This window comes from Schistocerca cancellata, chromosome 3 (assembly GCF_023864275.1).
Source record: "Schistocerca cancellata isolate TAMUIC-IGC-003103 chromosome 3, iqSchCanc2.1, whole genome shotgun sequence".
Lineage (NCBI taxonomy): Eukaryota > Metazoa > Arthropoda > Insecta > Orthoptera > Acrididae > Schistocerca > Schistocerca cancellata.
The window spans coordinates 179,368,104-179,440,192 of NC_064628.1; positions in this window are offsets into that span (position 1 = coordinate 179,368,104).

Below are 72,089 nucleotides of genomic sequence, written 5' to 3' on the forward strand. Positions count from 1 at the left end.
TTGCAACAGTGTACTGTCAGTTGGTATCTGGCAATTGGTAGGCGACGTGGCAACACTTTAGCCACAGCTGACAACTTCAACTACTACTTGGACACTATATCGTGGCTGTCAGCCTCGACTGTAAACAAATTAGGAAAACAAACAAACAGACTCTCTTATTTCTATATAAGAAGACAAAGCATTTCACAGAATGTAAGACTTTTTTTCTCAAAGGAAACAATTCTGGCAGAGGAGGTTTACCTTTTACAAGGTGGCACGTGAAAAGTCCTCATTTGTTTACGCTCGCAGCCAGTTGCCACAACATAGTTTCAGAGTAATAGCAAGTAATTGTAATTGAAGTATAGGCAGGCCATATTTTTAAGCCGGACGCGGTGGCCGAGCGGTTCTAGGCGCTCAGTCCGGAACCGCATGACTGCTACGGTCGCAGGTTCGAATCCTGCCTCAGGCATGGATGTGTGTGTTGTCCTTAGGTTAGTTAGGTTTAAGTAGTTCTAAGTTCTAGGCGACTGATGACCTCAGATGTTAAGTCCCATAGTGCTCAGAGCCATTTGAGCCATATTTTTAACCGAGAGGACGGAATATATTATAAAGAAAAGAAATTAGCTTTAGAGATCATTTAAATTTTCGTAACAAAAATATCAATGCCAACAGAATCCAATTAATGATTATTTTGTAAATGATAGAAGACAAGCAAAATTCCTACAGAGTTATAGTTCATGTACGTTCACTGAACATCTACGAAGAAAAATGCTTTCTTCTTTACTATAGATGAGTCTGTAGGAATAATAATGGAATCTTAGTGTGATGGTGGAGGGTGCTTCTGCTGACACAATTTTGAAAAGTTGGGTTCAGTTCTTGACAACTGGAGACGGATGTCTGGTTCCACATCTAGACAGCTTCGGTACTAAGGTTTGTGGACATCATACATCGAGAATCCAGAATCACACATGTATGTTGTGGCAAATGGAAGAAGTACACATTTTACCATTTCTACAAGGGGGTAGTATTTCTTGTTATCCAAACGGATCCAAAAGTGTGAGTAACTGTCAAAGTCAAAACTTGATTTCAAGGTAGGGTCTGTGGCAATTTCTATCAAATACTCACATTCATTTGATGATAGAATGCTCGGCTTTTTGGATACAGTGAATGGGTTGACCACCCATTCGTATTTCAGCAGTTTCTCATCTTCAGCTGTTGGGAAATAATGCTCCAACAATGACATCAAGCTTCGGAGATGTTACAGGATTTGATGAAACAAGTTCTTCCCAAGCGCCAACGTTTTGTTTTGCAAAAACTATTTGAGAAGAGGAAAACACTCGACTTCCCCCTCCTCGACACCCTCTGCCCAAACACTGATTTTCCTCTTGAATGCTCGAACTTTGTCGATAGCAGTGACCTTTGTTTCACATTGCCCTTGGAGTGAAATATTCATTTCGTTCATTTTGAAGAAAATATCTGACAAATAGGCAAGTATACACTGCCAATTTTCATCATTAATAAGGTCTACGAATTTGGTGTTATGCTCCATAAGGAAAGCTAAGACTGCCAATCTTGATTCGTACAACCGAGAAAGTGCATTCCCACGTGAGAGCCACCTCACGTCTGTGAGGAGAAGCAGGGAACGATGAAGGCTTCCCATATCTTAACACAGTATTGTGAAAAGTCTTGACTTCAACGGCCTTGATTTTATGTAGTTAATGATTTGAATGGATTCGTCTAAAACTTTCTTGAACGAAACAGGCATTTGTTTCAGGCATTTGTTTCGTAGCTAAAGCGTATCTGTGGAGAGCACAATGACTATTGCTGCAGTTCTTGGCATTTTCTTTTATTTTCGTTATTGCTCCGACTGTAGTATCCGTCATAGCTTTAGCACCATCTGTGTACACATCTATGCAATTACACCATGAAACTTCGTTAGTCCTTAAAAATCATCCAATAGACGGAATATTTCAGCACCTGTTGTACTGGCAGGTAGTGGTCTGCACAGTAAGAGGTCCTCCTCAAAATATCCAGAAGATTCATAACGGACAAAAGCCAATAAAATCGCTAATCCTGCAACTTCAGTGGGTTCATCTATCTGCCGAGAAAATGAATTGTGTTGGATGCGAGAAACAAGAGTGTCTTTCACGTCATTTGACATGTCAATGATGCTTCTCTTGACAGTATTGTTTGATAATTGCACCGAAGATACTAGCTTTACTGCCTTTTCGTCTAGCATGCAAGAAACAATATCATTAACACACGGCTTTCTGCAATGGTATGAGCTTTGCCTGTTTTTGCCACTCAATAACCAACCAAGAAAGAAGCTTTTAATGAACTTCCACAGGATATTGCAACCAATGGAGTACTTGCAGCGTTTTCACATAATAAATCCGGCTGTGGAGCTTCCTGTGATTGTTCTTCCTTTGGTCGTCCTCCCTCCTCGTTCAATTCAACTGGAAACTTCCCTTGTTGTGAAGTCGATGGAGAAACTGCACCCCTCTTCAATGATCCTGACTTCAGCCACAGATCCATGCTGAAAGTATTAAACTGGTCAAAAATGGACTTACGAAATAGGTAGTGCACTGACAAAGCAAGTTTAATATTTAATGATGCCTGGGGCCGCATACGTGCCAGCGAGCGCTGTGATTGGTCGACAAAGCTCGCTCCGCGCATGTGTAAAATGTTTCAGCGCATCTAGCGCCGTGAGCCGGAGCACAAACGACCCACGTATTGTTGGAAACAGTCGATCAGGGAACCCGCATTCTCCGGCACTAAACTGTGTATACGTTCTCACTTAGGAACCGCAAAGGCTACTTGGAAATACGACCTGAAGTAAAAGTACACACGTTTTTCACACGAAAAAAAATAGTGATGCATTTAATTTTCACGTTTTTATTCAATAATTTTAATCATTATTTTACACGATTTGGTGTAAGGTGTCCGCGGACCCCCGTTGGGAAGCCCTGATGTAGACAATGAACCCATTTTCTGATACTGAACCCTCCTTCCTCCTGACTTCAGTGTTTAATATTCGTTTTTTTGCTGCCTTGTAAATCCGGAATGCAAAATTAATTTCAGTTGAATTTGGGCTCTTCCTATTGTTGTTATTAAAGTCCGCCCTCCCCTTCTTCACGGCTATTAGAACTTTAAAAATGCCTGCTCAATCTTTGTTTGCTTAAGCTCCAGTCGTGGGTACATAGAGCCCGAGTTCTGGAGACCCGCACGCATATGTACCAACTGCTTATCGTACCACCACTAAATATGCGATTTTCTGTCATTACGAAATACTGTGTATTTACCTTCTTATATGTAATAGCTTTGTGGACTTTGTTTTACGTTACTTCATTTATTGCTGTGAATGGCTTGATGCTTGCCAATTAATTTGTTTATTCTGGGAGAAAACTATTAGTGCCAGATTCTTGGTATTTAAGGTATTGTCTGCTAACGTAATCGTAGTTCGAAAAACGTTCAAATGTGTGTGAATTCTTAAGGGACCAAACTGCTGAGGTCATCGGTCCTTAGACTTACTCTACTTGTTGTTGTTGTGGTCTTCAGTCCTGAGACTGGTTTCATGCAGCTCTCCATGCTACCCTATCCTGTGCAAGTTTCTTCATCTCCCAGTACCTACTGCAACCTACATCCTTCTGAATCTGCTTAGTGTATTCATCTCTTGGTCTCCCTCTACGAGTTTTACCCTCCACGCTGCCCTCCAATGCTAAATTTGTGATCCCTTGATGCCTCAGAACATGTCCTACGAACCGGTCCCTTCTTCTCGTCAAGTTGTGCCACAAACTCCTCTTCTCCCCAATTCTGTCCAATACCTCCTCATTAGTTATGTGATCTACCCATCTAATCTTTAGCATTCTTCTGTAGCACCACATTTCGAAAGCTTCTATTCTCTTCCTGTCCAAACTATTTATCGTCCATGTTTCACTTCCATACATGGCTACACTCCATACAAATACTTTCAGAAACGACTTCCTGACACTTAAATCTATACTCGATGTTAACAAATTTTTCTTCTTCAGAAAAGCTTTCCTTGCCATTGCCAGTCTACATTTTATATCCTCTCTACTTCGACCATCATCAGTTATTTTGCTCCCCAAATAGCAAAGCTCCTTTACTACTTTAAGTGTCTCATTTCCTAATCTAATTCCCTCAGCATCACCCGACTTAATTCGACTACATTCCATTATCCTCGTTTTGCTCCTTTCAAGACAATGTCCATTCCGTTCAACTGCTCTTCCAAGTCCTTTGCTGTCTCTGACAGAATTACAATGTCATCGGCGAACCTCAAAGTTTTTATTTCTTCTCCATGGATTTTAATACCTACTCCGAATTTTTCTTTTGTTTCCTTTGCTGCTTGCTCAATATACAGATTGAATAATATTGGGGAGAGGCTACAACCCTGTCTCACTCCCGTCCCAACCACTGCTTCCCTTTCATGTCCCTCGACTCTTATAACTGCCATCTGGTTTCTGCACAAATTGTAAATAGCCTTTCGCTCCCTGTATTTTACCCCTGCCACCTTTAGAATTTGGAAGAGAGTATGCCAGTCAACATTGTCAAAAGCTTTCTCTAAGTCTACAAATGCTAGAAACGTAGGTTTGCCTTTCCTTAATCTTTCTTCTAAGATAAGTCGTAAGGTCAGTATTGCCTTACCTCTACTTAATGTAAGTTAAACTAACTTATGCTAAGAACAACATACACACTCATGCCTGAGGGAGGACTCTCGTAGTCCATGACATGGCGCCTCAAACCACGCGGCCACTCCGCACGGCGATAGAAGTTCATTCGCAACCTTGTGCATCCATTCAAATCTTCGTTGATTTTACGTCCCGTGTGACGACCCCTCGTCACCGTTACGCCATCAGGCGTTGCTTCGAAACTGAATTGCGGTTCGCGGGTGAATCTGCTTATTTCCTTGTTGAGATTTTAGTGTGTGTTCAGCAATAAGCCCCGATTTTTTTCTTTGCTGTTAATACTGGAGGGCTTCGTTTCTGCCCATTTATTGGTATGTGGGCGTGTAATTATGCTCTTCGCCAGATTGTGTTCAGTTTACCCTTGACACAATATTGTACCTGTCTTGGCTTTCTTTTTTTAAATTATATATTTTTTGAAATGTGTGTATGTCCTTTTGGATAACTGAATGTTTCAGAAAGTTTTCATTCCTTTGGTGAGTGTTACTGTGGAACAGCCGGTGATAATAAGTAAATTGTAAATCATTAAACTAGCTGACAGAAAATAAGACAAAGTAGACTGTTAAATTGTCAAACAAATTCTTGATGTAGCTGCTGTATTGAAGCATAGATACTGTATTAAATTTTCCGTCGCTCTTATTTCACATAACCTTGTACTAAATGTTTTTGGTGTTCGAATAATTACATGGTACCTCATTATACGAACTGGAACCTAGTGATAAGCAAGTAATTCTCAAGAAACTGCCACAAAGCTTCTTGCGTCTGTGGTCTGAGTTGTTAAAAGTATTGGTTTCAATAACTGTGATACGTAGTAAACCGCAAACCTTATTTATTGTCTTTGAACATATATATTTTCATAACCATATACAACGTTTTGGGTTGCGTATATTAACAGTATGTGCGTCAGTGTGACAATGTATTCAAGTCTTACTTGAATGCAAAGTAAACAATGCAGGACATGTTGGGGAAGTACGTATTCATGAAATTCTCTTGAGACTTGTTGTTCTTAACGTGTTTTTTTTTTAAATTGTTGAAACCTTACAAGGAAATTTTTCTTAGTTGGTTTGATTGATCCTTTAAGCACAACGTTAAACAAATATTTTGCTCACGAATGATGTTCAATCCTCCCCCTCGTAGACAACCTCACGCAGTAGCTGTATACCAGCACTTAGTCACACTTTCTGTGGTCTTCCTCTTTCGCTTCCAGGAGATTGATATGAAAGTACTCTTGGACCATCTGCCTTCATCCATTCTTTTGACATGATTAAACTATCCTAGCTGTCTTCTGTTTTATCCTTAATATTATGATGATTGTGTCCTTTCTCTTATTTGCACATTCCTTACGTGGTCAAATCGGAAAATTCTGTAGGATCTTCTCAAGTAGTCCATGTCTAAAGCTGTAAGTCTTTTTCTTTCTGTGAGTTTCCAGCACTCACTACCACAGCTGGTTATTAGTTCAATGATGGATTTGTGTAAACGAATAACTCATTTTTGAGGACCAACGCATATGGTTTAATTTTTTGATGACCACCCTTCCCTGCCTGATCCGTTGTTGGATACGTTGCATCTTCCATCACATGACAGGCTACTGCCCAGGTGCTTAAGCTCTTTACACACTTTAATAAGGTGTCTGTCAATCTCCAGGTCACTTCCCTCTTCTCCGCAACATAGATACTGCGTCTTCTGAAAATTCATTTTCAAACCTCACTTTTTATACTCTTCCAATGACTTCCTAAGTATTTAAGATGTATCCTGTTCATCGTTTGCTTCAACGAACTCATCGTCAGCATAGAAAAGCATTCTTTTGATATGCCTAAACTATCCTAGCTGTATTCTACATCTTGTACATCTTAAAAGTGTGGAGACAGACAGCATCCTTACTTCAGTCCTATATTCTGAAAGCCTCTCTATAAATTTCTTATCCTACTTTAGTGATACACTCTGCTGACTAGTAGAGGTTTATGATACTTCTTACATAAAGCTTGGGCAGTTCCCCCTACCACAGCACCTCGAAAAATAGCTGTCGTGTAACTGTCGTATGCTTTCTCAAGATCTTCCAATCTCTTCTCCATGACCTGTCTTAGTGTAAAGATGTTATCTACGCATGACCTGCCTCTTCTAAAGCCACTTTGTTCTTCCACTTTATTTACACACTTCTCCATAGACACATATGACATTTTCAGCTCCAAGGATTACACAACATTAATACTTGTTCCCTAGATCATAATACGACATTTCGTAATTATGTAGAACGTGTCATTTAATACATGTTTTCTTTGCACAATATAATTTTTTTACAGTTAATTCATATCTAAAAACTCACCTATTGAGTAGGAGTTGTCATTCAGAAAGTCTTTTAATTTGTTTTTAAATGTTGGTTGGTTGTCAGACTTTTAATACTATTTGGCACCATCATTCACCCCTTTCTGCGCCTTAGTCAGATATAACTCAGAATAGTGAAGATCACCTTTCTTCTATTGTTGTAGCTACGCACTTGGCTATTATTTTTGAATTGAGATGGGTTATTAATAACACATTTCATAACAGAATACATAAAGTTCCCTCAATATCGCTTAGGGGGGAAACCAATGTCAGTTTTGATAGTTCACGTACCCAGCAACACTTCTCTAAGCTTTTTCATTTGAGGGTTATCCAGTTTTTCTGCGCATGTCTTCATATGTATTGCGAAGGTACTATGAATGTCTCGAGTTCCTTAAATAAAGGTGTGCAAGGTGATTTTGGGTGGGCTCCAGCACACGCTTTTGTGCAATGAACACTTTTCTGTTGATGATGAATTACCCCAGAATACGACGTCATATGAAAGCAGTGAAAGAAAATAGACATAGTAGGCTAATTTACTGATACATTCATCATCAAAATTTGCAATAACCCTAATAGCATAAGTAGCTGAATCTAACCGTTTCATCAGATCATCGATGTGTTTCCTCCACTTCAATTTCTCATCAATGCACACATCCAAAATGTTGCAGATATCGAAGCAGTTTTTATATTTCACGTGAAGTGACGATGTAGGCGTTGCTACTAATCAGTATCAGCTATACTTCATAATATTCTTCTAACTGATAGTCTACAGATTTCAGACGTCTCGTATTTTAGGACTTTGTTTTGAGAAGATAAATTTTTTTTCTTATAGTGGAAAGAGGGATGTTAGGAAGCACTGGAAGCAGTTGCGTTCCCTCCCCACTCGTTGTGTACTCTCGGATCTGCTACGTATTCTAAATATTTTAATTCCCTACGATGTATTAAGGCTGGCACTACTAATCTTGTAGTCTACTGTCATGCGCAACGTTTTCAATTGGACTCACAGTTTTTTGCGGTTATATCATTCTTTATTCGCTCATGAATAATTTTCTTTTGAAAAATATCTGCCATATTTACACTGAATTTCATTGTTTAACGCTTTCGTTGATGATAGAACGCACAATTTGCGCGTTACAAACTGACACTGGGCAAAGTGGCTAATGGGAGCGACCGTAAAGGCATTTCCCATTTTCAGTCGCTCCCATCAGTAGCCACACCGAGTGTCAGCTTGGATTGGACGAACACTATGTCCTGCTAAAGTGTTCAGTTTGGAGTGTTGAGAGATTTGTGTGCCATACCTGTCTAGTGTTACCATAGAGCGACAAACCTTAGGAATTTGAAGGAAAGTTCTGGCGAACGTGAGCTCCATGTCTAGAAGACAGTAAGAGGTAAAGCGGAGCACCACGGTGCATTTGTCTCATGAACTTCAAATCAAACCCTCATCCCCTCCATCAAAAGAATGTCTGAAGTTAATGATAGTTTCCTTATACATTATAGACTTCGTTTTGTAACATTACTAAAAACTCTTACGAATATCAGTAATTAGTCGCTAGCTGCACAGATTTTTATTAAATAAACTTGTTAACAAATTAACCATCTTCAGTTCTACATACTATTAAGCTTACGTCGGAAAGCAGCTGTCAAGCAAACTCATAGTAGTGTCAAGCAGTTGCAAAGTAACGTTAAGTTTTAACTGCATGACAGTACTACGTAAAATTTTAACGAGGTACTATCTTCCTGTTTGCTTGACGACTGCTTTCCGATGTAAGCTTAATGGTATGATCTTCTGAAGAGGGTTCATTTGCCGAAGATAGTTAATTTAATAAAAAATTTCTATTCCTAAAACATGTTTCACAGCTGCTGATTGACAGCCATGAATATAATTACTACATCTACAATTCTAAGCAATTTTAATGGTTTCTACTCCAGTTGCAGTTATTTGGAGGTATATGCCCGAGTCAACCTCATAAAACGTAAAAGCGTTGGTATGTGCTATGTCAAAGCCATATTTTTTATGTTGAAAATTTGCGTGTAGTATTTCACGTCTTTCTTCATGAGAATAAACATATTTTCCATATTTATCATCCCCATGAAGATCCTCTAAAAAAAGATTCTATGTTCAAATGAAATCATTGACCTGATTACATTTGTAGGACATACACGTCCTACCACGCTGTCTTTCAGAACAGAGCAACTTAATTATTCTGTTAACGAAAGTACAATGTTAATCATGACAGAAGATGGTTTTGACGTGCTTCTTTATTAAAACACTTAAAATGTGTTTTAATCGTGAAGGGTTAACAATATTTACATTGAGCATGGAATATTATATGCTAGTCATTTAAAGCAGTTTTAATTACTGCATATTTATTAAATACTGTAGGAGGGGAGATAAAATAACGCCAGTAACTCAAAACAAAAATATGGATCACCAAAAATTATTTTCAGATAACGCCCCATAGAATGTGATCTTCGAACATCGTCACGGCCAGAAACAATCAAAATCACTGACCAGCTGTGTGACGTCAGCAATCTAGTGTTCGTGTCCAACAACAGTTATCAAAGCCCTTTGGTCAAATCATTGACAGCACAGTAGATAATAACTCTTGTACAGATCTTAGATAAGTTAGAGCGAGAGCCTAACTTTGGTCCAAGTTCGCCGCTGTATACATGTCGCTACGCTTGCAGTAATGTACTTAAGGTGTAAAATGACGAATGATATTTGGTGTGTGGCTACCACCACATCCTGTGATCAGCCGTATTCGAAGTGGTTGCACTGTGGATGATGATAATCTTACATATAAAAAGAAAGGGTGCGTAAGGAGGTGGATTTCTGAAAGGCCAAGAGTGTTCACATTGTACGTAAGTGAAATAAATGTATTTACTTGCACTCTAAATAACCTAACTTAACCTTCATAAATTCCTCCTTAAGCGATTTATGTATGGGTTCAGATGTTTCTGGAATAATATGTAAAAACGTACACTGTTGAATTCGAGTAGGTCACTATATTGCAAGCCGGAACAGCTCTCGCTTGTTGCCAAAAATCTTAACCTGTCAATAACATAATCTTCAGCAGAAACAGAAAATGGCTCTGAGCACTATGGGACTCAACATCTGAGGTCATCAGTCCCCTAGACTTAGAACTACTTAAACCTAAGGACATCACACACATCCATGCCCGAGGCAGGATTCGAACCTGCGACCGTAGCAGCAGCGCGGTTCCGGACTGGAGCGCCTAGAACCGCTCGGTCACCGCTGCCGGCAGCAGAAATAGAATTCATGATTTAAATACCGGTAATGAAACACTGTATCAGTTACGTATTTTTTCGCGATTTGCACGATCCTTTGTGAGAATTTATTCTCACGATCAAGTACAAATATTTACATAGGTGTTTTACGTGGTGCTTCGAAAAATCATACAAAAGAAATCTGTCCACCTGCAGTAAACCATAAAATCCGAACTGTAGGGCAAGACATGCAAAACAGCGCATATACAAACACAACATAAAACACCTGCTTAAAAATTTATGCTTGATAATGAGAATAAATTCTCGAAACGCGACATATTAAGCACGAAAAAATACGTATCTAGTGCAGTGTTTCATTACTTGAATAGTGAATGACACAGTTGCAAGCTTTACAAAAACATCGATTATGATGAATGAAACTAGGAAGTGGCATTTCTTAAATAAGTATCTTGTTTTCAAATATGAGGGGCCACTTTCATGAGGACAAGCTGAAATGTTTCTTCGTGCATTATCAAATAATTTTGGTTCTTTGTCCTCGCACTGTAGCTCACGAAGCAAACTCTGATGAACGCTTTGAGCTTCTCATCTCACTATCCTCTGTTTCACCCACAGTCGTTTAATTTTCTTTCTTTTCAAGCATTGCGCTCGCCACCAACATTGCTTTTGTACAGGGTATTAGCTGTTCGGCTTCGATTCCTGAACAACTATGACAAAAAATTTTAAGATCGTATAATAGCTCCAGTGAAGTAGTTGTGTCAAGGAAGTCTGACGAAATCTTGAACGAAGATCTTTCACAGTGTAATACTGGCCGCAAGAACGTGTAGGCCGTTGCCTGGTGCAAGTATTTTTAGTTGACACCACTTCGGCGACTCGCTTGTCGACGAGGATGATATGGTGATGAAGACAAAACCATCCAATCACCAAGCGGAGAAAATCTCTGACACAGCTGGGAAATGAACAAGCGTCCCTCATATGGCATTTTGCCGCGCTGACCACTTTCTTTTTGAGCATTGAGGGTACCTAGCAAATGAAAACAGAAAAAGGACTAACCCTAAGGGGCACTGCCGCTTGTGACCCTGCCAAGCAATAATAAACTAATCCCTCTTCTGGTGTTGCCATCTTAAATACTTTTGAACCTCCCTCCCCTCTCTCCACCTCCGCCCTCCCACACACACACACACACCTAGGGAAATTAAGAAAACTGAAAGTGGCACTTGTTCAAGCGCCAAGCATTCAGAGCGATAGGAATGAGGGACAGGAGATACTAATCACCATGAAACAATGATTTTTTTTCGTATTATATCCATTCGTTGGCTTGTATATGTTACTGCACTGTACTGTGGAAGGTGATCATGGATGTGTCCTGAAATGGGATGACGGGGCACAGCCCAACCGTGGAGAAGGGAGTCAAGAAAGAGGCTGTAGAGGTATCCTGCGAAGGTTCGTCGGTAATGGTGCGACCAGGTGAGTTTACTGTGTGCGACCGCAACCTGATTAAAGATGTCGAGGACTGTATGTGGACCATTGTGAAACAGGTATTCTAAATCCTTTGTTCGAAACCAGATGAGTGATTGGTGTTTCTAAAAGACAGTAGTGTGAAGTCTGGGGCAACAGTAGTAACTCTTGGATATCCGTTGTTGATGGGGCACAGAGGTACTAGCCCACGATGCATAGGAAGAGGAGCCAAACCCCCAGTTTCGGGGGCACATAACACGATGGTCGTCGGTGTCGTGGAGTTGACAGTGACAGCAAAATAGCGGAGTAGACAGTCCTCTATAATGAAATCGACGATTGGTGGGGAATTTACCGCTGACAAAGATATACCACAGTGCAGACACGTTCGATGGTAAAAGGTGTGCACGGACGCACCCCTAGACGGTTCACCAGTGAGCATCTGGTTGCTGTACCTCCACGTGGTTGCGAGTGGTGGACGATGTAATCGAAAGATAAAAGCACTTCGCAAAACAAAAACATGACCACACCATAACACCACCGCCTCCGAATTTTGTTGTTGGCACTACTCACGCTGGCAGATGTTCACCGGACATTCGCCGTATCCACACCCTACCATCTCATCGCCACATTGTGTACTGTGATTCGTCACTCCACACAACGTTCTTCCACTGTTCAATCGTCCAATGTTCACGCACCTTACATCAAGCGAGACGTCGTTTGGCATTTACCGGCGTGATGTGTGACTTATGAGCAGCCGCTCGACCATGAAATCCAAGTTTCCTCACCGCCCGCCTAAATGTCATAGTACTTGCGGTGGATGCTGATGTAGTTTGGAATTTCTGTGGGATGGTCTGGACAGATGTCTGCCTATTACTCATTACGACCCTCTTCAACTGTCGGAGGTCTCTGTCAGTCAACAGACGAGGTCGGCCTGTACGCTTTTGTGCTGTACGTGTCCCTTCACGTTTCGACTTCACTATCACATCGGAAACAGTGAACCTAGGGATGTTTAGAAGTGTGGAAATCTCGCGTACAGACGTATGTCACAACTGACACCCAGTCACCCGACCACGTTCGAAGTCCGTGAGTTCCACGGAGCAACCCATTCTGCTCTCTTACGATGTCTAATGGCTACTGAGGTCGCTGATATGGAGTACCTGGCAGTAGGTGGCAGCACAATGCACCTAATATGAAAAACGTATGTTTTGGGGGGTGACCGGATACTTTTGATCACATAGTGTACATGCTTTGTATTCTCGCTTCGATAATCGTTTCATATTTTTGGGCCACAGTCATGTAATTGTGCTTGAATGATATTTTCGCTATTTGACTGTACAACTTTATATAAGTAGCATGATTTCGTCCTTAATCCATTATCAAGTACAACTATGCTATACTTGCCTTATCTGCTACTCAATTGTTTTATAGGTGGAAAACATGTTTGCTACCTCCACAAATTTCGTTGATTTTGTTCTAACCTGTACTTTGGGACACCCAGTTCAATTATCTAGACGATGACCGCATTTAACAAGATCTAATCATAACCAACATCGTTGCACTTGATAACGGCTTAAGGTCGAAATCATGAGGTAACATAACATGAAGAAGTTTTACAATCAAATAGCGGAAATATCATTCGAACAAAATGTTCTTGGTTTGTTTTTGCCTGTTCAAAGCTCGCAGCAAATTAAATTTAAGCTGCACTCTTACGCTCCTGCCTAGCAACACCGTCTGAAATAGTGACATATTCGGAAATATAGTTAGGTATTTGACAAGCCAGGAACGTAAACATCATTACTGCTCATTTCACTAGCAGAAGTTTTAGCTAGACTTTCGTTTAGACGTGCCATATTTTGCGGTAATATTTGACGGCCGAAGCGTTTCCTTCAGTATTGCTGCAATGTGTCAACACTAGACGGCAAATTTGCCTTGTCGCTGGACAATATTGCTGATTTCAAAGGCTGTTGCAGGTAATTGTTGAGCATAGGATTTGTCGGTGTTTTCCACCGAGGGTGCAGAAATTTTCGTATTGCAGGGCAATAAGTAAATCTGTCCCTGTCTGTAAACGGTTCTCTCTCGCTCTCAACTTCCTTTCCCACCTCACCGACAGCAATATACATCTACTAATAGCCATATGTTTTGTAATTGTTTGTTCTCTGCAGCAACAGAGAAATGGACAAACGAAAAAACTACGAATTTTATAAAAGCATTTCACCTACGGTCAGAGCTATTGGACGCTGAAATTAATGTGCACAAATATCGCAACATTTGGCAAGTAGTTGCCAAAGAGCTCTGAATAGCGCTTGATGAAGCGTACAAACAATTCCAAACTCCTTGAACCTATGCTAACATGATCCAAAAAATTTACATAGGAAGAGTGGAAGCGCAAGTGGGTCTTAATTCACATGATCCGAATTTGGTGTCATGAGTTTCATGCTGTCTTGAGACATGCCTGAAGCAGGAACTGGCATTATAAAAAGTGGTGTGCTCTGATGGACAAAAATTAAATAATTATAAAAACTGTTTTTGTTTCAAGCCTCCCTTAAGTCTTTGAATCCTTATATGGCTCAAATGGCTCTGAGCACTATGGGACTTAACTGCTGAGGTCATCAGTCCCCTAGAACGTAGAACTACTTAAACCTAACTAACCTAAGGACATCATACACATCCATGCCCGAGGTAGGATTCGAACCTGCGACCGTAGCAGTCGCGCGGTTCCAGACTGTAGCGCCTAGAACCACTCGGCCACTCCGTCCGGCTGAGTACTTATACCAAAACACTTCATCCTTCTGGTACCTTAAGGTAACTGTTCAATAGTGAACTACACTCCTGGAAATTGAAATAAGAACACCGTGAATTCATCGTCCCAGGAAGGGGAAACTTTATTGACACATTCCTGGGGTCAGATACATCACATGATCACACTGACAGAACCACAGGCACATAGACATAGGCAACAGAGCATGCACAATGTCGGCACTAGTACAGTGTATATCCACCTTTCGCAGCAATGCAGGCTGCTATTCTCTCATGGAGACGATCGTAGAGATGCTGGATGTAGTCCTGTGGAACGGCTTGCCATGCCATTTCCACCTGGCGCCTCAGTTGGACCAGCGTTCGTGCTGGACGTGCAGACCGCGTGAGACGACGCTTCATCCAGTCCCAAACATGCTCAATTGGGGACACATCCGGAGATCTTGCTGGCCAGGGTAGTTGACTTACACCTTCTAGAGCACGTTGGGTGGCACGGGATACATGCGGACGCGCATTGTCCTGTTGGAACAGCAAGTTCCCTTGCCGGTCTAGGAATGGTAGAACGATGGGTTCGATGACGGTTTGGATGTACCGTGCACTATTCAGTGTCCCCTCGACGATCACCAGTGGTGTACGGCCAGTGTAGGAGATCGCTCCCCACACCATGATGCCAAGTGTTGGCCCTGTGTGCCTCGGTCGTATGCAGTCCTGATTGTGGCGCTCACCTGCACGGCGCCAAACACGCATACGACCATCATTGGCACCAAGGCAGAAGCGACTCTCATCGCTGAAGACGACACGTCTCCATTCGTCCCTCCATTCACGCCTGTCGCGACACCACTGGAGGCGGGCTGCACGATGTTGGGGCGTGAGCGGAAGACGGCCTAACGGTGTGTGGGACCGTAGCCCAGCTTCACGGAGACGGTTGCGAATGGTCCTCGCCGATACCCCAGGAGCAACAGTGTCCCTAATTTGCTGGGAAGTGGCGGTGCGGTCCCCTACGGCACTGCGTAGGATCCTACGGTCTTGGCGTGCATCCGTGCGTCGCTGCGGTCCGGTCCCAGGTCGACGGGCACGTGCACCTTCCGCCGACCACTGGCGACAACATCGATGTACTGTGGAGACCTCACGCCCCACGTGTTGAGCAATTCGGCGGTACGTCCACCCGGCCTCCCGCATGCCCACTATACGCCCTCGCTCAAAGTCCGTCAACTGCACATACGGTTCACGTCCACGCTGTCGCGGCATGCTACCAGTGTTAAAGACTGCGTTGGAGCTCCGTATGCCACGGCAAACTGGCTGACACTGACGGCGGCGATGCACAAATGCTGCGCAGCTAGCGCCATTCGACGGCCAACACCGCGGTTCCTGGTGTGTCCGCTGTGCCGTGCGTGTAATCATTGCTTGTACAGCCCTCTCGCAGTGTCCGGAGCAAGTATGGTGGGTCTGACACACCGGTGTCAATGTGTTCTTTTTTCCATTTCCAGGAGTGTATAAGGAGGTACATTTAGCTTCTGTACGAATCACTAGTAGCTAAAAGCCGAAGGGTGTTCGCCAATCGGGTTGTAACTGGTAGACACTCTCACATTTGTATCGGTTTTGGCTATTCTCGAACAAACCATCTGTACGAGATATTCGAAATCGTGTTCAGACATTGTGGGAATGCTCTGAAACAGTTATGTGTCCAGCATCAGTTCACTAGTTAAATTTTCTGGAGCGTTACGCTTACTTCAAAAAGAACGTATCCACAAATTCCGATCCCTCTTGTTCTTACTAAGTTAATTCCTTGCGTAATGTGAAAGTAATAGAGCCGCACTGACTTCCAGTAGCTCGCGTTCATCCATTTTGTGTTAAGTGTGGCCTCATGCAAACACCGAGACGGCAATGTACTGCTGCAAACGCTACCGGAAAATAGTAGTTGTTTATGTTGTGATACATGTGGCTTTAACTGTGTGGCCTCAACGTTGCCGAATAACATCGTCGGGACTTATTGTCAGTAACATGCAATTTGTATGTCACATGTAAAGGTATCTAATTATTAAGGTGCACGCCCTCGGATTCACTATGTATTCGGAAAAATGGCTCAATATTTGTGACACGGAAGAATACAAATGTCACTAATGGCCCCAGAATGCGTTACAAATGCGAAGAAGGGAAAAAAATATTAGCTTGCGGCAGGACGCGAACCTACTACCCTTCACTCTTCCTAAACTAAATGACACATGGCCTTGCAGGCCGTACTGAAATGCAACCAAGTGTTACTACCATTACAGTTTATAATATACACTACTAGCCATTAAAATTGCTACACCAAGAAGAAATGCAGATGATAAACGGTTATTGATTGGACAAATACACTCCTGGAAATGGAAAAAAGAACACATTGACACCGGTGTGTCAGACCCACCATACTTGCTCCGGACACTGCGAGAGGGCTGTACAAGCAATGATCACACGCACGGCACAGCGGACACACCAGGAACCGCGGTGTTGGCCGTCGAATGGCGCTAGCTGCGCAGCATTTGTGCAGCGCCACCGTCAGTGTCAGCCAGTTTGCCGTGGCATACGGAGCTCCATCACAGTCTTTAACACTGGTAGCATGCCGCGACAGCGTGGACGTGAACCGTATGTGCAGTTGACGGACTTTGAGCGAGGGTGTATAGTGGGCATGCGGGAGGCCGGGTGGACGTACCGCCGAATTGCTCAACACGTGGGGCGTGAGGTCTCCACAGTACATCGATGTTGTCGCCAGTGGTCGGCGGAAGGTGCACGTGCCCGTCGACCTGGGACCGGACCGCAGCGACGCACGGATGCACGCCAAGACCGTAGGATCCTACGCAGTGCCGTAGGGGACCGCACCGCCACTTCCCAGCAAATTAGGGACACTGTTGCTCCTGGGGTATCGGCGAGGACCATTCGCAACCGTCTCCATGAAGCTGGGCTACGGTCCCGCACACCGTTAGGCCGTCTTCCGCTCACGCCCCAACATCGTGCAGCCCGCCTCCAGTGGTGTCGCGACAGGCGTGAATGGAGGGACGAATGGAGACGTGTCGTCTTCAGCGATGAGAGTCGCTTCTGCCTTGGTGCCAATGATGGTCGTATGCGTGTTTGGCGCCGTGCAGGTGAGCGCCACAATCAGGACTGCATACGACCAAGGCAGACAGGGCCAACACCCGGCATCATGGTGCGGGGAGCGATCTCCTACACTGGCCGTACACCACTGGTGATCGTCGAGGGGACACTGAATAGTGCACGGTACATCCAAACCGTCATCGAACCCATCGTTCTACCATTCCTAGACCGGCAAGGGAACTTGCTGTTCCAACAGGACAATGCACGTCCGCATGTATCCCGTGCCACCCAACGTGCTCTAGAAGGTGTAAGTCAACTACCCTGGCCAGCAAGATCTCCGGATGTGTCCCCAATTGAGCATGTTTGGGACTGGATGAAGCGTCGTGTCACGCGGTCTGCACGTCCAGCACGAACGCTGGTCCAACTGGGGTGCCAGGTGGAAATGGCATGGCAAGCCGTTCCACAGGACTACATCCAGCATCTCTACGATCGTCTCCATGGGAGAATAGCAGCCTGCATTGCTGCGAAACGTGGATATACACTGTACTAGTGCCGACATTGTGCATGCTCTGTTGCCTGTGTCTATGTGCCTGTGGTTCTGTCAGTGTGATCATGTGATGTATCTGACCCCAGGAATGTGTCAATAAAGTTTCCCCATCCTGGGACAATGAATTCACGGTGTTCTTATTTCAATTTCCAGGAGTGTATATTATACTAGAACTGACATGTGATTACATTTTCACGCAATTTGGGTGCATAGATCCTGAGAAATCAGTACCCAGGACAACCACCTCTGGCCGTAATAACGGCCTTAATACGCCTGGGCATTGAGTCAAACCGAGCTTGGATGGCGTGTACAGGTACAGCTGCCCATGCAGCTTCAACACGATATTACAGTTCATCAACAGCAGTGACTGGCGTATTGTAACGAGCCAGTTGCTCGGCCACCATTGACCAGACGTTTTCAATTGGTGAGAGATCTGGAAAATGTGCTGGCCAGGGCAGGAGTTGAACATTTTCTGTATCCAGAAAGGCTCGTACAAGACCGGCAACATGCGGTCGTGCATTATCATGCTGAAATGTAGGGTTTCGCAGGGACCGAATGAAGGGTAGAGCCACGGGTCGTAAAACATCTGAAATGTAACGTCCAATGCGAACAAGAGGGGACCGAGACGTGTAACCAATGGCACCCCATACCATCACGCCGAGTGATGCGCCAGTATGGCGATGACGAATACACGCTTCCAATGTGCATTCACCGCGATGTCGCCAAACACAGATGCGACCATCATGATGCTGTAAACAGAACCTGAATTCATCCGAAAAAATGACGTTTTGCGATTACGTGCACCCAGGTTCGTCGTTGAGTACACCATCGCAGGCGCACCTGTCTGTGATGCAGCGTCAAGGGTAACCGCAGCCATGGTCTCCGAGTTGATAGTCCATGCTGCTGCAAACGTCGTCGAACTGTTCGTGCAGATGGCTATTGTCTTGCAAACGTCCCCATCTATTGACTCAGGGATCGAGAAGTGGCTGCACGATCTGTTACAGCCATCCGGATGAGATGCCTGTCATCTCGGCTGCTAGTGATACGAGGCCATTGGTATCCAGCACGGCGTTCCGTATTGCCCCCCTGAACCCACAGATTCCATATTCTGCTAAGAGTCATTGGATCTCGACCAACGCAAGCAACAATGTCGCGATACGATAAACCGCAATCGCGATAGGCTACAATCCGACCTTTAGTTGGAAACGTGATGGTACGTATTTCTCCTCCTTACACGAGGCATCACAACAACGCTTCACCAGGCAACGCTGGTCAACTACTGTTTGTGTATGAGAAATCGGTTGGAAACTTTCCTCATGTCAGCACGTTGTAGGTGTCGCCACCGGCGCCAAACTTGTGTGAATGTTCTGAAAAGCTAATCTTTTGCATATCACAGCATCTGCTTCCTGTCGGTTAAATTTCGCGTCTGTAGCACGTCATCTTCGTGGTGTAGCAATTTTAATGGCCAGTAGTGTAGTTCCCTGAAGGCATTCACCGCCGATACGTCTTTACTTCATATGTAACTATAAGAAATCGTACCAAGAGAGACATGTTTGTGATAACTCTACATTACACCAAAAGCAACGTTACTAATATAGACATGCACACTGGTGAAATACAACGCTTTTCAATTGGCCTTCCTGTTCCGACTTTTCGTTGGTCGCTTAGAGCGCAGACGGAGTGGTGAGGACATTGTTTTCATTCTTGCAATATGGGCCTTAAGCTTCATGCGCTTGTGTCGTCTGGCAGTAATACTACACTGCCGACGTTACACAGATGTACTCTCAGGCCTGTATTTATTGACCTCTCGATTATGCCCCACAAATGTAACATGAGTTATGTCGGGCGATGTGGGTGGCTAAACCATTCGCAGGAGCTGTACAGATTGTTCTTAAAACCAATGGTGAACAACTGTGGCCCGATGACATGACGCATTGTCATCCATAACATGAAGTCCATGAATGGCTGCAAATGGTCTCCAAGTAGCCGATCATAACCATCTCCAGTCAACGATCTGTTCAGTTGGACCAGAGGATCCATTCCATTCCATGTAAAAACAGCCCACACTATTATGGATCCACCACCAGCTTGCACAGAGCCTTGATGACAGTTAGGGTCCATTGCTTCGTGATTCATCTTACCTGGCCACGGTTTTCCAGTCGTCTAGGGTCCAACTGATACGGTCACGAGCGCAGGAGAGGCGCTGCAGGCGAGGTTGTGCTCTTAGCACAATCACTCGCGACTGTCGTCTGCTACCACAGCCCATTAACGCCAAATTTCGCTGCAGTGTCCTAACGGATACGTTCATCGTATGACCACACTGATCTTTGTGGTTATTCCACACAGCGCTGCTTGTCTGTGAGTAGTGACAACGCTACACAAATGTCGCTGCTCTCGGTCGTTTAACTAAAGGCCGCTGGCCACTGAGTTGTCTAGTACCTTCCGCCGCGTAAGTCGAACACGCGCCAGAGTAAATGGACGCGGTCAGCCCATAGAGGGCTCCGCCTCCGCGGCGGCTATTCCGTGCAGCAGCTCTCGCGCAGTGAGGGCACCACCGCTACGCCACATGCAGACAGCGGCCAATAGCCGCTCCCTCCGGTTTCGTATATAGGGACCCGCTCTGCCCTAGTCCAGGTCTCCCTTCCTCTCCACCACCAACCAGTTGCCGCGCCTTTACCGTTGTGTCCCTCCCTCTCTCCATCTCCACACCCTCCATCTCCTTTCCCAACACAACTTCCACCGTCTACCCATCCCAGATGATGAGCTTCGCCCTGACATCTACCATTCCTACCAACTCTAACCCCCTCTTCCTGCCTCCTCCTCAGGGCTCTCTCTCCTCCCCCTCCCTCCTTCTGAGCGGCTTTCCCCTCCTACTCCCCCTCCATCTCTTGTGCCTCCTTTCAGTGTCTCTGCGCTCCCTCCTGCCCTGTCTTCCTTTTCCCTCTCCCGCCCCATGTGACTCCTGCCTCTTCGTGAACCCACGGTTGCCCCTCCTCTCTTCATCCCGCCGCTTCCCCAGCTGCCCCATGCTCTCCCCTCCTTTTCCATCCTCTCTGACCTTTCCCTCGGCAGGTCCCACCTGGTAGTTTTATTCTTCGTCGTGTGTGCTCCAAGTGGGTTTTAAGTGTGTTGTTTCGGAGTGTTTTTAATACTGTGGCCAACTTTTAACCTGTGCATGCGCCTTCAGTGTCTTCTCTGTGTTTTAAGAATCGCCAACTGTGTTTTTTAACTTTGTGGTGACTTTTTTAACTGTCCCCCATGAACGTCTACATGTCAGTGTATTTTTACCTCTATTTTCTCCCCTTACTCTGTTTTATGTTCTCCTTTTTTATCTCCTTATGTATGTATCATTTTATTCTTGTTTTAGTTGTCGTGTCACTCGGCTGAAGAGCGGCGGATTGTGCTGCTGACAGCCCTCCCCTGCCCATATGGGGCAGGGGAATGAAATCACAATAAAGAAAAAAAAAACGCTAGTCCAGCCAGTCTGGTACTCGCTCTGGATTTCGTTTCTATCTCGCCGGTACTGCGTTCTGGTCGTTGCTCGTTGTTGACATTTGTTTGGCTCTGGTTCCGAGTGGATTAACTGTTGATATTTGGTGTTGTGGTTTCCACAAGCCTCCGTTGTTTATCTCTTCCTTGTTGTGTCGGTCATAGTCGGTCGTGGTCGGTTGTTGTCAGTTGTCGTTGGTGTGTCGTCCGACTCGTTCTTGTGTTTACCCGGTGGTGCGTGCTCCACCGCCGGCGCCTTCCCCGCCTGGCGGCTCCGATCCGCAGCCCAAGGCGTTCCCGCAGTTGGTTTTGGTTAGTACAAGTTGTCCGTGGTGAGAGGTAATTAATGAAATGATGTGTTCTTGGCTAACTCTTGACACTGTGGATCGTGGAAGACTGAATTCCATAACGACTTCCGAAATGGAATATCCCATACGTCTAGCTCCAACCACGACTTTGCTTTCAAAGTCTTTTAATTCACCTCGAGCTGCCATAATCACGTCGTAAATATTTTCACATGAATCACCTGAGTACAAAAAACACCTATAATGCAATGCTCTTTTATACATTTGTGTACACGACGCTAACGCTTTCTGTACATGTGCATATCGCTATCACATGACTGCTGTCACCTCAGTGTAAATAAGAATTCACTGAACTGTAATTCTGTCGTTCGTAAAACGAACTATCCTTACAGTGCCCCAAACCGCCGTTTACTATTTCGTCTGGCCAACTGTAAAAACGATAATCATAGCATAAATATTTAGAATTTGGAAGATATTAAATTTTCTGTGTTATTGAGTGTGTGGCCTAACACTAACACAGCAAATCGTTCAACTGTTAAAATCAATGCGTGATTTCGTCTGTAAAAGTAAATAAAAACTGAGTTTCCTTCGCATAGTGTTTAATGACTGGGACTCGTCTTTTTGCCTTACGTTCAGTGAATTAGAAATTGGTTTCAATCGTTGAGCCGGCCGCGGTGGTCTAGCGGTTCTAGGCGCTCAGTCCGGAACCGCGCGACTGCTACGGTCGCAGGTTCGAATCCTGCCTCGGGCATGGATGTGTGTGATGTCCTTAGGTTAGTTAGGTTTAAGTAGTTCTAAGTTCTAGAGGACTGATGACCACAGATGTTAAGTCCCATAGTGCTCAGAGCCATTTTTTTTTTTTCAATCGTTGATATGAAGGTGCGTTTACACTGCCATTTGTATCGGCACATGTATGAGATACATGTATATGCGACTTTGCAACATGTATCGTGACTTGTATGACTTGACAAGTATCAACCTCATACATGTATGAGCGTGCGTTTACACTGGTTGATATGTATCACTGTGCGATAGCTTTCGACGACGATTTGGAAGATTTCACATTTTTATGTGCTGGTACACTTGCTCTTTTGGAAGATGATAGGAAGAAAAGGCTGAGGAAGCGTAGATGGTGGCAGATAGAGTTTCTCGCGAATTAACGCTAAAGGATGGCGCATATTTTAGAAATTATGTTAGGATGAGTATGGAGGATTTCCGCGGTTTGTTATCACTTGTGGCTCCTCTTGTGTCCAAAACCAACACAAACTTTCGGGAAGCGATTCCACCAGAGGATCAGTTGGCAGTAACACTTCGTTTTTAGCCACTGGGGATCCCTCTTGAAACGAAGATTTCATTGCAAAACATTTGCATTGTCGCACGATTGCTAATGCCAACGTCTCACACACGATTGTCGGCATCCGTTGTCAACATTATCACGCGAGGCCGCCGGAATAATAGCAAAAAATTGATATACGTGCCAGATGCATGAAAAAATTATAGAATGTATTACATACTCTGATATATATAAAACTTTTACCTTCACTTCTTGGAGTAAAACTTGCACAATGGCCTCGCAAACACAAAGAATAATGTTGCATATGGCACTTTTTTTATGTTCTATGCAGATACATTAACGTCGAAACGATAGTCGGCACCTCCAAAACTCAAACAGCCGCCAAAGAGCCTGGTACTGCGCATACGCTAATCGTCAAAATAAGCGGCAGGCCACAAGACGACAGAAAATGATAGTACTGCGCATGCGCGAGTTTCAAATGTCGCTCATACACGTCGCGTATATGGCCAAAAAGTGATATACAAAATGTATACGCGACATGTATGAGCTCGAGGGTCCGCATACAAGTTCCGTGAATTTTTGTATGAGGTGATGTATCGCGACATGTCAAATTGACATGTCGCTCATACATGTCGCGATACATGTATCCCAGTGTAAACGTACCTTTATAGAGATGGGGTTTCTGTGGGCTTATAAATCATCCATGGTCGAAGTCAGGTTTAGTGGCTAAACTTGAAGCACGGAGCTTACATCGCTGAAAATCAACAATGCCGTGATTATCATCTTATTATAATGTGTTGAAGGCGATCTGCGATTTTTCGGGAACATAAAATTACGTATGATATTTTGTCTGACGAAGAAAACTGTTATTGGGAAATGAGATTTGTTGGAAAGTCCTATAATCAGATGAGATGGGACATACGGTACCGCAAGTAAAGTCCTTCACAGGTACCACAATATAATCAAATTTTCAGTAGCGGAATAGTAAGAGATCAAATATTTACTTTACCGATAACATGTTACGTTTAGTTACTAATTTCCTGGGAGCTGACCTTAAAAGAAGTTCTCATTGTAATAGTACAATATCTTATCAGATAAGAAAGAAGTATTTGTTATTCATGGTATGAGCATGTGGAAACTCAGTTCAAGGATCCTGTTTAGTAATGAAACGTTTATAATTTGCTTGCGGAATGTTTGGGATTTAGAATCTGGTAGTATAACTATGTTTGTAGATCGTGTTTACGCCACATAGATAAAAATAATCACGTAACTGGTAGGCAACCCGGCACTTATGCAGTTTAGCAGGTACGGAAAAAATTTTTCATTCCAAATGTATCTGGCTTGGAGAGCTTTGTGGGTGAATATGTAAAGTTTGTTGGTGATTGTACTTTGTATTTTCATAAATAAAGTGATCTGTAGCGTAGCCCACTTGAGGTTAGGTTGGGAGTTCTTTTTTTTTGGAATGCGGCCGCGGCAGCGGCCGCCTGATTTGAAAATACTGATTAGTTAGTGTATTACGCAATGTTGCGTCGTCGGCAGCGCCGCGCTTATCGGGCAGAAGATATCGCCGACGGTCAAGGGAAAATGAAAATGGATGTTATATTCGAAATCAGCACATCAGAATTCACTATATCGACAAAATATTGAAAAATACAAAAATTTTTAAAAAATTTAAAACAATTTTTTTGATGTAAATAATTGACTGGGGCGAAAATAAATATCGTATTCGTAATCAGCGTATCAAATTTGACTATAATCGATCAAATTTTGAAAAAAAATGAAAAATTTTTTCCGTACCTGCTAAACTGCATAAGTGCCGGCAACCCAATTCCTCGAAAACTTCTACCAGTTGCAGATGTAGATCATCATGGTACTATGACCGTACCATTAGATTAGATTAATACTAGTTCCATGGATCATGAATACGATATTTAGTAATGATGTGGAACGAGTCAAATTTTCCAATACATGAAATAATTAAGTTAATTTAACAACATAATTAAGTTAATATAACAACTTTTTTATTTTTATTTTTTAAAATTTCTTTATAATTTTTTTTTCTTAATTTATACCTAAAAATTCCTCTATGGAGTAGAAGGAGTCGTCATTCAGAAATTCTTTTAATTTCTTCTTAAATACTTGAGAATGTATTTAAATAATTTAACATTAACTATGACGGTCATAGATATATAATTGTGTGTGTTCCACAGTAACCAAGAACACCTGATTCCTCAAAAAATCGCTCTCCTGTGAATAAAACAGTTTCAAATGTCGTATTACTTTGCAAATGAGTTTAATATTTGACCGCAAGTATGTAAGCGATACCAAGTTTATAAAACATTTTGAAATTATATTTAAAGTTTGTTGCAAGTCTAAAAGTGTTCTTATTCTCAAATGCTGGATGAATATAGCTGCCTCAAGAATTATAGGCTTACATAGTTTCTAACTGTAATACTTGCCTTATTGTGTTAAAGTTTCAGAATAAGATTATAACTCCTAAAGAGTAGATTGACCGCATTCCAGTTTTTAAAAGGCAGGAAATCGTCAATTTTTGTTATCCCTGTAAGCTATGTAATAGGCAAACTGAAAAGAGGAATCTGAATCATGAGCCAGGTTAGTCAGTAATAGAGATGTTGTTTTCCACCGGCCGCTGTGGACGAGCGGTTCTAGGCGCTTCAGTCCGGAACGGCGCGACTGCTACAGTCGCAGGCTCAAATCCTTCCTCGGGAATGGACGTATGTGGTGCCCTTCGGTTAGTTAGGTTTAAGTAGTTCTAGGGGACCGATGACCTCAGGTGTTAAGTCCCATAGTGCTCAGAGCCATTTGGACCACTTGTTGTTTTCACCGATTCTATTCACGAATTTAGAAAACGGTTAAAGACTAAGTTTTCCATATATAAGAATATTTATCACTAAATTTTTGAACCATCTTCAGAATCGACACAGATTTGCCACTTTGTCAAGAGTTGCACTAGTTGTGGAAAACTTGAGGTATTATCCATTAAACAGTCAGTCAGTCCATTTCACATTGGGTAATTTCCAACAAGCCATGGGTATTGACATCACGCCATCACTGTGAGCTGTCGCATGCCCGACTTTTGAGGCATTGTGCCTGGATCTTGCTTTGTGCACTGTCAAGGGAATGTGGTACGTGTAACATTGTTAATAGTCAGGGTTTTTTATCAGATCATGGGAGGAAGTTTTGGTTAAATCGTAGAAGAATGTAGGTGGATCAATGTTTATTAATATATTGATATGTAGAATTTGTGACTATTAATAATAAGCATTGATTCACCTATCTTCTCCCATGATTTAATTAAAAGTATTGATCCACTTACTCATTGTGCCTCGACTGTCAGGCGTTCGATATTGTATATTGCTCACAATGAGGGCGCAACTTCATACCCAAGGCTTCTTGGAAATTACCCAGATTAGTACTGCTTACTTCATAATTTTCACTGTATAATAAGGCAGAATACGCTTTAAAGTCTCCCACTGGCATGGAACACCATTTACTGCTGGGGTCATGTAGTGTGTTCACAGCAGAGCTGCTATTCTTTAACAGGGCCCTCCATTTTGTTACTCAGGCCTCCCTCCACAGCCATAGACCAGTGCGACTCTAGTCACCCTTTGCTCACAGCTATCCATGACCTCCTCCCTTTCCTCTTGAGTGTGCCACCTGTTTAGTTCTGTCTCTGGGTCCCTAGTCATGTTGGCATACCAGGGAATGAACTGGCTGTCTGTTTGACTGGAGAAGCAGATAGGCTACTTATCCCTCATTCCTTTTCATGATTCTAGGTCCAGATATGCAGATCAACATAAATCTCTCTTCACCCAAAAATGGAATGACAACTGGCACACTACTGCTCTCGGTAATACATTCCGCACATTCAAGGAGACTACTACAGTTCGGCACTCTTCCTTCTGCTCCTCTCAGGAGAAGTCCCTGTCTTATTATGTCTATTCATTGGTCCTCCAGGCTCACCCGTTGTTTTCTCTTGTGTAAGGGCCATCCCCACAATGTGGCTGTGGGGCCAGACTGATAGTGTCCCATATATTGGTGGAATGTCCCCTTCTTTTGACCATTCATACTAAGTATAGACTTCCAGATTCCTTGCCTTTAACATTAGCACATGATTGATGGATGGTTGAACTGGTCCTTAGTTTCCTATATGAAAGTGGTTTTTATTTGCAGATATAAGATTTTGCTTTACTCCTGGAGTGGGGGGCAGGGTGTTGTGGTTGGGGCCTGTCTTTGTGTTCTCTAGATCTGAGACCCATGACCACTCCCCCGAGCAAAGACCATTCTTTTATCCTTATGTTTTTTGCAGCTTTTAGAGTTGGTATATCCTTTTATGCCTCCTACCATGTTTGTTAGCCCCATCACTTTATAGTCTGACCCCTCAGATTGGATCCTTCTTCTTTCAGCAGACCCTCTCTCTCTGAAACAAGTAACATTTTTAAATTGTGTGACTGATGATCTTGCTGTTTAGTTCCATGGAAAACTGCTGAATGCTACATTCAACAGTGCCACAGCTAATTTCTCCTTCCATGCATGGCCATTTGAGTCAGAAGTCTCTCAAGCAGCTCTTATATTAATATAAAACTGAAGCAAAATTAAAGATGCTGGTTACAGTATGAAAAAAAAAAAGCCATTGGCCTAAATGGCCTACTCCACTTAACATTGAGTATTGTTGGGAGTATGGACAGTCATTTCCACTAAGGGTCATTCCATATCAAATCACCCAATAAAAAATAAATTTTACACCCACCTCCTTAGATTTTCAATGGTTCTAATGGTTCTAATACCATCCTGACAACACCTGCAAATTTTTTTTGCTGTATCTCTTATAGTTTTTTTTTTATAAATTTTTAAAGTTTATATGTTTTGCGTTTTCCGAACCTTCGGAAATGGTAAATTTAATTTGTATTCAAAACTTTAAAATTGCTTATCTTAAAAACTCTTTTAGATAACATCATAAATTTTTGCACCAAGTTTATTTATTATACATATTTGAAGATAAAAATGATACTATTGAAATATATTAATATTTTTTATGAAAAAAGATATATATATATTTTTAACAGATGTTTTGTTTTATAAGAATTACAATATCTAGAGTCTCAGACCTGATAGAATGCTCAAATTTGTTTTAATTTACTCTTAAACATGTAGGCTACTTGATAAAACAAAACTAATGATGGTTTTTTAACATGTTCATTAATTATAGTAGATTACATTAGAATTATTTACAAAGATAGTGTACTTATGACACTTATATATAACCCAACTGATTGCTTGAAACATTGAATTTTTTGAGTAATTTTGTCTCTTTAATAAACATTAATGCTGATTCAAACTGTTTTTCCACTTCATCCAAGAGCTTTCAGTTCTTTTGATACAGTCTTTTTTGAAGTAATACATCCTTCCAGTGCCGCTTGATTGAGGTGCGTCTACTACACAGACTATGTGCTCCAATGGCACTATGCAAGAATCTTCTCTTTCAGGCCAATAAAATGATGCAGCTGGTCCTGAAGGATGTAGAAATAGAATTTCTGCATCTTCTTCATCATTGAATATTGTTTTTACCAGTCCAAAGTACCAGTTACCATCATAATTTGCAGCCACATAGCTATTTATGGATGGTTCAACACGAACCCAATCAGAAGAAGAATGGAAAGAAAAGACTAAGGAGGGTTTTACACTATCTGTAGTCCTTCTAATTTCAAGGTTGTTTGTTGGAAGTGGTTTGAAGTTATGAAAACTTCTTGTTCCAGGAATGGTTTGGGTTGCTGGAAAACGTTTTCCGAGTTTTAACCGTAGCAAATCAGCTTCTTTGTTGTCAATAAAGTGGAAATGAATGTTTCCAATATTTTTTTCACAAAACTTGTACACAACGATTGCTGTCATTATTTGTTCTTCATCTGAAAGCTGTAGACTGCCTTTCCTTAAAATTCTTTTAACAGTTCCTCCTAGGCCATCACAAATTGACTTCCCATGACTTGTTGCAAAAAAAGAGTTTTGGGCCTTCAAATTAAAGTCTCTCAAGTGTTCAGTCAAATTTTTAAAACTGTTTGTATTTTTGCACTGCCCAGCACAACCATCTGTAAAGCAGTGAACTGAGTCAATGTCAGTATGATGTAATGACAGCCACTTTGTAATTTCTTTTTGTACAAAGTTAACAAAACCAGTGTCATGTTCTTGGTCATCACTAATAAAACAGTGGTTGGAAACAAAAACATTGTTTTCCTCATTTCTTAGAAAAACTCCAACTGGGTGTAGGGTACAACCACCTCTATTCCAGTGGTAACTTTCGATCTCATTTTGTATAACAAAGGAATAATTTTCAGTGAAATCCATCACAATAATTTCTGTTTTGGGTGGTGGGTCTTCTTTCAATCTTTTTAAGTCTGGTGATTGGGATTTTGCTATAAACGAGTGCGGTGGGACCTTTTCTAATGACCTAACCAATAAAGAAATGTAGTCTTCAACACTGATAGACTGTTTGATCATTTCTGCCCTGTCTGTGTTAACCCACTGACTGATTACAATTTCTTCTTCTAGTTTTTCAGTTAAGTACTCAGTTAGTGGAGTATTTGCAGGACAGCTGTCGCAATAATGTGGCATGCAGTTTTGGTTTTCCGTGTTGCACACAAGCATCTTAATTAGGTCCTTATAAGATTCTTCAATTTTCACAGCATCCAGTAATAGTTTAACATTCTGGTGGATACTGCATACACATACAGTGTGTGTGCCTGCAGCACCAGCAAGGATACACAATTTAGGTCTCAAGAAACAAAATTTTGAAAATCCTACTTCTACCTCGGGATTCTCCCATTTGAAAGAATAATAGAGTTCTCTCAAGTTACACAAAATGAGTCTTTTTTGCATGTACACATTTTTTTGAACATTTGTCTTTTGTTCCAGGTAGCACTCTGGAACATTCATCCTTTTCATAAAAATCTGTTACAAGTCTTATTGTATTTTCAGAAAGAGTTTTACCTTTTTTTGGACCAGGAGTTTCCAAAATACCCTTTTCAGATTTTAGCTTTCTAGCTTGTTGCACCATGTACTCACTTACATTAAATTCTTTCATCACTTTATTTCGACTCCAAAAATCTGGAGCCAAGGTCAGAATCTGGATTTTTCTAGACCTCCCAACAGATGAAATCTTCTCTTTGATAAGAGAAATCATTACATCAAAATCATTTGCTTTCTCAACCACACTTGTATCTTCTTCTTCTTCTTCATCATCATCATCAGAACTTCGTCCATCATATTTTAATGCTTTTGAAACCGCCTTTTTTGCAGTCTTTTTAATACTGCTAACCTTCCTTTTAAAATAAGACCCTTTACTTTGTTCTGACAAGGCATGAAGCTTTATCGGTGTTAAACCTAAATTATCAAGAGCAATATTTGTTCGTACGAGGGATTCATTTCTGGATTCCAATGATTCTAATTCAACCATGACTTCATCATCTGTTTCACTTTCATTGACTTCAACTCTTAATTTTTCCTCACGAAAGTTACGGCATGTTGAACAAAGCTTTTGTCCAGGTTTTATACTAATATTTTTTGTCAGTAATTGTTTAGAAAGATCCAAGCCTACACTTCTCAACGATTTTGTGATGGGCTTTTTGTGTTTTTTTTAGTGGGTCTACACATGTGGTTTGATACTTTTCAAAAACATTTAAAAAGTAGTAGCTGTGGTGTGAACATATATTCTTAAATTCACACAGATTAATTCCAGATTGTAAGTGGATCAAATCTTTTTCTTCCTCACTCAATTGAGATACCGGTTGTAACTTTTTTGATGGTGTGTCGGTTGTTTGGAAACAGTCAGATTTTTTAAAGAACCCTATGCTACAGGTTTGAATATCTGACGTACTGATTTCACTTTTGGTCTGATTACTGTTCTGGTTACTTTTATAGAATATTGGAAAAGAATCTCTGTAAACTAAGTAACAGTACTTACTGAAAGTTCGAATAAACTTAATAAAATACTATTGAAGCACTATTTAACACTGTAATAATTTTTTACTTCAAAACACAGGAGTAACAAAACAAAATCCAAGTGTACATTGTTACTCCAAGAAGACAAAAACTTATTTTCGGTGTCTAAGTTACTTGGTACTTTTTATTTTTAAAATATAGTTAATATTATTTTAAAAATTAGATAACTATTAAACAGGTTAAAAAGCCAACATAATTTTTCTTTTATGTAATAGCCTATACAATTAAGAGTATTTTAAAACAAATATGAGCTTTCTATCAGGTCTGAGACTCTAGATATTGCAGTTTTTGTAAAACTAAATATCCGTTAGCTAATAAAAAAAAAAAAAAACCCTTGTAAATTTTTTTTCATTTGGAAGATTTTAATATATCTTTATGGTAATTTTTTTTAACATTTAGATATAATACACAAACTTATTCCAAAATTTCATACTGATATCTTGAGTATTCTTTAATATACAAATTTTTTTAGTTGTGAGGACATGTGTAAGTTACGATTTCTGACTGCTGAAATAACGCCAAATCTAAAAACTTCAAAAATTTACAAAAAAGCTATAAGAGATAGAGCAAAAAAATTTTACAAGTGCTTTCAGGATGATAAAAGAAGTAATTGTGCCAAGTTTCATCAAAATCTGACATGGTTGGTGTCAAGACCTGGGTGACTTGACTTGGAATGACTCCTAAGGAATAAAGATGCCTACTCCATATAAGCTTCAAATATCTTTGGGTTTTGGACAACCATTCCCATTACTGGTATATATATTGGATAATCAAGGAATAATCTTACATTAATTTTTTGTCCTTAGAAAATTTACATTGTGTAGAAGTCAGTGCATATCTGGATTTATGTGCCAGTAGATATATGCTAGAAACGTGTAGAAAAAATATTGCAGTTGTGTGTCTGTGTATGGTCTGCTTCTCAAACATCTGTACGTTTTATTTCTTATGCTAAAATGCACTTCAGTGCAGAACAATGGAGGACACCACACTCAAGATTTGTGAGCCACTCACCAGTGCCAGCCTTCATTAACTTGTCTGTCATCAGTTGACATTAGCACAGAGAGGCCTGTAGTTGGAACAATATTCTCCCAGCCATTAATGACGTGCAGAAAAAGCAACTGCCACTTCTCCTTCAAGAAACACATCAGTATTGACCTCCTCATCCTTCCATCAAGAAAAAGTTATTGGTGTCACCAGGACAAATCTGCATCATTGTATAGTGATCAAGCACACTGATGTGTTATCTACACAAGCAGACATTATATAATAATAATTTCTCAAATATAAGTAGTCATTGTAACAGCTGATCTGATTAGGACGACATTCTTTTTTGGTGTCACTTCAGTTTATATCCACTATTTAGTTAGGCAGATTGTTACGTAACTAAACATTTTAATATAACACTGTGTCCTCAGTTCCATCTCTGTTTTTCATAGACAGAATGTCTCCTTATATTCATACACTAAGATGGTTGTAACTTCTTTACTCAGTGTGTGTGTGTGTGTGTGTGTGTGTGTATATCCAAATCATTGCATAAGTACCCAGTGAACATGAGAAAGATCAGGGAAACGAACCAGGTAAGTAAATTTTTATGCAGCTCATGAAACATCAATGTTGATGTGTGAACTGTGGTTATATCAACATACAAGAACATACAGTACTTCTTATTTCCAAAATTAAACACTTTGGGTCCACTGCATGTGAAAATAGTTTTATTAGCATCTAGAATTTTTATATTTTGACTAAAGTTCAGTCTTGATCACATCATTTATGTTTTAATGATATAGGTAACCCGTTTCGGTTCTTTTTACAAAACCATCATCAGACCCATGGCTCCCTTAGGATGGTAGGCGGAGCTCTCCTCGCTGCTATGCAGTCAACTGATCAGTTGACTGCATAGCAGTGAAGAGAGCTCCGCCTACCATCCTAAGGGAGCCATGGGTCTGATGATGGTTTTGTAAAAAGAACCGAAACGGGTCACCTATATCATTAAAACATAAATGATGTGATCAAGACTGAACTTTAGTCAAAACATAACAATTAATTGATCAAAGAGATAGAGGAGCTAGCCAGTACTTACCTCAGCTCAGTACAGCCGATAGATACACATAAAACAGAACCAAAAATTTTACATTCCTAGCTTTTGGAACAAATGTTCCTTCATCAGGGAGGAGAGAGGGGAAAGAAAGGGAAGAAGGGAAAGGAGATTCAGTTACTCACAACCCAGGTTATGAAGCAACAGGGAAAGGAAAATAGGGAGGGTAGCAAGGATGGAGGCATGGTTGTCAGAGGGAAGCCAGAGATATTCTACTGTAAGTACTGTACCAGCTTCAAACCAAAGAGGATGCATACAGAAGTAAAGAGGTATATAGTATAAAGATAAACACAACTATGCAGGATGAAAAGATTCGTGAATGGCTAAAGAGGAAAGGGAAAGAGGAGAAGACTGAAGAGTGAATGGGAGTGAGGTTGTTTAATGTAGGTTCAGTCCAGGGAGATGGCGGGATGAAAGGATGTGTTGGAGTGCAAGTTCCCATCTCCGCAGTTCAGAGGGACTGGTGTTGGATGGGAGAAGCCAAATGGCACATACGGTGTAGCAGGTTCCTAGGTCCCTAGAATTATGCTGGAGGGCATGCTCCGCTACTGGGTATTGGGCATCTCCTAGGCGGACAGTTCGTCTGTGTCCGTTCATGCGCTCAGCCAGTTTAGTTGTTGTCATGCCTATGTAAAAGGCTGTGCAGTGCAGGCATGTCAGTTGATAAATGACATGTGTTGTTTCACACGTAGCCCTGCCTTGAATTGTGTACGTTTTACCAGTAGCGGGGCTGGAGTAGGTGGTTGTGGGGGGATGCATGGGGCAGGTTTTGCAGCGGGGTCGGTTACAGGGGTAGGAACCGCTGGGTAGAGAAGGTAGTCTGGGAATATTGTAGGGTTTAACAAGGATGTTACGGAGGTTAGGGGGGCGACGAAAGGCAACTCTGGGTGGTGTGGGGAGAATTTTGTCAAGGGATGATCTCATTTCAGGGGTTGACTTGAGAAAGTCATATCCCTGGCGGAGTAATTTGTTGATGTTTTCAAGGCCAGGATAATATTGGGTGACAAGGGGGATGCTTCTGTGTGGTCTGGGGGTAGGAACATTGTTGTTGGACGGGGAGGAATGTATTGCTCGGGAAATCTGTTTGTGGACAAGGTCTGCAGGATAGTTGCGGGAGAGGAAAGCACTGGTCAGGTTATTGGTGTAATTGTTGAGGGATTTGTCACTGGAGCAGATACGTTTGCCACGAATACCTAGGCTGTAGGGAAGGGAGTGTTTGATGTGGAAAGGATGGCAGCTATCAAAGTGAAGCTGCTATGGAATACGTCAGACCACACATTTCGAGTAACTACCATAATATGAATTTGACCCTCACTACCCCAACAGAAATAATGTCCATCATAAAATCTTTAAAATCAAAAACATCTAGTGGTTATAATGAAATATCAACAAAATTAATTAAAGAATGTGATTCTGAGCTAAGTAACATATTAAGCTATCTGTGTAACCAGTTGTTTATCAGTGGAATATTTCCTGAATGGCTGAAATATGCTGAAGTTAAGCCAGTGTTTAAGAAGGGAGATAAATAAATAGCATCAAATTTCTGTCCAATTTCACTGTTGCCAGCATTCTCAAAAATTTTCGAAGAAGTAATATACAGTTGGCTTTATAACCATCTTATCTCAAATAACATACTGTCAAAGTCACAGTTTGGATTTCTAAAAGGTTCTGATATTGAGAAGGCTATCTACACTTACAGTGAAAATGTGCTTAATTCATTAGACAAAAAATTGCAGGCAACTGGTATATTTTGTGATCTGTCAAAGGCATTTGACTGTGTAAATAACAATATCCTTTTAAGTAAATTAGAATATTATAGTGTAACAGGAAATGCTGCAAAATGGTTCAAATCTTATATCTCTGGCAGGAAACAAAGGGTGTTATTAGGAAAGAGATATGTATCACGCTATCAGGCATCATCAAACTGGGAACTAATTACATGTGGGGTCCCACAAGGTTCCATTTTGGGGCCCTTACTTTTTCTTGTGTATATCAATGACCTTTCATCAGTAACATTACCAGATGCCAAGTTCGTTTTGTTTGCTGATGATACAAACATTGCAATAAATAGCAAATCAAGTGTAGTCTTAGAAAGATCAGCCAATAAAATATTTGTGGACATTAATCACTGGTTCCTAGCCAATTCTTTGTCACTAAACTTTGAAAAAACACACTACATGCAGTTCAGAACTTGTAAGGGGTGTCCCACGAGTATATGTCTAACATACGATGACAAGAAGATAGAAGAAGTGGACAGTGTTAAATTCTTGGGATTACAGCTTGATAATAAATTCAACTGGGAGGAGCACACCACAGAACTGCTGAAGCGTCTAAACAAATCTCTGTGTGCAATGTGAATTTTGTCGGACATAGGGGATATAAAAATGAAAAAGCTGGCATACTATGCTTACTTTCGTTCCATAATGTTATATGGGATTATTTTTTGGGGTAATTCATCAAGCCAAGCTAAAGCTTTCTGGGCACAAAAATGTGCAGTAAGAGTTATATGTTGTGTGAACACAAGAACATCCTGCAGAAGCCTGTTTAGGGAACTAGGGATACTAACTACTGCTTCCCAATATATTTCTTCCTTAATGAAATTTGTCATTAAAAATATGTCACTTTTTCAAACCAATAGCTCAATTCATGGAATCAATACTAGAAATAAGAATAATCTTCACAAGGATTTATAGTCACTTAGTCTTGTACAAAAAGGTGTGCATTATTCAGGAACACACATTTTCAATAACTTGCCGTGTGTGTGTGTGTGTGTGTGTGTGTGTGTGTGTGTGTGTGTGTGTGTGTGTGTGTGCTGACATGTTCCACATCCTGGAGCACCTCCTCACTACGGATCAATTGGAATGAAAGTAAATCTAATTTAATCTAATCTAATCTAAGTGTATCTGGATGCTTAGATCATTTCCTAGAAATCTTCCGGTGTTTCCATCAGTGCCTTCTTTTCCATAATGCAACATTTTTATCGCACAATAGTTACAAATGGCCACAAACAGGGAATGTAATATTAATATTATGAGGCCATTAATTTGATTGAGAGTTAAATAATGAATGTAAGGGAAGATGGTGAAATTTTCGTTTTTGCCTGTAGTAGACCTACAAAATAGGAGAAACAGTCAATATTTAGGGATACGACGGCAAAAATGTCTAGTAAGCATAGGCTCCAAAACACACACCTTAAAGGGTATAAGCACTGATGCAGCTTTGTTGCTGTGAATCAAATCTTTTCTACTGCAAGCTATTTGCTTTCCATATGTTGAGAAAGGGTACTATGGACCAGAACAAGAAAAAATTGCCTAGTAAACATTGGCTCTAAAGTGAATCTATGAGCACTTGTTAATCTCCACTATGTGAAACAGCTCTTGAAAAAAGTTCTCATAGCTCCTAAGACAGTCATTTTTAGAGCACATGTTTTATTAGACATTTTTGCTTCAAATTATCATTCCTGTCATGTGTGAATATTGACCATTTCTTCTGGGACACACCTATGGAGCTTTTCAGTTTCCTCACCAATGGCATGACTGATGAAGTGGAAAAGGAATGACATCACTTAATTTCCACCATTTTTCACAAAGAATTGAGGATAAACATATAAATGTTGAAAGTTGCCACATAAAGTGAGCATCATTGGTTTCCATATTTGGCAGGGTTTCATTCACATGATTTCTGCCAAATTTATGCAGATAGCGACCTTCTTTTTGTGTTTCTTGTCTTCAGTTTACTGGCGGGGAGACTGTTTTACTCTGCTGTGCTTTTCATGGCCAAATGAGTCACCAGTAATTTACCTACTTCTTTTCTCTGAAAAATCGACTGACACGATTCGTTCATCTTAAATCAACATTTTAAATACTACAGGGTGATTCAAAAAGAATACCACAACTTTAGGAATTTAAAACTCTGCAACGACAAAAGGCAGAGCTAAGCACTATCTGTCGGCGAATTAAGGGAGCTATAAAGTTTCATTTAGTTGTACATTTGTTTGCTTGAGGCGCTGTTGACTAGGCGTCAGCGTCAGTTGATGCTAAGATGGCGACCGCTCAACAGAAAGCTTTTTGTGTTATTGAGTACGGCAGAAGTGAATCGACGACAGTTGTTCAGCGTGCATTTCGAACGAAGTATGGTGTTAAACCTCCTGATAGGTGGTGTATTAAACGTTGGTATAAACAGTTTACAGAGAATGGGTGTTTGTGCAAAGGGAAAAGTTCTGGACGGCCGAGAACGAATGATGAAAATGTAGCACGCATCCAGCAAGCATTTGTTCGCAGCCCAGGAAAATCGACTCGCAGAGCTAGCAGAGAGCTGCAAATTCCACAATCAACTGTATATGGAGAGTCCTACGAAAAAGGTTAGTTATGAAACCTGAACGTCAACTACACAAGGCGATGGATCGGCCGCCAGGCAGCCCGTGACAGAGCACTTCATCACTGGCCTCCCAGAAGCCCTGATCTTACCCCCTGCGATTTTTTCTTATGGGGGTATGTTTAGGATATCATGTTTCGGCCACCTCTCCCAGCCACCATTGATGATTTGAAACGAGAAATAACAGCAGCTATCCAAACTGTTACGCCTGATATTCTACAGAGAGTGTGGAACAAGTTGGAGTATCGGATTGATATTGCTCGAGTGTCTGGAGCGGGCCATATTGAACATCTCTGAACTTGTTTTTGAGTGAAAAAAAACCTTTTTAAATACTCTTTGTAATGGTGTATAACAGAAGGTTATATTATGTTTCTTTCATTAAATACACATTTTTAAAGTTGTGGTATTCTTTTTGAATCACCCTGTAATATCTCTGGACTCACTTTTTTTAGCCTCTCAACAGCCATGTGTGATCAGTCTGAATTGAGACCTACCAATAACTGTCTTGAAAAAAAGTGACTTGTCTGGATTTTTCCCCTGGCACTTTATGTGTTTCCAGATATAAGCTGTGACATTAATGTTTATAGGTAGCAATGTGTTGTAGGGATTCTCTTCCCCAGCATGTGGATGCCCTTGACCTGTTTCATGTGGTACTCAGTATAGTCAACCAAATATTTAATGATTAAGGCATTTCACAATCTATTTATTTTTTAAGTTTATTAGCTTGGATATACTGTTTTTGCAGTAGTTAACATCCTTTATTATGTTCAGTATTACTTTAATTTTGACCATCTGTAGTCTGATACAAATTTACAGTGATTTCTGCTTTCTGCTTTACTTGTTTTTTGCTTCATTATGAAATAAAATGTTTGTTATAATGTGAAAACATTAATTTCCCCAGTGTTGCATATTATGGTAAATTGTTTATGTAAATTAGAAACAGTGTCAGATTCGATACAGTCTCAGATAGACTTCTCAGTTCATTCACATGTGTTATAATACAGGGTTATTACAAATGACTGAAGCGATTTCACAGCTCTACAATAACTTTATTATTTGAGATATTTTCACAATGCTTTTCACACACATACAAAAACTCAAAAAGTTTTTTTAGGCATTCGCAAATGTTTGATATGTGCCCCTTTAGTGATTCGGCAGACATCAAGCCGATAATCAAGTTCCTCCCACACTCAGCGCAGCATGTCCCCATCAATGAGTTCGAAAGCATCGTTGATGCGAGCTCGCATTTCTGGCACGTTTCTTGGTAGAGGAGGTTTAAACACTAAATCTTTCACATAACCCCACAGAAAGAAATCGCATGGGGTTAAGTCAGGAGAGTGTGGAGGCCATGACATGAATTGCTGATCATGATCTCCACCACGACCGATCCACCGGTTTTCCAATCTCCTGTTTAAGAAATGCCGAACATCATGATGGAAGTGCGGTGGAGCACCATCCTGTTGAAAGATGAAGTCGGCGCTGTCGGTCTCCAGTTGTGGCATGAGCCAATTCCCCAGCACGTCCAGATACACGTGTCCTGTCACGTTTTTTTTTGCAGAAGAAAAAGGGGCCGTAAACTTTAAACTGTGAGATTGCACAAAACACGTTAACTTTTGGTGAATTGGGAATTTGCTGCATGAACGCGTGAGGATTCTCTACCACCCAGATTCGCACATTGTGTCTGTTCACTTCACCATTAAGAAAAAATGTTGCTTCATCACTGAAAACAAGTTTCGCACTGAAAGCATTCTCTTCCATGGGCTGTTGCAACCGCGCCGAAAATTCAAAGCGTTGACTTTGTCATCGGGTGTCAGGCCTTCTAGCAATTATAAACAGTACGGCTTCTGCTTTAGCCTTTTACTTAAGATTTTCTAAACCATCGGCTGTGGTACGTTTAGTTCCCTGCTTGCTTTATTCGTCAACTTCCGCGGGCTACGCGTGAAACTTGCCCGCACGCGTTCAACCGTTTCTTCGCTCACTGCAGGCCGACCCGTTGATTTCCGCTTACAGAGGCATCCAGAAGCTTTAAACTGCGCATACCATCGCCAAATGGAGTTAGCAGTTGGTGGATCTTTGTTGAACTTCGTCCTGAAGTGTTGTTTCACTGTTATGACTGACTGATGTGAGTGCATTTCAAGCATGACATACGCTTTCTCGGCTCCTGTCACCATTATGTCTCACTGCGCTCTCGAGCACTCTGGCGGCAGAAACCTGAAGTGCGGCTTCAGCCAAACAAAACTTTATGAGTTTTTCTGCATATCTGTAGTGTGTCGTGACCATATGTCAATGAATGGAGCTACAGTGAATTTATGAAATCGCTTCAATCATTTGTAATAGCCCTGTATTCCAATCCTTTGTTGTACTGTTTAAGGTGTTGCATCAAAACTCATTTTCACTTTATCTGCCATTCTCGTGGGGTCAGTTTTGACATTATCCTACAATCTGCTGAATCAAAAGTTGCATTTAAAGTTCATAAAATGTCCATATTCAAGACTTTTAGAATTAATTTGTAACCTGTGGATTTTTGGATTCTGTTACTTTGAAGCCTGAACCCACATTTCTTTTTACAAAGAAGGTTACAACAGTTAAAGTAACTGATACACCTAAATTTTTCTTTCCTTTTCTCAATAAGACTAATAGAAATCAGACTGACCATCAATTTTTTTACCTCCTATGAACAGTCTCATGTGACTTAATTAGGAAGGTAATCCATTTATCATAGCTGCTAAGGGCTTTTCACTTACATTTACATAGACTTTTAATGTTCATATTTATTCTTTATGTAACCCTTTAGACACTGTGTTTTTAACATACTGTGCTACTCTAGTAAATTTTATGTCACTGGTGCTAGAATTCTGAAATTCTTGTTTGCAAAATATCACTGGTCATAGAGTTTAAATGTTGTTGTTTTCTTCCACTCAGACTCCAGTTTGATGCAGCTCTCCATGCTACCTATGCAAGTCTTTAATCTCTAAATATGTATTACAACCCATATCCACTCCGTTTTGTGTTGTATCGAACCTGTTTTTACAGTGTAGCTGCATTCATGTTGCTTTCATTGTTTGGCACTTGCACACTTCTACCTCATCACGCCATGTGGAATAGACCTCTATTAATGCAAAGAAAATACTAATCATGCAAGAAATGGCTATCCTAATAATGACCCATGTGAGAAGCCAAACAAGCTGTAGATTAAAATTCGAACTGCTACACATTTTAACAGTATCTGTATGCTGTGTCTGTATGCATATAAAATTTTCATATATTCTAGCAAAAATATTTCTCAATTAAAAAAAAAAAAAAAGGAACTACTGGAAACAGGGATCAATACAACACCAAATAAATAAGTAAGTAAGAGGGAAGTGTAACATCCATGAGGATGTGCTTAAACAGTTGGCTTCCAAATGTTATTGTACTGATAGAAAACATTAAATAAATGGATATTATGATTACGGAAAGAGAGAATCTCAAAGTTTGACCAGTATGAAATTTCCAAAAAAATTAAACTGCAGATGTCTCATATTTCGCGATGCATCACATTAGTTGCGTTGTATTAAATAGCTGACAAACCTATTTAATACAGTCAAGCTGTGGCGTACCTCTACATAGTGTATCACCCAAACTTATCTCAATCACTAAATTAACTATTTTTTAATGCTTCAGGATATTTCCTATAAACCTGTCCACTTTTTTTAAAGTAGAGTTATACCATAAGGCTCTTTTCCTCCCAGTTTAATACAGCTTACTACATATACATTAGTTGTTCAGTTTACCTATCAAATCTTCAACATTCTTGTGTAATATGACATTTCAGCAACTTTTCTCCTCATGCCTCAACTGATTACCATCTACAGAACACACACACTGAATCTACAATCCATATGAGTACTTTCAGAAAGGAATTTCTAATACATCAATTTATATTCAGTTTTAACTAATTTCTCATTATCAGAAACAGTTTCCTCACTATTGCCTGTCGGCATTTTATATCCTCTGTACTAAAACCAATACTTGATTATATATCATAAGTTACTTTGGTGCTTACATAGCCAAACTCATTTGCTAATTGCAGTTTATTTCCTAATCTAATATCCACAGCAGTATCTGATATGTTTACACTCTGATGCTATCCATTCCATTCAACTGTTCTATGTTTACTGTCTCCAACAAAATTACAAAGTCATTGACAGATCTTGGCTTTTCTTTTAAAAATTCCTGGGATATTAAACTTTAGTACCCTTCTCGAATTCCTCTTTTTCTTTAGTACTTGTTCTGTGTGTGACAGTGGTAGGTTACAGTCCTGTCTCACTCCTAAATTTTTGCCTTCCTTTCATATCGCTTGAATGTTATAATGTTAGTATTGTTTCTTTATCCTTTGCCCCCTTTGTCCCAACTACCTTCAGAATTTCCAAGGGCATATCCCAACCAAATTGTTAAAAGCTTTCCTTAAAGCTACAAAAGCTGTAAATGTAGATTTGCTACTCTTGAGATCAATCATCTGAGATAACTCCTGGTATCATTATAGTGTAGCATGTTCCTATATCTCTCCAGAACTGAAGCTGATCTTTCATGAGGTTGGGTTCTGTCATCTTTCCATTCTTATGTAAATAGTTGGTGATAGTATTTTCTAGTATGTCTTACTGAACTGGAAGTTTTGTAATACTCATGACTGTCGGCAACTGCCTTCTAGCAAATTGACATTATTACTTTGTTATTGAAGTCTGGTATATTTTGCTTGCCTCATACATATTCATATAAGGTGGAATAGTTTTCTTCTGCTATATTCTTCCAAGGACCTTAATAATTCTGAAGAAATATTATTTGTCAGGTGCCTTGTTTAGACTAAGTCATCCAGTGCTCTGTCTTCTTGCAGAATCACATTCTCATCTAATCTTCCTCAACTTCCTATTCTCTTTCCATAATATTTTCCTTGGTTTATTTTCATTTGTATAGCCCTTTAGATATTTTTTCAGATTTTCACTTCGTTCTTTACTTGGTGCTAGCTTGCCATATGAACTCTCGGTGACCAGATAGTTGCTTCTCTAAATTTTATTTTAATTGGACCATATACCATATCTATGTGATTGTAGTCAAGCATCCTTCTGTAGCTTTGCATATCTTGTCTGGTCGTATCTGTTTTGTCATTTATCACTGCCTGTCTCATTTTTCAGATGTCTGTATTTCATTTCGCATGCTTCATTTCTACATTTTTCTATTTTCCTCTTTGATCAGTCACATTTAATACCTCATGTGTCTGCCAAAGATGACTACTGGGCCTTGTCTTTGCCTAGTTATTTCTTTGCCAGAGGTCTGTGCTGGACCTTGTCTTTTTGTGTAGTAGTTTCTTTACTGTCTTCACTACCTCAACCCTCATAGCTACCCTCTGATTTTCTAATATGTTCATTTCATTTATTTCAGGCGGGAATTGTCTAATATTCCCTTGTAAAATTGAACTATATCTGGCTGTTTCAATTGACCCATTTCCAATTTCCTTTATTCCTAGATTGCTCCAATTTCTGTTGCTTCATTTTCATTTCATTTCTACTGCATTATGCTCAGATTCTACATCCTCTCCTGGAAATGTTCTGCATTTTAAAATTTCATTTCTAAATCTCTGATTTACCACCACATAGTCCTTATGAGATGTTCCAGTGTAGCCAAGCTCCATCCACATATTCAGCCTTCTTACACAAGTCTTATTGCAAGTTTTAGCTATCATGAAACTTCATTGCAAGTACTTCCAAACAGCTTCACCTTTCTCCCCCCCCCCCCCCCCCAACCATTCACACCAACATCCTAGTCTCCCTGTGAAATTTCATCTCTTTCCAAAGAGAATACTGAATTTTTGTTTCTTTATCTTACTGTTATCTATACTAGCTCACTTTTTGAGACACCCACATCTTTCTATTAAATGTTTAACTTGAATGTAATACTTCAGGAAATGTTTGCTCGATTTTCAATTTGAAACTTGTATGATTTTGTATTTTTGCTTGTTTCTGAATAAATATCCTCTAGTTGCTGCTGTGGTAACTGCTTGTGAAACTACATGTACTTCAAAAATGCACTTTATGCTGATCCCTTGTCATTCATTTAGTACTTCAATCTTTGATCAATCTTTTCACACAGATGGGTGGACTTACTTGAGGTTCTGCAGCGTCACAATCAACTCTGAATGAGCAGAGTCATCAGGCAAATTAACCAGGAACTGACAGGATTGTTTCTGACTTCAGGTAGGGTTCACTGCCACCATCATCATCATCATCATCATCATCATCTTCATCATCATCATTTAAGACTGATTATGCCTTTCAGCGTTCAGTCTGGAGCATAGCCCCCCTTATACAGTTCCTCCATGATCCCCTATTCAGTGCTAACATTGGTGCCTCTTCTGATGTTAAACCTATTACTTCAAAATCATTCTTAACCGAATCCAAGTACCTTCTCCTCGGTCTGCCCCGACTCCTCCTACCCTCTACTGCTGAATCCATGAGTCTCTTGGGTAACCTTGCTTCTCCCATGCATGTTCGCCCTGACTGCTACATCTATAGAGTTCATTCCCAGTTTTTCTTTGATTTCGTCATTGTGGACACCCTCCTGACATTGTTCCCATCTACTAGTACCTGCAATCATCCTAGCTACTTTCATATCCGTAACCTCAACCTTGTTGATAAGGTAACCTGAATCCACCCAGCTTTCGCTCCCATACAACAAAGTTGGTCGAAAGATTGAACGGTGCACAGATAACTTAGTCTTGGTACTGACTTCCTTCTTGCAGAAGAGAGTAGATCGTAGCTGAGCGCTCATTGCATTAGCTTTGCTACACCTCGCTTCCAATTCTTTCACTATGTTGCCATCCTGTGAGAATATGCATCCTAAGTACTTGAAACCGTCCACCTGTTCTAACTTTGTTCCTCCTATTTGGCACTCAATCTGTTTATATTTCTTTCCCACTGACATTACTTTCGTTTTGGAGATGCTAATCTTCATACCATAGTCCTTACATTTCTGATCTAGCTCTGAAATATTACTTTGCAAACTTTCAATCGAATCTGCCATCACAACTAAGTCATCCACATATGCAAGACTGCTTATTTTGTGTTCAAATATCTTAATCTCATCCAGCCAGTCTATTGTTTTCAACATATGATCCATAAATAATATGAACAACAGTGAAGACAGGTTGCAGCCTTGTCTTACCCCTGAAACTACTCTGAACCATGAACTCAATTTACCGTCAACTCTTACTGCTGCCTGACTATCCATGTAAAGACCTTTAATTGCTTGCAAAAGTTTGCCTCCTATTCCATAATCTTGTAGAACAGACAATAACTTCCTCCTAGGAACCCGGTCATATGCCTTTTCTAGATCTATAAAGCATAGATACAAATCCCTGTTCCACTCATAACACTTCTCCATTATTTGCCGTAAGCTAAAGATCTGGTCCTGACAACCTCTAAGAGGCCTAAACCCACACTGGTTTTCATCCAATTGGTCCTTAACTAATACTCGCACTTTCCTTTCAACAATACCTGCGAAGATTTTACCCACAATGCTGATTAAAGAGCTACCTCTGTAGTTGTTACAATCTTTTCTGTTTCCATGTCTAAAGATTCGTGTGATTACTGCTTTTGTCCAGTCTGATGGAACCTGTCCCGACTCCCAGGCCATTTCAATTATCCTGTGTAGCCATTTAAGACCTGACATTCCACTGTATTTGATGAGTTCTGACTTAATTTCATCCACCCCAGCCGCTTTATTGCACTGCAATCTATTGACCATTTTTTCCACTTCCTCAAATGTGATCCTATTTCCATCATCATTCCTATCGCATTCTACCTCGAAATCTGAAACATTACTGATCGCATTTTCACCTACATTCAGTAACTCTTCAAAATATTCCCTCCATCTGCCCAAGGCATCCACAGGATTCACCAGCAGTTTTCCTGACCTGTCCAAAATACTTGTCATTTCCTTCTTACCTCCCTTTCAAAGACTGCTAATTACACTCCAGAATGGTTTCCCAGCAGCTTGACCCATAGTCTCCAACCTGTTTCCAAAGTCTTCCCACGATTTCTTCTTCGATGCTGCAATTATCTGTTTGGCTTTGTTTCTTTCTTCAACATAACTTTCTCTGTCTACCTGGGTTCTGGTATGTAGCCATTTTTGATACGCTTTCTTTTTCCTTTTACAGGCTGCCTTGACTGTATCATTCCACCAAGCTGTTTGCTTCATCCTACTTTTACACACTACTGTTCCAAGACATTCTTTAGCCATGTCTAGTACTGTGTCCCTGTTCCTTGTCCATTCCTTTTCCAATGACTGTAATTGACTACATTCAACTAACTGGTACCTTTCTCATATTGCTGTTATGTACTTGTGCCTGATTTCATTATCCTGAAGTTTCTCCACTCTTATCCTCCTACATATGGACCTGACCTCCTGCACTTTCGGCCTCACAATCCCAATTTCACTGCAGATTAAATAATGATCAGTGTCATCAAAGAATCCCCTGAATACACGTGTGTCCCTCACAGCCTTCCTGAATTCCTGATCTGTTATTATATAGTCAATGACAGATCTGGTTCCCCTGCCTTCCCAAGTATACCGGTGAATGTTCTTATGTTTAAAAAAGGAGTTTGTGATTACTAAGCCCATACTGGCACAGAAATCCAAGAGTTGTTTCCCATTCCTGTTGGCCTCCATATCCTCTCCAAATTTACCCATAACCTTTTCATACCCTTCTGTTTGCTTTCCAATCCTGGCGTTAAAATCACCCATGAGCAGAACACTGTCCTTGTCCTTTACTCTAACAACTACATCACTGAGTGCCTCATAAAAACTATCCATCTTATCTTGATCTGTCCCTCTCACTGTCACCAGTGGTAGAATTTCTGTGGTTACAGGTGTGAGGTTATTTAGGCTTAAGAGGCCTGCCTCACTTAGATGAATTTCTTCATAGTGAGTTTAGGTAAATGTGTCAGCCACAAAAGAAACTTACATTAAAAGGAAGAAATTCCTCCAGCTGCACATAAGGTGTCGATTTTATTTTGGCAACTAGTTTCAGCGTTGTAACAATATCATCTTCAGGCCCATACACTTGTTGACGTCAACTGCGTGCGACTGATACTAGAAGGCAATGGTAAGATATGGACGTGCTCTGTGTGGAAGGTGCGTAGTAACTAGTAGTCTGCAGTACAGGCTGCACCTGACAGGCTGCTTATCACTGACATCATGCCTCTTATCACTTCTGGCCGCCGACTTTTAGCCCCAGTTGGGCCTAGTAAAACTAGAGTCCCTGCCGTCGGGCAACGCCCATGTAGGCAACCCGCAATAGCAGCCAGAGCTGGCTGGGCGTGGGCCAGAGACTTAAGCCCCACCAGCGGCTAAGTCCCATTCAAAGACACGCTGTACCTCAGAGTGCGCGACACAGTACATAAGTGGATCAATGTTTTTATTTTAAAAAATAATGTCCCGGGAGATAAGGAAAGGAGATAAGGTAATTTTATTGTCTGTAATAGAACATACAGTCACCGGTGATCTTTATTTTACAATTATTATTGCCTACTTTAGCCCATATGAACAGATACTCATCTGCATTCAGCTCCTTCATTCTTCTTGTAGACAGAGTGAACGGCTTGTCTGGCACCAATGTCCCATAAGGAACCTCAGCCAGCAGTCCTGCACTCTCTGCTATACTCCATGTCTTCCAACCCAAGGTGTTAGCGTCTGGAAAAGCTTCAAGGCCACCATAGTCAGTCTGGTTGCCCCATATAACTGCCAAAGTAAGCCAGTACTGCCTCCAAAGACAGCTTGTACATCACAAGTGAACTGCATTGATAGTCCACAAAACACATTAGGACCTCCCATCAGTTGTTGCTTATTAAACTGTCCAGCAAAATCAATATCAGTCGCCCTCAATGTCTTGTAAATAGGAACACTGCGCCGCTAGCGATGACGAATCCACATCACAGAGGTATTGCTGAGGCACGTTAATCCACGAAACACATTAGGACCTCCCATCAGTTGTTGCTTATTAAGCTGTCCAGCAATATCAATATCAGTCACTCTCAATGTCTTGTAAATAGGAACACTGCGCCCCCAGTGACGACAATATCCATGTCACAGATGCAGTGCTGAGGCATGTTAACACACAGTGAATGTAGCAAGCCAACACCTAGTGAATGCCCAGAGCTAAGCTTCCGCACTCCTCGATGTTTGCACAGTGAATGACGCTCTGTGCTGCGGTGCAGGCTGCTCCTATCAGGCCGCTTATTGCTGACGTCATGCCTCTTATCACTTCCAGTCGCCGACTTTCAACCCCGGCGGAGCCTAGTAAAACTAGAGGCCCCACTGCTGGGCAACACACATGTAGTCAACCTGCAACCACAGCCAGAGCCAGCTGCGCGTGGGCCTAGACCAGTGTGTTAACATGCCTCAGCAATGCCTCTGTGACATGGATATCGTCATCGCTGGTGGCGTGGTGTTCCTATTTACAAGACATTGAGGGCGATCAATATTGATCTTGCTGCACAGTTTAATAAGCAACAACTGATGGGAGGTCCTAATGTGTTTTGTGGACTACAAATGCAGTTCACTTGTGATGTACGAGCTGTCTTTGGAGGCAGTACATGGCTTACTTTGGCAATTGTATGGGGCAACCACGCTGACTATGGTGGCCTTGAAGCTTTTCCAGATGCTAACATTTTGGATTGGAAGACATGGAGTATAACAGAGAGTACAGGACTGCTGGCTAAGGTTCCTTATGGGACATTGGTGCCAGACAAGCCGTTTACTCTGTGTACAAGAAGAATGAAGAAGCTGAATGCAGACGAGTATCTGTTTGGATGGGCTAAAGTAGGCAATAATAATTGTAAAATTAAGATCACTGGTGACTGTATGTTCTGCTTTAGACATTAAAAATCACCTTATCTCCTTTCCTACTAGTTACTACCCACCTTCCACACGGAGCACGGCCATATCTCACCACTGACTGACTTCTAGTATCAGATGCACGCAGTTGACGTCGACAAGTGTATGGGCCTGAAGATGACACTGTCACAATGTTGAAACTAGTTGCCAAAATAAAGTCGACACTTTAAATACAGCTGGAGAAATTTCTTCATTTTTAATATAAATTATACCAGTTGACATCCCACTGTCCTCCATCTCAACTATGGATGTATGAATAAAAATAAATAAAAAATAAATAAAAACTTGCTTGAATAATCTTGCAATTATGCATCAGAAGTAAAAAAAAGTTAGTGAACATCTTATCTGTTTAAACCTTCCAAAAGTGTAAAGGAATTTGATGTATTGTGTCTGAGCAAAATCTAAATACAGGAATCCACATTTAATACCCAGAGGACTATAGGAGTTAATTAGCACCCCATTTTGGTAGATACAGTATGGAAATAAGAGTTGACAGGTATGTAAATATGTTGATACCAGTAGTTTCTGCTTAGATCAACAATGGGAAGCCTGTGCATGTGATCACCACATATGAACACTGTTTGGCTTTGATGTGAATAATTGGTACCAGAAAACTGATTTACAGTTACTACAGTACATAAGATCCTCACTGGGAAACCATCAAAAGTTTGTCATTATTTATACCATATAGCAGACACATAAAAGCAAGGAGGGTCAATGGAGATTTTAATATTAATTTCTTGAATTTCAAAAATAAGATCAAAAATGTTACATAACACTTATAAAATGAGTGTGTTGTCATATTTCCCACCAGAATTACAAATAAAAGCAGCACATTAATAAAAATGTATCCTGGTGGCAAACAGTGGCATAAATTCCAGAATGAATTTTCAGCCGCCTGTTCACTGTTTTGAAAATTCTGGCAAATTAGTGTGCCTGACTGGGACTCAAAAATGGAACCCTTGTCTTTACAGCCATATGTTTCATGGACTGAGCTTTACCTCCATCAGTACTTCTGAACTGCATTCCAAACTTAACAGAAGTTCTCCTCTATTCCTTGCTAGACTATCACTCCTGGATGTAAGGATATCATGGTGAAATGGCATAGCCACAACCTGTAGGAATATTTCCTGAATGAATTTTCACACTTCAGCAATGTGAGCACTGATTTGAAACTCCTGTGTAAATTGTGTGTGCCATATGAGGTCTCACAACTAGAATTGCCCTCACATTTTTACTTCTGTCAAGTTCTCTTCCCCAACTTTCTGAACCTCACATATCATCTTCAGCAAATGTTGCAGGACTAGAAGTCATGACCGAGTACACAGTTCTAAACTGCTTTGAAGTTTCATATCAGCACACCTTCTTCAGAGTGAAAATTCATTTTGAAATCAATCCTATAGGCCATAACTGGGCAAGTGAAAAGAATACAGGTGCAGGCACCTAACAGAGGCTCACTCTCCCCACCTGTAGATCACCCCTTTTCACTCCACCTGTCCGTCCTCCATTCCCCTCCACTTCCCTCTGTTAACCAGGAGTTCCCTCTACACTCATGTAGAACCCTTCTAGCCCCAATATTTTCAGTGATGAAAGAGGCAACATGTTGACCTGGTGTTGGTAGCATTGTCTTTATTAATGTCCTGTGTGTGGTAATAAGACAGAATTAGTTTGAAGAAAACAGCCTAACAGGAGTTAAGATCATCAGTGCAGAAGTTTGATGAGTCTTTAGATATCACCCTATGATGGAAAGAAGTTTGAAGTGACATTTGTGACTGCTTTATGAGAAATTTGCCATGAAGTTGAATACTCAAGAAAGGAAAGCTAAAAGGCAGAGTGGAAAGAGAGAAGTAGCATTTGTATAGATAGATGAAATTATTATTGTATAAATTAATAAATTGTAATTATTACTATTATTGATAAAGCTTTGTCATTTTGAAGTTTCATAACAGCACATCTTCATCCATGTAACTTATTTACTCATAGAAAACAGTGTCATATATAATACTGTTTTAATGAAACTGATCTCTCACACAGTGAAAGCGGCAGACCATTCCGGCAATGGAGAATTTGCGGAAGAATTCTTCGTGAATGCCACAAAAATTTTTTGTTTAGGGGAAATATCCTCTGTTTAAAACAGTTGTCTTGTGAAGGAATATGTTTGTAGACATACTGAGGAGATCATGCACATGGAAGCACAGTCGGATACGAATTAAGATTAGATTTCCTTTCTCCTTGGTTTTGGAGAAAAACATTGATGTAACTAATGTTGTTCAGTTCTTTTTCATTTGTGGTGGATGTTGATGAGTTTCATATTATGCAGGGACACCTTTATTTAGTCACACTGAGTGACACAACTAAGGCTGGTGACAGTTTTTCTTGAGCATAAAACACAGTTGACAAATGTGACGTCTTCTGGAGAAAACTTGATCACAATGTATGCATCTCGTGTAGTGAAGAGAGACAACTTTGGTGTTGTTTCTGTGAGAAAAAAGTAAAAAAAAAAGCTATCAGCAGAAAAAATACTGCGAAAATAATCAATTTTTGACAATAAAACATAATTGGATATATAAAAAATCTGCCAACCAAGTTGCGGTAGACCACACGCATAAAAGGTGGTTCTAATTAGGCAAATTTTTAGGGCTAGTGGCTTGTTCAGGCAGAAGGTTTGAAGGGGCAGGAAGAGGGGTGAAGGAGAGGGCTGGAAAGGTCTAGGCAAAGGGATAGATTTTGGAAAAGTCAGCCAGAGCTATGGGTCAGGGGAGACTTACCAGATAAGATAAGAAGGAAACACTGATTCTTGCTGACTGCATCAGATGAGATTTGAAAACTTGAGAAAATTGTGAGGCAAACTGAGGAGCTACTTGATTGAGAAGTAGCAGCTCTGATCTCATAAACTGACATACAGCCGAGAGAGCGGTGTGCTGACCACATGTCCCTCCACATCTGCATCTAGTGACACCTGTGGGCTGAGGATGACACAGGGGCCAATTGGTACTGTTGGGCCTTCCAAGGCCTGTTCAGAGGAACTATCCCCCATGAACCTTGCTGATGTAGGGTGGATTGCTGGCCTCAACATTACAGATAACCATACTGTATGTACAACCACAACAAAAGGGTGTGTATCCAGAGGCTGGACTAACACATGGTTCTTGAAGAGGGCAGCAGCCTTGTCAGTAGTTGGAGGGGAAACAGTCTGGATGAGCGCTCTGAGCTTCTCATGTAGGCAACATGGCCTCACTGATTTGGTACTGTGAATGGCTGAAACAAAGGGAAACTACAGCATTTTTTTCCTAATGGCCTGCAGCTGTAGTGCATGGCTTACTAATTATGACAGCCTCTTGGGTAAAACAGTTCTCCATTCAGATCTTTGGGCAGGTGCTACCCCAGAGGATGTCAGAAAAGACAAAACTGGCGTTGTACAGGTTGTAGCATGGTAAATATTTTAGAATGGAAGTGGATAATTTGAAGTCAGATATAGTGAGAATTTAATGAAACTTTATGGCAGGAAGAACAAGACTTCAGCTCAGGTCAGTACAAGTTCATCAGCACAAGGGGTAAAGCAGTAGTAGCTTTAATAATGAATAAGAAAAAAGGAAATTGTGTAGCTGCTGTGAGCAACATAGTGAACACATTGTCATAGCAAGATAAATGTGAAGCCAACACCCATAATAGTGGTACATATTTATAGGCTAGCTCTACAGATAATGAAAGGATTGAAAGTAAGTATGATGGGATAAAGGAAATTACTCACATAGTTAAGGATATCAAATAGAGGTGATGCAGGAATAACTCTCATTATGAATACAAAAATAGGAAGAAGAGTATGATGCTATGAACAGCATAGGGAACAAATTACCATAGCCAAGATAGACAAGAAGCCAACAACCATCACTGTAGAATAAATTTTGATGTCAGCTACCTCCACAGATGATGATGAGATCAAAATAATATGAGAGGTAAAGGAAATTATTCACATAGTTAAAGGAAGTAAAATTTTTATTGTGATGTGTGCTGGATTTCAGTAGTAAGAAAATGAGAGAAGGGAAAGCAGTAGAACAACATGGACTGGGTAAAATGAAGGAAAGTGGAAACCGCCTGGTAGAATTAAGCACAGAGCGTGATTCAACTATTACTAACACTAGGTTTAAGAATCAGGAAAGAAGACTGTATGAGTGGATGATACCTGGGTACCCTAGTATTGGTTATATTATGGTAAAATTTCAAAACTAGATTTTAAGATGTAAGACATTCCATGGGCTGATGTGGACTCTGACCATAATTTATTGGTTATTAGCTGCAAATTAAAACTGAAGAAGAGACAAAAAGATAGGATATTAATGGGATGGAACCTGGATAAAATGAAGTAACCAGAGGTTATTGAATGAGGAAGCGTAATGCAACTGCAGACTAAAACGGGGAGAAGAAATGCAATATAAAATGAAAGGATAGCTCTGAGAGGTGAGATAGTGAAGGCATCAGAGGATCATACAAATAAAAAACACAACAAAAAGTTTTGCATAACACAAGCAATATTGACTTAAACGGACAAAAGGAGAAAATATAAAAATGAAGCAATGGGTAATATAGATGTCTAAAAATGATACTGACAGATTGCAAAATGGCTAAGCAGGAGTGGATGGAGGATGAATACTAGGCTGTAGAAGCATGCATCTCTTTATGAAAATATAGATGCTGTCTGTAGGAAATTGAAAGAGATCTTCAGAGAAATGTGCCAATATGACTATGACTAGCAAACCAATACTAAGTAAAGAAAGAAAAACCGAAATGTGGAAATAATTTATTTAGGGTCTAAACATGAGAAACAAACTGGAGGACAATACTACAGAAAGAGAAGTAGTGAGGATGATATGGGAGATACACTAAGAGAATAATTCGACAGAGCATTGAAAGACCGAAGGGGTATCATGGCCCCTCAATACAACCAACAGTCCTTCAGGATTATTGAGATCCTTGGAAGAGTCAGCCATGACAATTGCCGATATGCAAGACGTACAAGGTGGGTGAAATACCCTCCGACTTAAGGAAGAAGGTAACAATTCCAATTCCTAAGAAAGCAGGTGTTGACAGGTATGAATATTACCAAACCCTCAGTTTAATAAGTCAAGATTGCAAAATACTGACACAGATTATTTAGAGAAGAATGGAACAACTGGTAGAAGATGAGAAGCTGATCTCAGAAGTAGGGAGGGGGGACAGTCTGGGTTATGGAGACATGTAGTGTAGTGGCACAGGTGCAAGTGGGGCCAAATGCTGAATGCTGAGATCTGAACACTTGGTGACACCCTCAACCTCAGCACTTACGCCATGCCAGTAGCTCTACCACGACAATGTGGGCACTGGGCACAAACATCACCCAGGTCATAAAATTTTGGTCTACAATATTATCGAAACAGGTACGAAAATGGATAGTGTCATTGATATCCGATTTTCAGTAATAAATCACTTGTGTTACTGACTCCATATGAGGAACAGTGCGCCTAAACACTGAGTAGGTTATTGATTCATAAGCTTCAATTTTGAGACACACATTCTTGCATTGTTTCCTGATCTAATTAACTAAAGTGAAGACAATTGCATTGTGGTTATACGTTTTACACCCTGGGTTATTTTCTTCTCTAAATAATCTGTGTCAGTATTTTGCAATCTTGACTTATTAAACTGAGAGTTTGGTAATATTCATACCTGTCAACACCTGCTTTCTTAGGAATTGGAATTGTTACATTCTTCCTTAAGTCGGAGGGTATTTCACCTACCTTGTATGTCTTGCATATCGGCAATTGTCATGGCTGACTCTTCCAAGGATCTCAATAATCCTGAAGGACTGTTGGTTATATTGAGCGGCCATGATTCCCCTTTGGTCTTTCAACACTCTGTCGAATTATTCTCTTACTGTATCTGTTTGAATGAAAAGTACATTTAATCTAATCTAAATAATGCTTAGGAGCCTAGAAATTATACTTGTAGTAATAAGAATGTATGAATTGAAACAGTTGACTAACACATCCACACTTACGGTGCAGTCACGGTTTTGTAGTTACCATGAGATAATAAGCAGTGCCTGTAGTGTATTAATGGTTCAGTTATACATGCTACATTTCAACTTGTGAGCAAGTGTGAAAAATGTTTAGCAGTCTACTTTGTATAGTAGTATTCTTAGTGCTTGCTTTCATTGAATGAGCATGTAGTTTACTTTATTTGCACTGCCCAAGAATATTATTCTGAATTTGAAGAAGTGATAGATATATTAAACTACCCAGCACCTACCTGTTATAGAAAACATGAAGAGAAGTACTCAGAGTTCAGAATATATTGCACTGAGTTACCCACTTAATTTATTTTTACACTTGTCATTAAAATACTCTATGGGCATTTCTGGTAAAAGGAGGTAAGTTTCACTTGTTTGGATTTATGAGAGTCTTTGTAAGATTAAGACTTAAACTGCTTGCATGTTCAGCTGTCATATGAGATGTGTACGTCAACTTTGTGCCCTTGATGAGAATGCTAAAAGTGCCAAAAACATTAAATATATGGAAAAGTATTTTAAAACCATTGAAAAATAACTTAACGTAAACTACAAGTAGGAATAGGCCCAGTGCCAATACTTTGAGAATACTTATTTTATGTAGCCCCATTCTCAGATTAGTTTCATTCTTATTTGGAGTTTGCTTCCTTTTAGAACTCCATATGTCCTATGGCCCCCCCATGAACCATGGACCTTGCCGCTGGTGGGGAGGCTTGCGTGCCTCAGCGATACAGATGGCCGTACCGTAGGTGCAACCACAACGGAGGGGTATCTGTTGAGAGGCCAGACAAACATGTGGTTCCTGAAGAGGGGCAGCAGCCTTTTCAGTAGTTGCAGGGGCAACAGTCTGGATGATTGACTGATCTGGTCTTGTAACATTAACCAAAACGGCCTTGCTGTGCTGGTACTGCGAACGGCTGATAGCAAGGGGAAACTACAGCCGTAATTTTTCCCGAGGACATGCAGCTCTACTGTATGATTAAATGATGATGACGTCCTCTTGGGTAAAATATTCCGGAGGTAAAATAGTCCCCCATTCGGATCTCCGGGCGGGGACTACTCAGGAGGACGTCGTTATCAGGAGAAAGAAAACTGGCGTCCTACGGATCGGAGCGTGGAATGTCAGATCCCTTAATCGGGCAGGTAGGTTAGAAAATTTAAAAAGGGAAATGGATAGGTTAAAATTAGATATAGTGGGAATTAGTGAAGTTCGGTGGCAGGAGGAACAAGACTTTTGGTCAGGTGATTACAGGGTTATAAATACAAAATCAAATAGGGGTAATGCAGGAGTAGGTTTAATAATGAATAAAAAAATAGGAGTGCGGGTTAGCTACTACAAACAGCATAGTGAACGCATTATTGTGGCCAAGATTGACACAAAGCCTATGCTTACTACAGTAGTACAAGTTTATATGCCAACTACCTCTGCAGATGATGAAGAAATAGATGAAATGTATGACGAGATAAAAGAAATTATTCAGGTAGTGAAAGGAGACGAAAATTTAATAGTCATGGGTGACTGGAATTCGTCAGTAGGAAAAGGGAGAGAAGGAAACATAGTAGGTGAATATGGATTGGGGGGAAGGAATGAAAGAGGAAGCCGCCTTGTAGAATTTTGCACAGAGCATAACTTAATCATAGCTAACACTTGGTTCAAGAATCATAAAAGAAGGTTGTATACCTGGAAGAATCCTGGAGATACTAGTAGGTATCAGATAGATTATATAATGGTAAGACAGAGATTTAGGAACCAGGTTTTAAATTGTAAGACATTTCCTGGGGCAGATGTGGATTCTGACCACAATTTATTGGTTATGAACTGCAGATTGAAACTGAAGAAACTGCAAAAAGGTGGGAATTTAGGGAGATGGGACCTGGATAAACTGAAAGAACCAGAGGTTGTACAGAGTTTCAGAGAGAGCATAAGGGAACAATTGACAGGAATGGGGGAAAGAAATACAGTAGAAGAAGAATGGGTAGCTCTGAGGGATGAAGTAGTGAAGGCAGCAGAGGATCAAGTAGGTAAAAAGACGAGGGCTAATAGAAATCCTTGGGTAACAGAAGAAATATTGAATTTACTTGATGAAAGGAGAAAATATAAAAATGCAGTAAATGAAGCAGGCAAAAAGGAATACAGACGTCTCAAAAATGATATCGACAGGAAGTGCAAAATGGCTAAGCAGGGATGGCTAGAGGACAAATGTAAGGATGTAGAGGCTTGTCTCACTAGGGGTAAGATAGATACTGCCTACAGGAAAATTAAAGAGACCTTTGGAGAAAAGAGAACCACTTGTATGAATATCAAGAGCTCAGATGGGAACCCAGTTCTAAGCAAAGAAGGGAAGGCAGAAAGGTGGAAGGAGTATATAGAGGGTTTATACAAGGGCGATGTACTTGAGGACAATATTATGGAAATGGAAGAGGATGTAGATGAAGACGAAATGGGAGATAAGATACTGCGTGAAGAGTTTGACAGAGCACTGAAAGACCTGAGTCGAAACAAGGCCCCGGGAGTAGACAACATTCCATTTGAACTACTGATGGCCTCGGGAGAGCCAGTCATGACAAAACTCTACCATCTGGTGAGCACGATGTATGAGACAGGCGAAATACCCTCAGACTTCAAGAAGAATATAATAATTCCAATCCCAAAGAAAGCAGGTGTTGACAGATGTGAAAATTACCGAACTATCAGTTTAATAAGTCACAGCTGCAAAATACTAACGCGAATTCTTTACAGACGAATGGAAAAACTGGTAGAAGCCGACCTCGGGGAAGATCAGTTTGGATTCCGTAGAAATGTTGGAACACGTGAGGCAATACTGACCTTACGACTTATCTTAGAAGAAAGATTAAGAAAAGGCAAACCTACGTTTCTAGCATTTGCAGACTTAGAGAAAGCTTTTGACAATGTTAACTGGAATACTCTCTTTCAAATTCTGAAGGTGGTAGGGGTAAAATACAGGGAGCGAAAGGCTATTTACAGTTTGTACAGAAACCAAATGGCAGTTATAAGAGTCGAGGGGCATGAAAGGGAAGCAGTGGTTGGGAAAGGAGTAAGACAGGGTTGTAGCCTCTCCCCGATGTTATTCAATCTGTATATTGAGCAAGCAGTAAAGGAAACAAAAGAAAAATTCGGAGTAGGTATTAAAATTCATGGAGAAGAAGTAAAAACTTTGAGGTTCGCCGATGACATTGTAATTCTGTCAGAGACAGCAAAGGACTTGGAAGAGCAGTTGAACGGAATGGACAGTGTCTTGAAAGGAGGATATAAGATGAACATCAACAAAAGCAAAACGAGGATAATGGAATGTAGTCAAATTAAGTCAGGTGATGCTGAGGGAATTAGATTAGGAAATGAGACACTTAAAGTAGTAAAGGAGTTTTGCTATTTAGGGAGTAAAATAACCGATGATGGTCGAAGTAGAGAGGATATAAAATGTAGACTGGCAATGGCAAGGAAAGCGTTTCTCAAGAAGAGGAATTTTTTAACATCGAGTATAGATTTAAGTGTCAGGAAGTCGTTTCTGAAAGTATTTGTATGGAGTGTAGCCATGTATGGAAGTGAAACATGGACGATAACTAGTTTGGACAAGAAGAGAATAGAAGCTTTCGAAATGTGGTGCTACAGAAGAATGCTGAAGATAAGGTGGGTAGATCACGTAACTAATGAGGAGGTATTGAATAGGATTGGGGAGAAGAGAAGTTTGTGGCACAACTTGACTAGAAGAAGGGATCGGTTGGTAGGACATGTTTTGAGGCATCAAGGGATCACCAATTTAGCATTGGAGGGCAGTGTGGAGGGTAAAAATCGTAGAGGGAGACCAAGAGATGAATACACTAAGCAGATTCAGAAGGATGTAGGTTGCAGTAGATACTGGGAGATGAAGAAGCTTGCACAGGATAGAGTAGCATGGAGAGCTGCATCAAACCAGTCTCAGGACTGAAGACCACAACAACAACAACATGTCCTATGGCAATGCGTTAGTGCTATAACATTTTTATTTATTTTTTTTTTATTTTTAGTTGTGCCAGAATCTCAGTGAGGAGTTTATGTGTAACTTTCTCCACAACAAATCCTTTTTGGAAGACAGCTAGCAGCTTACATTGTGAAACATGAAATAATTTTGCATTGTAAATGCGTTCCATACAGTTTTAGGAAGACTGGAAGAAATTGGTCTGTAGTTAAAGGTGATTTTCTTATGCTTTATTTACAGATGGGTGTCATTAAATCTTATTTTAGTATATCAGGAAATATCCTTTGAGTCATACACTCATTACAAAAGATACCTTAATAACTATCTTATCAAGTTATAATTTTAATTAATATTGTGTTTTTACTGGTTGCTGGTGAGGAGGAAGCTTAGTTATTAGTATTTTATTAATGATCTCATTCATAAGCAGCCATATCACAGTCATCACAGTCGCTCAAGAAAGTTATAATTAAGCTTTACTTGTTTAAACAGAATCGGACGATGACTCTCCTTGTCCGCAGTCTTGATTCAAAGCGATCCACAATCCTGTGTGAATAAAATGTTTTGGTTTTCTTGCATTGCGTAGTCAGTCGGGAAACCTCAGATCAAGTGGAAAGTTTGCTTTGATAGAGTTGAATTATCCGATGAAATCATGGAGCTCTTGGATCTAATAATTGCAGGTTCATTTCCAATTCATCGGAAGTTTCCTTCTGATTACCAACGAAACGACACCTCCGTGCAAATTTCCAATTAGGGAGTATATATATAATGAAATTCCTTACACACCTTTGATGTAAATGCTCAGTATATATTTTCTTGAGTAGCGTACAATATATTTTCAATCTCTTTCTTCCAGTAATCTCGATAGCAAAATTACAATTATTCAATGCAGCTATTCGGCATGGAGAAGATCCTAGAAGTCCTCTCAACACACCAGAGAGAATATTACAAAGAGTAATTACGCGCTCATGGAATAGTAATAGTACTGTACTACTTTGCGCATCAACTCTGCGAGTATATAGATGGTCAGGTGGGAAACATAATTCAATCATAGAATTGTGAAGGGATAATTAGTAGAATATAAGGAGATATTACTAAGTCTGCACAACATTTTAATACACTCTTAGAAATGTGATGAAAACCAGATGACTGTTGAAGATACCAACTTAGCCAGATAAAATACCACTCTTCTTATGGGCAAATAGTTTTGTAACCTTCTTAGGTGTAACAGTTTTTAAAGGGATGTCTAGCAGGGATGTGAAAAATGTCTGCCTGAGTAAATCTGCATCTGCATTTTGTTATTTTTATATAAATAATATTTTATTCTGCTGTTCAAAGTAATAGGTCTCTCAACTGGTTGAGGTCCGTTGACATTTTCTTTTATCCATGATGCATTAAGAACACAGTCGCTCTTTTCAAAACAGTCACACTGTTTTAAATGAACAGTTTATTTCTCCCAAATAGTTTCATGCATAGGTCGACTGTCACATGGCACTGAGGATTTCTTACATAAATTTTTCATATTTGTCTTTTAACATCAGAGAGTATGGGTGATTTTACAGTTTATTAAAGATTTTACACTGTAAGATACGACTTGGAAAACAAATGGTAATGAGATGGGGAGCTATTAATATCAATGGGGGCTACTCTGGGAAGAAGGTAGAGCTGGCAGAGGCTGCAAGTAAGATGGGGCTGGACGTTTTAGCTGTTAGTGACATTCGGGTAAGGGGTGAGAAAGAAGAGGAAGTGGGAGAATACAAGGTCTACCTGTCGGGAGTCAAAGCAGGAATAGCACAATGGGGTGTAGGGCTTTACATCAGGAAAGAAATGGAACCCAACGTAGTTGCAATAACGTATGTAAACGAACGACTGATGTGGATAGATTTGACAGTGTCTAGCAAGAAAATTAGGGTTGTGTCAGTATATTCGCATTGTGAAGGGACAGATCAAGATAAGATGGATAGTTTTTATGAGGCACTCAGTGATGTAGTTGTTAGAGTAAAGGACAAGGACAGTGTTCTGCTCATGGGTGATTTTAACGCCAGGATTGGAAATCGAACAGAAGGGTATGAAAAGGTTATGGGTAAATTTGGAGAGGATATGGAGGCCAACAGGAACGGGAAACAACTCTTGGATTTCTGTGCCAGTATGGGCTTAGTAATCACAAACTCCTTTTTTAAACATAAGAACATTCACCGGTATACTTGGGAAGGCAGGGGAACCAGATCTGTCATTGACTATATAATAACAGATCAGGAATTCAGGAAGGCTGTGAGGGACACACGTGTATTCAGGGGATTCTTTGATGACACTGATCATTATTTAATCTGCAGTGAAATTGGGATTGTGAGGCCGAAAGTGCAGGAGGTCAGGTCCAAATGTAGGAGGATAAGAGTGGAGAAACTTCAGGATAAGGAAATCAGGCACAAGTACATAACAGCGATCTCAGAAAGGTACCAGTTAGTTGAATGTAGTTAATTACAGTCATTGGAAAAGGAATGGACAAGGAACAGGGACACAGGACTAGAAGTGGCTAAAGAATGTCTTGGAACAGTAGTGTGTAAAAGTAGGATGAAGCAAACAGCTTGGTGGAATGATACTGTCAAGGCAGCCTGTAAGGAAAAAGAAGGCGTATCACAAATGGCTACATACCAGAACCCAGGTAGACAGAGAAAGTTATGTTGAAGAAAGAAACAAAGCCAAACAGATAATTGCAGCATAGAAAAAGAAATCGTGGGAAGACTTTGGAAACAGGTTGGAGACTATGGGTCAAGCTGCTGGAAAACCATTCTGGAGTGTAATTAGCAGTCTTTGAAAGGGAGGTAAGAAGGAAATGACAAGTATTTTGGACAGGTCAGGAAAACTGCTGGTGAATCCTGTGGATGCCTTGAGCAGATGGAGGGAATATTTTGAATAGTTGCTCAATGTAGGTGAAAATGCAATCAGTAATGTTTCAGATTTTGAGGTAGAATGCGATAGGAATGATGATGGAAATAGGATCACATTTGAGGAAGTGGAAAAAATGGTCAATAGATTGCAGTGCAATAAAGCGGCTGGGGACGATGAAATTAAGTCGGAACTCATCAAATACAGTGGAATGTCAGGTCTTAAATGGCTACACAGGATAATTGAAATGGCCTGGGAGTCGGGACAGGTTCCATCAGACTGGACAAAAGCAGTAATCACACGAATCTTTAAACATGGATACAGAAAAGATTGTAACAACTACAGAGGTATCTCTTTAATCAGCGTTGTGGGTTAAATCTTCGCAGGTATTGTTGAAAGGAAAGTGCGAGTATTAGTTGAGGACCAATTGGTTGAAAATCAGTGTGGGTTGTCAGGACCAGATCTTTAGCTTACGGCAAATAATGGAGAAGTGTTACGAGTGGAACAGGGAATTGTATCTATGCTTTATAGATCTAGAAAAGGCATATGACCGGGTTCCTAGAAGGAAGTTATTGTCTGTTCTACAAGATTATGGAATAGGAGGCAAACTTTTGCTAGCAATTAAAGGTCTTTACATGGATAGTCAGGCAGCAGTTAGAGTTGACGGTAAATTGAGTTCATGGTTCAGAGTAGTTTCAGGTGTAAGACAAGGCTGCAACCTGTCTCCACTGTTGTTCATATTATTTATGGATCATATGTTGAAAACAATAGACTGGCTGGGTGAGATTAAGATATGTGAACACAAAATAAGCAGTCTTGCATATGCGGATGACTTAGTTGTGATGGCAGATTCGATTGAAAGTTTGCAAAGTAATATTTCAGAGCTAGATCAGAAATGTAAGGACTATGGTATGAAGATTAGCATCTCCAAAACGAAAGTAATGTCAGTGGGAAAGAAATATAAACGGATTGAGTGCCAAATAGGAGGAAAAAGTTAGAACAGGTGGACGGTTTCAAGTACTTAGAATGCATATTCTCACAGGATGGCAACATAGTGAAAGAATTGGAAGCGAGGTGTAGCAAAGCTAATGCAGTGAGCGCTCAGTTACGATCTACTATCTTCTGCAACAAGGAAGTCAGTACCAAGACTAAGTTATCTGTGCACTGTTCAATCTTTTGACCAACTTTGTTGTATGGGAGTGAAAGCTGGGTGGACTCAGGTTACCTTATCAACAAGGTTGAGGTTACGGATATGAAAGTAGCTAGGATGATTGCAGGTACTAGTAGATGGGAACAATGGCAGGAGGGTGTCCACAATGAGGAAATCAAAGAAAAACTGGGAATGAACTCTATAGATGTACCAGTCAGGGCGAACAGGCTTAGATGGTGGGGTCATGTTACACGCATGGGTGAAGCAAGGTTACCCAAGAGACTCATGGATTCAGCCGTAGAGGGTAGGAGGAGTCGGGGCAGACCGAGGAGAAGGTACTTGGATTCGGTTAAGAATGATTTTGAAGTAATAGGTTTAACATCAGAAGAGGCACCAATGTTAGCACTGAATAGGGGATCATGGAGGAATTTTATAAGGGGGCTATGCTCCAGACTGAACGCTGAAAGGCATAATCAGCCTTAAATGATGATGATGATGATGAGACAAAAATTTTCTTTGTGTTACAACATAGCAGTCTGTTTCATTGCTGTGTAATATGCTGAACCATTAGCCTGGCTGAGGGAAGTACAAGAGTTGCATGTATCATGTCTTAAATTTACATATGGCGTCATATCGGGTGAGTGATTTGATTTGTTGTTCCAGCAATAGAGGATACTTTTCACTTTTATGACATATATGCTATAGAGCATTCTTATTTTCAAAGCAGCATACAGCAGTATTTATTTCTGTTTTCATTTATTTACTTTTCATTTATAGGATGAGGGAAGTTTGAGAGGTAAAAACTGTTGTGGGTGACCAAGGCATCCAAAGAGCAAAATATCATAGCAACATTAGTTGTTGAAGAAACTGTTGTGGCAACATTTTCATTACCTTTCAGTATAATAAACAGATTGAAATGGATGTAGGATGCAGCAATTATGCACTGAGGAAGTTGCTTGCACAGGATTTATTAGGGTGGAGACCTGCATCAAATCAGTTTTCAGATTGTCAACCACAACAATGACAACAATATTTACCATTTTTTGTTGAATAACTAAGTAGACTAAGGCAGTACATATAATTTCTCCATCTGTACAAGATTGTAGGAGGTGAAAAAAATTTTTGTAGGAATATTTGATGTCTTAACTCTAGTTTGTCTGTAAAGTTGCAGTCAGGGTAGTAGCAGTTGTGGTTATGGATTTCTAATTCTTCCAAAAAATTCACCTGTACTGCTTCAAGCATCCCCAACTCTCATGTGGTTCCCTTTTTAGGTACTCCACGTCAACGTCTGCTCGTAGATACCTATCGTCGGTAGGTTTTCCGGCTTTACTTCCCGATGTGACAGTGATGACTCTCCGATGAGGCACGGGCCTTGTGTTTTGCTATTACTGTGAGTCTTGTAAATATTGCTTTTACTTAGTAATTTGTCCGGCTAAAACTCTCCCCTTTTATGATTAAGACAGGCTGTGCCACCTTTCGGAGGGAGTGGGGACGTCAAAGCATCACAAAAGCTCATAATAAGCAGTCCATAAAACACGTAAATGTTCACTTCAGTTAGCGTGTTAGTTAATGCCTATGCTTTCCGCTAGATGGTGCAGACATACTGCTGAATAGCTTTGGTTCCATAAAACCTTCACTGATTAGTACTAGGTAAATGAAATAAGTACAACACTCTTGTATTTCACTTTCACTCTATATTCAAGGATTAAGATAGTGATGGATGATGGTCTATTTAAAAGGTTCCTAGCCTGGAGTAATCTAAATAGTTCGAAAATGCCAATATGCATGTGCACTACATCCAGATTCACAACTAATGGCACACGACACTTTCAAAAGTCCACACGTTAATATCTGAATACCAGTACCTCTGAATTCACTCGTATCAGCAGATAATTTGATTTTCTGTCGTCTATATGTCCGTAAAGTTCCAATCTAGCACTAAAGTCCTAAAATCCCCTTAATACTCCATTGCTACCAACAGTCAGAGATCGTACACTACATCACTTTTAATCTCCGTAATATTCTAACAGTTTATCGTCAATCTTAACACAATAAAGTCCGATCTAGTTATTGTCTCGCTGACTGATACGGGTTCCCCACCCTTTAACGAAACATTCAGGGATAAAGGCGGCAATAATAATGATCAGGCCTTTTTATAGGTTTTTCATCACAAGAGTTTAATGTCCCTGCCTTCTCCATGATGGAGCTTCCATGGCTTTGCTGTACTTAGACATTAAACTACTTGCTGATATACTATAATTTTGATCTGCAATTACCGAACCCTGATTCTACACTATTTTCCTCTGTAAAAATTCTATTCTTAATTTTAAATTATTCTTTCAATAGCTTTTATCACTGTACACTGAACCGAGGTGTTACATGCTTTCCCAACAAAATGTAATGTTTCTAATGGATATACAGTACCATTATCTACGTGTCCTCATTGGACTATATGGACAGTAGATGTTTGTTTATTTCAGTTGTCTAGCCTGTTTTCTCTTTCATATGTTGAAACTCCTGGCAGTTGGTCAGATATAAATTATTGTGTATGCAGACCATTTACCGTATTTACTCGAATCTAAGCCACACTCGAATATAAGCCGCACCTGAAAAATGAGACTCGAAATAAAGGAAAAAAAAGTTTCCCGAATCTAAGCAGCACCTGAAATTTGAGACTCGAAATTCAAGGGGAGAGAAAAGTTTTAGGCTGCACCTCCAAATCGAAACAAAGTTTGTCCATTGTAATATGAGACACAATTTAGGTCGAATGAATGACGATACAGCTACAGTAGTTTGGTTCGAGTCGAAAGCTTAGCAGTTAAGCTTTACCAGGTAGCCATTGCTATGCGTCAGGCGCTCCGTCCGTATTTATACGGATACCCTACCTTTTTCACGTGCTTCGTCTGGTTTGAATCGATTGCTTATTTTGCTTTGATCTGATAATTGCCGTTTTCTTTGTTATAGGTGTTTGCATCACTCTTAAGCTGAAAATGCATTACTGCACTGTGTCATGCATTGTTTGTCGCATTCTGATAGTGCGTGTTTACGGCCTGTCGCGGCTCGCGGCACGGCTTGCTTTTGTGCGCGCTACCGCCGCGTACAATTAAAAAAAAAAAAAAAAAGAGGAATCGTCTCATTAGCGAAACAATGGCAAGAGACCACAATTTGTTGTTACTTACACTGCTGCTTTTTTTGATAATGATCAACAAGAATCAAATAATAGACTGTGTATGATAGAACATGTTCTGAACGAAAGTTAGGCGAAAATTTTTCTCCGTTTGAAAATCTTTGCGGTCGCTTCTTTATTACATCAAATTCTGCACAGAAATTAGAGTCATTTTAGATTTAAAAATCTAGTCACTTGCCGTGCTTCATTTCTGACTGTATCACTATTAGGCATAAGAATAATACTAATATAAACATGACACGATACGTATATTCTTCCACGTTTGCTGTTGTCTCACTCTAGTTTCGTAGTTTATTAGGCAGACAGGATTTAAATGAGATAGCAGCAAACATGAAAGAATACATGGCAAAATGTTTACATTCGTATAATTCTTATGGTGAAGATAATACTGTATATGATTCAAATTTCATCAGGTTCCTATTAGCAACCATCTCTTCTCACAGATAGGAAAAAATTCAGAACGTAGAGTTGGCCATATTGACGAACATCCCAAACAGTCTTGCCATTCAGATTTTCGTAGTACACTGAAATTGTGCTACATTCGAAGATGAACAATACGGAATTTGTATTTACTTTGTTTGATAATGTATGAAAATGCAATGGTCCAAACTCGCGGCGGAGAAAAAAAAAGCTCGTCTTCAATTTTTTTTAAATTTATTTACTGACGCTGAGATTTTGGCGCCAGTATTTATTCTTGTGCCTACAAAGTATGCCTGCGTAGTGCTACATATATTCGGCGGCAGAAGTTAGTTGTGGCGGCATGTACCGACATTTTTCATAACTTCTGCTTGCTTTGCACTCGATTCTAAGCCGCAGGTGGTTTTTTGGATTACGTAAATTGGAAAAAAGTGCGGCTTAGATTCGAGTAAATACGGTAAGTGTGTAATCTCGAGGTTTGTGGTGTACTTCATTCTTTATATTTACAATTGGATCAAAGTATTGTTCGCACACACACATACACACACACACACACACACACACACACACACACACACACTCTCTCTCTCTGTCTCTCTCTCTGTCTCTCTCTCTCTCTCTCTCTCTCTCTCTCTGCCTTTGGCCACTGAGGCCAAACTCGGCAGCTAGATGTTCTCTATCTCCAGCTCAGCATCTCCACTATAGGGTGACTAATAATCTATTGTTTTCATAGTACTGTCTTTTTTTACTTCAGCTTTTGTAATATGTACATCATTGTTCCTTTTGAATTGCAGCAGATCACCTACAATGAACTTCATGAGGGAATAAATATACTGTGAAGCATCTGAATGACCAACCCCTTAAACAGACATCTATAACATGATTGCAAGCGAGCATCACATATTATTCTTCCAACTCATTTTTAAGCAATGGAGACTTTCTTACTTGAAGATAAGATGTCACAGAATATGATTCCGTATGACATTGTTGAATGAAAATATGCAAAATATGTCAACTGATTTGTATCTCTGCAAGATATACAATGATTCTAAGTACAAATGTGGCTCAACTAGATTCTTTTAGAGCTTCAAAATGTGCTTTTTTCAGTTTAAATTCTCATCAGTGTGGACACATAAGAATTTTGATGTTCCAACACTCTTATTTTCTCAACACGTGTTACATTTATTTGTATAATACCCCTAGATGTGCAGAAATGAATATGTTGTCTTTCTAAAATTGATGGTGAGACCATCTGCAGAAAACAAGCCAATGATGCTTCTAAGAACAGTTTACCATTTCTTCTGTTTCTGTATATATGCTTGAATTTATCACAGTAATAGTGTCATCTGGAAAAAGAATTAATGCCACGTGTTGTACATCAGACAGAAGCTCGTATACATAGGAGAACCAATAGTGGACCAAATATTGAGCCCTGAAAAACAACGTGCGTGATTTCTCCCAAGTTAGAATTACGTCCCTGCACTACATTATTTGGATTACAAATTACAACTTTCTGTATTATTTTGGCTAGATAAGACATTATCCATTGGTTAGCTACACCATCACTCCCTAAAACTTCAATTTATTTAGGAGAATAATTTTATTCATGTAGTCAAATGCCCTAGATAGATCACAGAATATATCAACTGCTGCTATTATGGAGTATTTGCCAAGAAAGTTATATGATTTCCTGTAGAAACTAAATTTTTATTTAATTCACCAGCAATTCTCAGAAAATGATCATTAAATACTGTACATATATCTGATTTATCAGTAACGGAAATATTGTTACTGCGAACTGACTTTATATTGTCAACCTTGTGCTGCTGAGCAGACACTTCCTTCATGATTGACCATATGGTTTTAATTTTCTCCTGTGAATTAGCTATTCTATGTGCATATCACATACTCTTTGCCTTCCTAATAACATTTTTAAGCACCTTACAATACGGTTTGTAATGGGCTGCTGTTGCTCGTTTGTGACTACTTCTAACATTTTTATATAATTCCCACTTTGTTATACATGATATCCTTATCCCACTAGTCAGCCACCCGGGCTGCCCATTACTGCTAGTACCCTGTTTAGAATGCTCTAATGGAAAGCAACTCTCAAAGAGCATGAAAAATGTGTTAAGGAAAGCATTGTATTTATCATCTATGTTATCGGCACTATAAACATCCTGCCACTCTTGTTCCTTGACAAGTTTTAAAAATCTCTCTATTGTTTTTGAATTAACTTTCCTATGTAGTTTGTAATTAAATATGACATTGGTTTGAGTACAAAAGCCTTTAGTGTCAAAATTTGTGCATCATGGTCTGAAAGTCCATTCATGCTCTTACTAACAGAATGCCCATCTAATAATGAAGAATGAATAAAAATATTGTCTGTGGCTGTGCTACTGTTCCCCTGCTCTCTAGTATTTGTATTAATTGTATTAATTTGTATTAATTTCTCAATTACAAGGATTGCTCAGATTCACATTCAGAACACTTTACAATATGAACTACTTCTTCTTTCTAGGTGTGTGCAGGGCAGATATACTTCCTGCAAGAAGTGCATGCCTTCATGTACTTATGGTCTTTGCTTCTGGCACATAAGTAACAGCGTCCTTTCTTTGGCAGATTATGCACAGCTGCACGTGTTACTTTCCGTCGTGGCTCAGTAATGTTGTTTCCTCTGCTCGCAGCACCTTGATTTTGATTACACTCATACCCAAAAGTTAATAATGCTGTAGTGTATTTTGAGTGTAGGCCTACAGCATTTTGAGCACGTTTTTTCATGTTGAGGTCACAAAGTTCACGAGCAAGATCTTTCAGGTACTTCTTTCCTCCAGAACTCTTTGTCGGGTAATTCTTTGTCCATTCCTTGTGTGTATCTTGAAATACAACATATGAATTGTATGCTGCAATGTCAATCAAGTTGAAAAACACCGCCATTGGCCATCGACGTGTTGCTCGAAGGCAGCTGTATGTTCTTACACACTAATCGAATGTATCCACTCCTGACTTTGTACAGTTGTAGAATAGGATGATGTCTGGCTTCTTCCATCACATTCATACCATGATGTTGGGTTGACAATACTGTAACAACCTTTCCTTTCTTAGGCACGTAACTGACTAAAGTGGCATCATCATTAAAGGCAAATCAGATTGTTCCCGGTGTAGCTTTTTTTAGAGAAACAGGACGGAGTTCTGTAGGAACATCACGTTTATCACTTCGAATAGTACCAACTGTAGTTATTTTCTCTTTCAAAAGATCAGATGTGAGTGGAACAACAGTGAACTTTCTGTCCATGGTAACATTTCTTCCAGATTGTTTCAAGTTAGACATTTCAATCAATCTTCTAACTATTTCAGGGCCATTGTTACGGTTCTTCTCACTAGCGTGCTTTCCAGCATTGGGATCCGTAGCGAAGCAGTGTATCGTATATCTGAATCACATAACAGGTTCACCTCTGTTCCATATTTTCCTAGTTTTGTTGGAATATATAGCCTGAATAGGCATCGCCCATGGAAGGTCACAAGTTCTTAATCCACTATGACTGACTCATTAGGATTATAAAACTCAGGAAATTTACTAACTATCATGTTCCATATATCCCTGATAGGAGCAAATTTGTCGGTCTGTTTTCTAGCTGCTTGAGTTAGAGCATCATCAAAACGCAAGCACTTCAGTAAGAGCCTCAGTCTATGCTCCGAAAATGAAGCTTGGTACATTGGAAAGTTTTCCTTACTAAATATATCACGTAAACTGTCTATGGACTCCACAGTTCAGTAGAATTCCAATTGCTGACACAATTTATTCCCTTTCAAATGCTTTCGAATTTTTTATGAAAATATCTTTAGATGATTCCCTAAGATTTCCAAGCTTTTGATTGACACACATCAAAATGTTGTCCAGGATGTTATCATCGAAGTACATGAGAAAAACTTTACCTGGTGTATCAGGTTTTATCCCTGGTTTAGTTCCTTTCAGGGTTCTCATTACATTAGCAACAGACCTCCTCCTTTGATTTATGTAAGGGCTTCTCTTCCATATCATACTTGACGGGGCCACCATGTCTTTTTCAAGTTGATCAATTTGTGCTTTCAGCCTGTGTCGTCTTGTTGTTGGTTGAATATCTATAAAAATATGAAAACAGAACCGAACACTAGCAAACTAAGCACTCTACCGTGACACACATCCTAATATACTCCAAAATATCAGTAAAAAGTAATAAAAATCAATATTTACCCTGTTCACTTTCATCCAACTTGCTGCTGTCAGAAACTACTTGATCTGGAATTTCCATGACTACATCTTCAGTTTCACTGCTTGAGCTTTCGGATAGTTCACCACTAAATTCATTGTCTGAACTCTCAAACAAATTTCTAATTTCGTCATGTGTCAATTTCATCTTCTTGTGCATTCTGTCAAGTGCCACAAAGATATTACCTTCCACTCACCACACTGTTTACCAGTTGACTACGAGTGGTGATTGTTGACCTGCTACACCTTCAGTTATAACAATTGCTATAGCCGCGCGGGATTAGCCAAGTGATCTAAGGCGCTGCAGTCATGGACTGTGTGGCTCATCCCAGCGGAGGTTCGAGTCCTCCCAAGGGTATGGGTTTGTGTGTTTGTCCTTAGGATAATTTCAAAAGAAAAAAAAATCGCTATAACTCAACAATGAGTGTAAACCAAAAGCTCTTCTTATTGTCGATTGTAGCAATTATAATTAAGATAAATGTCATGTATTTATTAAATAAACTACTGAACGCAACAGGAGTTTTAGCCTAAAAGCTTCGTTGGGGTCAGTTACTAACCCCCACCCATCCCCCCATTGGTATGTAACTGTTAAGAACTAATAATAATGGTCTCGAAATTCTCTGTCTGCTAAGAAAGCAACTACTTGTATTAATACTACTATACCACAGCTAGATTCAGCAGTGGTCTGCACTATTTAAGGGCATCAGAGGTGGGCGTCAGCATTCAGTTCGACTGACTGGGCATTCGGTTGCTGTCACGTCGTCATCATCAGTGACGCTGTCTCCGAGGACCGGTCGGCGGGGGGCGTTGCCCGCTGTTGCATCGGCGACTCCCAGCGTCATCACGAGCCACTGCGACTGTGAGCTGGGCCACGCCTAGGCCACTGACCTCCTACCACCTGCGCAGCCACTGACCGAGCGCGGCATCGTGTTCCCCGGACTGCGTGCATCAGCTCGTCTCCACCATGACACGAGCGGTGGGGTTGAGCTACCGGAAAATGTATTGGGAGAACCAACAATAAAGAGAAAGATTGCTAAAAACAGCCACCTTCTTCTACCCAGCCATGCCTTACAACCCTGCCCACGTAACCCTCTACGGCCATACCATTACAAATGGTGTCAGTCGGGCAACCTGCGCATCACACACTCCGGTTACGATTGTTGACAGTAGTGGTCTTCTCCCTGAATTTGGAGGAAATTGTGGCTGGTAATCAACGAGGATATGTGGCACCTGAGAAGGGCAACAATGGATCAGCAAACCCTGTATCATGACAAGTAAGTGCCAATTTTTCGTTTGGTGGTTTGTGAACCTGTAGCATAGACTGTCTTCCCTTCCTGTTCTTCTTTCTGGGCTTACTGTAGTCTTGATTCGATAGCTGGTAGTGATGTAGAAGTCTGTGTCAGCTGAGGTGGCTATTCAGCGGCTAATTGAGCGAGTGTCAAAATTAGAGACAGAGCTAGCTCGGTCTAAAGAAGCAAGCAAGGAACGGTTTCCTGTTAATGCAGTAATTCTTAACACTAACGTCTTTGGTCACCCCTTTCTCGGGAAAAGCTGGGGAGGATGTTATGATTTTTTTTTTTTTAGAACCTTAGCATGACTGCTG